Genomic DNA, 66,757 nt, shown 5'->3' with positions numbered 1-66,757 from the left:
TGATTATTTTCTATCCTAGTTTTTATTTAGTTAAACTTAGTAAGAAGATAGTGACTAGACTGTTAACCAATTTCAGTGGTGTTGTCTTAGTCTCAGACCAATTGATGTGGCGTTTATGAAAGCTCTGCACTAGAAGGTTAACTTGCACCTGTGCTGGGCAAAGCTGACAGCCTCATCCCACAGATATCCACCAAATCAAAACCAAGGTGAGAGTTAGCATGTATCTATTACAAATCTTTCTGCAATCAATGATTGACAAATGTTTCAGAAAACAATATTCCAGAAATTCCGGAACTGCTAACAACACTTACAGCACCTTTACTATGTAACAAGAACTCCCAAATCCCAACAACCACCAGATCTACCACCAGATAATATGAACTAATTGGGTCTTATTTTTAAAACATGAGAAAGACCGATTTGTGTGTAACTTGTTAGTAAAACCATTCTTAAATAAATTGTCTGATTGAATTAAATTAAATTCATGTTTCATTAATAAGGCCCAATGTGTTTAATGTCTTAAAATGATCACAATTGTTTCAATTGATTGTGACTGAGCAGGGGAGTTGCTAGGATCTTGATACATTGGGGGCTTAGCCCAGTCCCCACCCCCCACCCACCCCCGCCCGCCCGCCCGCTTTTGGTAACTACTTCTTCTACTCATAGGCACATAATAATAAGCAATAATAATATAAATGGGGGTCTGGGGACCTCCCCAGGAAATGTTGGCCATTAAACACTTCATTTCCTGCATTCAGGTGCATTTTTTTTTAGCATTTTAAATGATAGGTAAAAAGATAGAATGCTTTATTTGTAGAACTGTAACAGCTATTCACAGAAACACCAATAAATAATACATGAATATTAAATAATTAATAATGTATCCTGAATTTTACTTGTAACATTGGATAATGGGAAAAGGTAGAGGTGACTTGTTGAGTCAGTGACATGAATCTAATTATCTATTAATCTAACCAAATTAACCTCAAAAACATGAAGTTTAGTACTGTTTTCCGAGCTCACTCACTTTGGGATTGTAGCCGAGGCCGTTTGCTGGCCTCAGGAGGTGGAGGACTGCCGTCTTGACGGCGCTTAAAAAATAGCCGGATATCCATTTTTACATTAGACGTTTGGGCTAGTGAGTGACGGATGAATCTTGATGCAGTCTGCTGCTTCCTGCTGATTGGTCAACAAGACAGCACGCTGTATATAGCTGGTAGTAATCAATATCGATGCACGCGCATAGAGCGCATGATCAAAGACTTCGTCTTAGGTTTAAACAACCTATGAAACTATTAATGAACAATATGAAACTAAAACGACATAAGCTTAATTTAAAATGGCTTAGGAACTATCTATTTAGAGGTGGATAAACGCAATTTAGAGGTGGATAAACCCACTTTGGAGGTGGTAAACGCTATTTCCGAATTTTGGGAGGTGCGTAAACGGCGTTTATGTGCGTTTAGCCTCCACTACATCCCTGAATAACGTTAATTTACACATCGTGTTTCAATCGCCAAATCAGATGTATAGGCTACTTCATCTACATTCCTCACGAGAAACGGATTATGGCTCACAAACTGGATTAGCTATAGGCGAAATAGTAAGGTCCCACGTACTTTATATATACAGTACATGTTCTGCATTAATACCACAGTGAGTAACTTACAGGGCTAGTAAGTTAGACCAGGGTTTGCTTAAGAGCCTTCACCGACCTGAGCTTAATGATGAGGGAACGGCGCCAGTAGATAACTCTTCTTGCCTCCCTCGTATCGTTCATGACTCTTTATTTTACTTTTTAAAAAGTGTGTAATGTCCATAATAGCTACCACCAGAAGCCACAAACAACAATGACAGTCAAGCCCTAAACTAAAGCTGTAAGTTAACCGATGACTCTTTCAGGCTCTCTCCTCTGGTGCGCACTCTAAATACAAGCATTCTGTAACCATAGTAACTTTGATCCGCTTGAACACATTTTAATCGTCTTTAATACATGATTCCGAAGGATAGATTAAAAGACCCGGTACATTTTTTTAAATAAATACAAAATTATTAAAAAATAATAATAATTATCAATAAATTCAATTTTTGGAGATCCGGGGCTATAAAAAAGCCCCGGATGCCCATGTCTAACGACGCGCCTGTTTGGTCTTATGCAGCATCTGGCCCCACACACAAACATGGCTATACACTGGATCTTGATTTCATATGGTTGAACCATTAATGACCCTCTGATCGTTAAATGTTGCCATTTCTGACAACTATTGTGTCTACTTCGAAATGTCAGAATGTACCAGCACTTCTTTTGATAAGAAGACTGTCTCTAAGCACTCTCACTGCTGAGAGATGTGTGACCTTGTGGCGTTCCCCAAGGCTCAGTTTCAGGCCCTTTATTATTTAACTTATATATGCTTCCAAATTAATTAATTAATATAACATCTATTTCAGATGATACACAACTCACACACAAATTGCACTCTGCATGTTGTAAAGTCTCACCCCTTAATTCTGTGTGTTTTTTCTGCATTGTGGCTAATTTATATAATGTATTGATGACTAATAATAAAAAAGTGCTCTGTTTTTTTTCGTTCCTATTAATTTTATATGGTCGGTCAACAAATGTGTCACTCTTTTTTCGTCACCACTTAGACTTATCGAATCTACTCCAAATGATTGTGTTCAGATTACAAGAAAGAAAACTCACAAAGTATTGTACCACTCAGATAAACGAGAATTTGTTTTTTTTTATTACATAATTTATTTATTTATTTATTTATTATTTTTTTTTTTTAAATAAATAAATATTTCGGTATAAAAATGACCAAACAGTATAGGAAGGTTAAATTATTTTAATTATGGGAGAGCGGGGCTAGTTGTAACAAACATAGTTTAAGAGTTTCCACACAAACTGGTATGACGAAACTGCGTAGAGAACAAATTATGGCAAAATTCAAAAAGCCTCGGGAAGATATACAATATTTTATTATAGATATTTAATATTTTACATAAATAATTATAGCCTATAACTAAAACTATTAGGCCAATCAAACACGTAAAGCGTGCGACGCGACGCAACTGGAACGCTCCCGTGACGCGCGTCGCATAGCTCTAAGTGATTCCATTAAGCTGTTGCCAGAGTCGTTTATAATCCAGCGAACAGTTGGCTACCGTGACTGTTATTATAGAGCGACCAGTTTGCGCGAGCCGCATCTCACTTTTCGCTACGTAACATAACATTATTTTGAAGGGGCATAAAAGTTGTGTGGAAATTTCTATTCTTTTAAATTTAGCCTAGAAAAAGAGAGATTTGGGTAAACATCAACACCACTAAGGTCTGACAATTGGATGTAAACTCCGAGGTCTGTTTACATGGAGCACCTGTCCTCGACCACCAACCGGTTTGTGAACGCAATGTACAGGCAGCGTGGTAAGAGTTTATCAGAAAGACTACAAAATAAGCACACATATATATATATATATATATATATATATATATATATATATATATATATATATATATGTGTGTGTATAATGTACGTTGTTTTGCACTGCCTTTGTGTCTTGTGCACGGTTGTATTTGTTTGGATATTTGGTCCGTAAATGTGGGTCATAAACCGTGTTTTCCAAATTGTTTAATTATTAAATAATTAAAAAATGAGAGCTACCATTCTAGCATAATTTGAGCTTTGTTTTTAAATCATTGCAATGTTTTTCAGAATTGTTTTAAAGAATAAAATATTTCTCTCTATCTCTCTCTCTCTCTCTCTCTCTCTCTCTCTCTCTCTCTCTGTTTATTTGTTTACATGTACTTTGAATAGATCCTGAGGTATGTATGGATATACAACAATACATCAATTCTTTATCACACATTTAGTTAGAATGTTTGTATTTTACATTTCACAACCCCCATATCTCCAGCATCTTTACTGGAGATCAGAGCATTAGTGTGTGAGGTATTAATCTATCTGGACTAATGAGAAGTGTCAGGCTGATGCAGGGTCACGTTGTTTGCATTAGTGCCTGTACTTCCATTGTTAAAAGCTCAGATAGATGCATGCTGGCCATTGTGAATCTGTTAAGTGTGTCCTATCCTTTCCCTTTAACTGAGGTCTTATTTTGCTCATTTAAAGCGTTTAATGAGGTCGGAAAACATCAGCGTGTTAAAGGAACATTTTACCTAAAAATAAAAGTTCTGTCATCATTTACACATCCAAGTTGATCCAAACCTGAACGACTTTGTCCTGTGGAACTTTAGCAGAATGCTATGGATGCTTATTTCAAAACAATGACAATGGATAGGGATGTTCAAGCTAAATAAAATTACAAAGAAGCACCTTGAAATTCTTCCTTACAACTCAACTATACTATTATGTACTATACTGTACTATATTCCAAGTCTTTGTGCGATAAACAGAACGCAATTTTCCACTGAAGATCTTGCCCTCAACCATAGCTCTCAAATCTCATTTGCGGGTCTGCATATACATAACTTATAATTTATAACATTACTTGGCATGTCACGTTCAGTTACAAACGTTACAGGAGACCTAATTGCACCATGTTTGAAAATATGACAACACACATGAGATTAGAGAGCTACAATGGAGTGGAACATTTTTAGTTAATAACTAAATTAAAATTTGTATCTGTTTCTGAAGACTTGGAATATATGTTTATACACTAATGACCCAAAACATTATGACCACCTGTCTAATATGCTGTTGGTCCTCAAAGTGCCGCCAAAACAGCGCTGACCTGCCAAGGCATGGACTCTACAAGACCCTGAAGGTGTCCTGTGGTATCTGGCACCAAGACATTAGCAGCAGCACCTTTAAATCCTGTAAGTTGTGAGGTGGAACCACCGTGGATCGGACTTGTTGATCCAGCACATCCCACAGATGCTCAATCGGATTGAGGAATTTGGAGGCCAGGGAAACACCTTGAACTCTTCATCATTTTCCCAACAATGTGTGCAGTGTGGCAGGGTGCATTATCCTGCTGAAAGAGGCCACTGCCATCAGGGAATACCATTGCCATGAAGGGGTGTACCTGGTCTGCAATGATGTTTAGGTTGGTGGCATGTGTCAAATTGACATCCACATAAATGGCTGGACCCAGAGTTTCCCAGCAGAACATTGCACAGAGCATCACACTCCCTCCACCGCCTTGTTGTCTTCCCACAGTGCATCCTCGTGTCATCACTTCCCCAGGTATTTGGTACACATGTACACGGCCGTCCACGTTATTTAAAAGAAAACAGAACTCATCTGACCAGGTGACCTTCTTCCACTGCTCCAGTTCTGATGCTTACATGCCCATTGTAGGCGCTTTCGACGGTGGACGGGTCATCATTGGCACTCTCCTCTGACCGGTCTGCAGCTACGCAGCCTCACACACAGCAGGGTGTAATGCACTGTGTTGTGACACAGTCTTCCTGTAACCATCATTAACATTTTCTGTGACATATGCCACAGTATACCTTCTGTCGGTTCGGACCAGATGGGATAGCCTTCGTTGCCCTCACACATGGACGAGACTGGGGCACCCAACACCCTTAAGCCGGTTTGTGGTTTGTCCCTTCTCAGACCACTCTCAGTAGGTACTCACCACTGCTGACTGGGAGCACCCCACAAGCTTTGCCGTTTCAGAGATGCTCTGACCCAGTCATCTGGCTGTAACAATTTGGTCCTTGTCAAAGTCGCTCAGGGCTTTACTCCTGCCCATTTCTCCTGCATTCAACATGTTGACTACAAGAACTGATTGATCACTTACTATCTAATCTACCCAGACCTTAACATGTGGCCTTGTTAGGAGATGGTCAATGTTATTTGCTTCACCTGTGAGTCGTCATAAAGTTTTGGCTAATTGGTGTATATACATATTAACTTTTATGGTGCTATTTTTTAAGCACTGGTCCCAGTTTGCTTTCAGACAATACATTAATCAATTATTTGTTTAATTCAAGCACAACATGAGACACAATGTGAGGATTGGTGTTAAAGATACAGTTCATGTTTAATAATTTCACATTTGCCTATTAATTACAAAGTTATTTTATTCTTTTAATCTTTTATTAATGAAATCTAGACAATATCGGAAGGAGTCTATCTGACACCTGGTAGTTTATGTTTAGGAAAGAGAGAACATTAAAATGTATATAAACTAAAGAGGAATTCTTGTGTTATCTTAAGTCATCTAGTTTAGCCATAGAGGACTGTGAGGATGCTGAACTGGTGTATACCATGAGAGATCTTCCTCCTAAAGCCGGTCACACTTTCCCTGGACATGAGATGCCCAAGATGGACAGGGTGCCAGAGGGCAGCACCCACCCTGACACCCCAGGGACGCCCACTTTCACACGCCCCACGAACAGAAGTCTCCTGGGCGCAGAGCCAGAGTTACCCCGCCGTGGCCAGCTCACTTCAATGAGTTCCCTGGAGTCTCCCCTCAGCCCCTCTCGACCAAAAAGTCCATGGGGCAGATTTGACCCCTACGACTCTTTTGAGGTAATGTAAAGACGTTATTTGTCGAGGAAAATCCAAGTTAATTTATTTCACTGAAATCTATGTAAAGGTCATAATCAGGGGCGGACTGGCCATAGGAAGAACTGTTGGGCCAGCTGTGAAACGGGGCCGAATGGGCGGCAATAAGCTGAAACAGGCTGCTGCGTTATGCCAAACGGGCCACGAATGGGTGAAGAGGGCCACAAAATGGCTTCACGATATGCAGAAAAGGACAGTGACTCTCCCCTGAGATATTTTGGTCCAGCAAAACCTAACCCCACGCTCAACAACTTTTGGGCCAGTTTCTATGTAAAATCAAGGCCCTATTTCTCTTCCCAGTCTGCCCCTGGTCATAACATACTAAAATGAGTGACTTTAAGTATGATTCTTGTGTCTGAAGTCACTTATTTTGCATTCAAATGTCATCATTATCTGAGTCTTTTCAACCATTTTAGGATCAAGATAAGGAGTATGTTGGCTTTGCGACACTGCCTAACCAAGTGCACAGGAAATCTGTGAAAAAGGGGTTTGCCTTTACTCTTATGGTGGCAGGTGAGGATTTACCATGTACTGTATGTCAAATATAGTGCTTATCCTAAAAGCAAAGCTAAAACTTGTATTTAGGTTCCTATGAAACTTTCTCTTTTTATACTTCCAGGGGAGTCGGGTTTGGGGAAATCTACACTTGTCAACAGTCTCTTCCTCACAGACCTTTACAAAGACAGAAAGATGCTGAATGCTGAGGGTAAGTACATAGTACATTACATAAGAGTGAAGTTTTATTGCTTCTAGTCCATTTCTATTAGCTTTGAAGCCAAACTTGACTAAATTTACTTTTAGAAACTATTCACATTTAAAATTCATTGTGTTCTCTTCTGGAAAAATGTACCATATATATTGATATCTCATATTGCACCAGTGGTGTAGCCAAGGGTGGGCAAATTAGACCCAAGCCCACCCAGAATATTAGAGATTATTCTTTGACTTCAAATATATATATTTTAAAACAGTTCCATGACTTTTGGGCAAAAACATCTAATGCAATATATTGGGATAATATATGCAATATGAGAGATTTATGAACAATCTTAGTGGGCCGGTCATTTTTGACCAGGAATACAAAAGGCATTAGCACAAACGAACACAACATAAGAGTTAAATCATTGCAACTTTTGTTCAACTTTGGGCATCTACAATCTTTGTCAATCATAATAAATATCTTAATAACACAATTATTAACAGATTATAACTTAATTTTAAACGTATTTTTATTATATAACATTTACCAGTGAAAATTGAAAAATGTAAATGTTTGCCTATTATATGTTATATTTGCAGAGCGTATCACACAGACAGTAGAGATCACAAAACACACTGTGGCTATAGAGGAGAAAGGAGTCAAGCTGAGACTCACCATCGTGGATACGCCAGGCTTCGGTGATGCTGTCAACAACACTGAGAGGTGGGAATGTAATGTGTGTAGCTACTAGTAACCATTATCAGTGATCGTGTCTGTCAGTTTTCTCAGAATAAATGCTTGTCAGGTTAACTAATCGTTTTGAAATACTCATTATAATAACCACTGATTGCAACCTTTTCAGATACATTTAGCTAATCTTCAGCTTTTTAACGTCCTTTTTATCCTAATTTTACTAGCTGGAGGGCAGTTTTGGACTACATTGACCAGCAGTTTGAGCAGTACTTTCGTGATGAAAGTGGACTCAACCGTAAGAACATTCAGGACAACCGTGTGCACTGCTGCCTCTACTTTATTTCACCATTTGGCCATGGGTAACTCTCTGACAAATTAAGTAGAAGTACAGGAGATGTATTCTCAAGGACTGATGGACTGATATATTGATCAGATTTCAATTAATCAACTTATATTTAATCAACTTATATTTGACATTTGAGATTTTTGGCATCAGCTGATTAGAAGTGTTCAGAAGTTCAAGCTTTGTCTTTGTGTGAATAAATAAAAGATTAGGATGTCCACAGGTTAAATAATGTAGTTATGTAATGTTAGAACAACCTATATACAGCCTTATTGTAAAGTGGTAACGGAATTATAATGTAATTGTGGCATTTTACTTCAGAGCATTGTGGTATTTAGTTCTGATAATGTCTTTTAAGAACCATGAATGTGACAATTATTTGTGCTTCATTCTGTCAGTCTCAGGCCGATGGATGTGGAGTTCATGAAGGTATTACATGAGAAGGTCAACATAGTACCTGTGCTGGCCAAAGCAGACAGTCTCACTCCAGTGGAAGTCAGACAGATGAAAATGAAGGTGTGTGTGTGTGTGTGTCAGCTCTGTAGGTTCATACAATGCAAGTGAATGGTGACCAGACCTTCATAGCTCCAAAAATCACATAAAGGCAGTTAAAAAGTAATCCACATGAGTCCAGTGATTAAATCAATGTCTTCAGAAATTATATAATACTGTGGGTGTGGGTGAGAAACAGATCAATAATTAAGTCACATTCTGAAAGTGAAAGTGAAATTGGAGATGTTTATTAAAAAAGTATTGAAACTTCAGAATTGCATCACTTCAGAAGGCAGTTATTTAACCACAGGAGTCTTATGGATTATTTTTATGCTGCCTTTATGTGCTTTTGGATCTTCAAAGTTCTGGTCACCATTCACTTGCATTTTATGAACCTACAGAGCTGAATTATTCTTAAAAAAATCTGTATGTGTGTTCAGCAGAAGAAAGAAACTCATACACATCTGGGATGGGATGAAAGTGAGTAAATTGTGAAATCATTTTATATTTTGGGGTAAACTGTCCCTTTAATTTATTAACTTTGGCAGCCCTATAATACTAAAACTGAAACAACAAAAACTGGATACAATGAAAAACTAAAACTAAACTGAAACTAGAAAACATCCATCCATCCATCCATTGTCAACCGCTTATCCTGTGTACAGGGTCGCGGGGGGCTGGAGCCTATCCCAGCTAACATTGGGCGAAAGGCGGGGGACACCCTGGACAGGTCGCCAGTCCATCGCAGGGCCACACATAGACAGACACTCACACTCACACATCCACACCTAGGGGAATTTTTTTGGAGACACCAATTAACCTAGCCTGCATGTCTTTTGGATGGTGGGAGGAAGCCGGAGTACCCGGAGAGAACCCACACAGACACGGGGAGAACATGCAAACTCCACACAGAAAGGCCGGGGCAACCAGGGTTTGAACCCACAACCTTCTTGCTGTGAGGCAACAGTGCTAACCGCTGCACCACCGTGCCGCCCTACACTAGAAAACATGAAAAAACAAAAATTCTAAGTCAAATTTACAGTCTCAAAGTAAAAACTAATGAAAACGCAACTAAATTGAAAGGACACATTTATAATAAAATAAAATAAAATAGAAATAAAGGTATACTTTGCATATTTGAAACTATAATAACCCCAGTGTACTATTTAGATCCGTGAGGAGATCGAGAAGTTTGATATCAACATCTACCAGTTCCCTGAGTGTGATTCAGATGAGGATGAGGAGTCCAGACTTCAGCACCAGGAACTAAAGGTGAACTATTTTGTGTGAATATTTTTTTAACTTGCCAGTATTAGCAACCTTTGCCATACATTGTTACAACTGTAACGACCGATGACTAAATTTAACATGAATTTTACTGTGGATTCTCTGTTACAGGACAGTATTCCTTTTGCAGTGATTGGCAGTAACATTCAGGTTGAAAACAAAGGCAGATGGTTTAGAGCCCGCCAGTATCCATGGGGTGTGGTGGAAGGTATTTGGACTCTAGTGTAATAGTGTAGTGTACAGCATTTTAGTCTGAGAAGAAACATGATGTGACTCGGTGACACTTTACAAAGTTCTATACATTAACATTAGTTTATGCATTAGGTACTGTATCATGAACTAACAATGAACATAATTTTTTACAGCATTTAAGACTAGTTCAATGAAAAATTAAATTTCTGGCATTATTGAGTCACTCTCATGTTGTTCCAAACCATTGAACGTTTTTTTTTCTGCGGAACACAAAAGGAGATATTTTGAAGATTGCGATTGCTGATTTCCATAGAAAAAGTCCTTGTGTTTGGTCATGAGATGTGTAAGAACAATGAGGCTTAATGTTAACAAATGTAAAACTATTGTAAAGTGTTACCAGTGCATCTCTGTATGCCCTTGTAAATCATTTATTGTTATTACATTCTTTCAGTGGAGAACCCCGAACATTCAGACTTCCTAAAGCTGAGGAACATGTTGGTGCGCACGCACATGCAAGATTTGAAGGACATAACACGGGAAACCCATTACGAGAACTACCGCGCTCAGTACATCCAGAAATTGACGCGCATGGTGGTCAATGAGAGGAAACGCAGGTCGGTGGATTGCGTTTAAACATACACGTTTGGTAAAAGGATCCCTCAAGAATTGTATATACTGTAGAGAATGGTTTAACGGTTACTGTAGAATGCTTGCAGACATGACCTTTTTAGGGGTTGTTCACACAGAAGGTGGTTTCCCTCACTTCCAGGAAGCTTGTTCCATACCCCATGATGAGAGAGGCCCACTAAACAAGAATTTACCCTTTTTATGAATTTTCCTGAATTCAAGCAACAGAAGTCATCACTAACAGTGTGTCTGTAACTGTTAACATTAGAATTGATAGTAGTGTATAAATGCTCAGATGCTGTGCTCAGTCTTGGTCATCATCTGTCACCACTGATTGCTTTCTTTATGGATTATCCTGCTGCGTTTCATTGGTTCCACCCATCCAGTCTATGTAACCAGCTGAGACAGAGTCCCTCAGATCTACCTGTTCCTCTGGTGCCTGTGGACAGTGAAAGTGAGCACCTTATTTGGGAGAAAGATGAGGAGGTAATAGTGGCTCCCAGTGTTTTCCTTGGTTTTGGAAATGTAAACAGATGTCTTGATTCTCCTTAGAATGGATTGATTAGTAAAATAATCATGCTTTATTTTATTTTTCTTTGTCTTTCTGCAGTTGCGGCGAATGCAGGAGGTTCTGCAGAGGATCCAAGAACAGATGCGTCAAGGACATTAATTTTACAGTTCTAAAACAAACGTAACTATTAATTAAAATATGGTTCAGATGGAAATATGTGTAGAAATGTATAAGGTTTAAGGTGCAAGAAATAATATATTTACTGTTAACTTATTTTGCTGAAAAATGTGTGATAAAGGGATAGTTCACTCAAAAATGAAAATTCTCTCATCATTTACATTTACTTATGCCATCCAAAATGTGTGACTTTCTTTCTTCTGCTGAACACAAACAAAGATTCTTTTGAAAATGTTTCAGCTCTGTAGGACCAAACAATGCAAGTGAATGGAAATCAACAATTTTTAGCTTCAAAAGGAAATAAAGGCAGCATAAAAGTAATTAATGTGACTCCAGTGATTACATCCATGTCTTCCGAAGTGCTATGATACGCTTGGGTGAGAAACAGATCAATATTTAAGTTATATTTTACTGTAAATCACCACTTGAACTTTCACAACCTTCTAATTTAGTTTTTAGCCATTCACAGTCTGAGACCATTCCTCCATACAGAATCTCTCTAGATCCTTCAAATTCAGAGGACTCTCCTCTTCAGTTCACCCCACAGGTTTTCTATGGGGTTCTGGTCAAGGGACTGGGATGGCCAAAGCAGAACCTTGATTTTGTGGTCAGTGAACCATTTTTTTTGTGTTGATTTTGATGTTTGTTTTGATCATTGTCCTGCAGATCCAACCACGGCCCATATTAAGCTTTCTGGCAGAGGCAGTCAGGTTTAGATTTTTGTATCTGTTGGTATTTGATAAAGTCCATGATGTCATGTATCCAAACAAGATGTCCAGGACCTCTGGCAGAAAAACAGCCATACAGCATTAAAGATCCAGCACCAAATTTAACCATGGGCATTGGGTACTTCTTCATCTCTGTGTGCGCCAACCCATCTCTGGTGTTTGCTGCCAAAAGGCTCTTTTTTTGTTTCATCTGACCATAGAACCAATCCAATTTGAAGTTCCAGTAGTGTCTGGCAAACTCAGGATGCTTGAGTTTGTTGTTGGATGAGAGCAGAGGCTTTTTTCTTGAAACCCTCTCAAACAACTTGTGATGTAGGTCAGTGGTTCTCAACACTGTTCCTGGAGGCCCACCAATGCTGCACATTTTGGATATCTCCATACTAAAACACACCTGATTCAACTCACCAGCTCATTATTGGAGACTCCAATACCTGAATTGGGTGTGTCAGAAAAGGGAGATATACAAATCGTGCAGTATTGGGGGGGCCTCCAGGACAGGGTTGAGAACCACTGATGCAGGTGACTTCTGACTGTAGTTTTGGAGACTTACAATTCTCCAGCTGCTATCCTTGGAGAATGTTTGGCTATTCTAACCATCATCCTCACCGTGCGTGGAGACATTAAAGACACATGTCCTTTTCCAGGCGGATTCCAAGCATCTCCAATTGATTGGAACTTGATGGAAATTGCCATAATGCTAGAAATTGGCATATAAAAAAATTCTATATTCAGATATATTTTAATCATAAGAATTTCCATGTATGTCAATAATTGTGGCACATGTGTTTTGGAGAAAAATATTTATGAAACCAAAAGGACATATTTTTCAGTCTTCTTTGCTCGTATTTACCAAGGGTGTGCATATTTTTGGCCACAAATATAAATATTGATTTGTTTCTGACCCACATACCCATCATAACACTTCTGAAGATATAGATTAAACCACTGGAGTCTTATGGATTACATTTGTGCTGACTTTATGTGCTTTTTGGAGCTTCAAAATTTTGGTATCCATTTACTTTCATTGTATGGACCTACAGATATTCTACTAAAAATCTTTGTTTGTGTTCAGCAGAAGAGAGTCATACACATCTAGGCTGGAATGAGGGTGAGTAAATGATGAGAGAATTTTCATTTTTGGGTGAACTATTCCTTTAGGAAATGTGTTCCCAAATTATTAGCCTATATTATAATAATAATTAAAGAGGAATATTTGGTATGCTAAATGTATAGAACATTGTTTAGGTGACAAAGTGAAATAACTTTTATACATAAAAAAAGGTTGTAAATATAAATGCTATTGTGTTACAGATGAAAAAAGACCAGTACAACTGACTTGTAAATGTCATAAGATTTATTATGAATCGTCATTATGTTTTGTATCTAGCATATTTTATAACTTTTATTACTATTATTTCAGTTAAACATGGTGGACAATTCGATCTTAATGCAGCCCAAAATGTACAGGCGATATAACTTAAACTTTCTCCATAGGGAAAATGCAGTTTTTCATTTATTTATATATAATATCAACGTAGAATGAGGTCTAACGGTCCTGTCCACATCATACAGTATGATACATGGTCCCAGAAATGAAAAGGGGAGGGATAAACAAACAAAAAACTGTAATCTACATGCAAAAGCAGGCATTAGTATAACTAATACATACACATATACTTTGTGAATGCGTGCATATACCTCACATATACACATACATCCATACACACATATATATGTATGTGTGTATATATATATATATATATATATATATATATATATACATATACACACATACATATATAAAATATAAAAAAATGATAACACACTAATACATTTCACGATGGTTAGGCCATTTTGTTTTTTTTGTTGGTTTGTTTTTTTAACCAAGTGTGAAGCACAGCATGTATCATTCCATCTTCACATTTCCAAAAGACACTAAAATAAGTGAACACATTCAACAGAAAATCCAAACCTCGGATTTAGGGGTTTTGCAGCAGGAAGAGGATGTTGAGAGCAGAAGTCACAGTGTTCCATTTGAAACTGACAGTATAAAACAACAATATAGATACTAAAAGGATAATTCACTTAAAAATGAAAATGTCATCATTTACTCACCATCATGTTGTTCCAATTCACTTTCATTGTATGGGAAGAAAAGGTGCCATGAAAGTTAATAGTGACAGAGGCTAACATTCTGTCTGATATCTCCTTTTGTGTTCCATGGAAGGAAGTCATAAGGGTTTTTGAACATTATGAGGGTGAGTAAATGACAGAATTGTCCTTTTGGGTGAATTATGCCTTTAACATGGTGTAATTAACCATCATCAGTAAAAAGTTGGGTTTAGACAGGGTAACAGGGCTAACTTTTTTCAGGTTAAACCATGTGAGTGCGTTCAAAAAGCAACATTAAGTATGACAACTCTGAGAGAGGCATTACACTGCTATTGGTGAAGGGGCTTTTATCCTGATAACAATAGTCTTGTTTGCAATAGGAAACAGCATGTTTTTAACCCCATAAAACCAAATGCTTATACACAATCTGCCTACCACAACAGTTTTCACAATTACGCAAAAAATAAAAGCAACAAATGAAAATGGCTGCACAGCATGTAGGTACTACATGATGAACACAGTATAGATGCATATAACAGCACCAATGTACACTGGACTATTGTGGCCACATTAAATGGCATCTATGAATGTGTGCACGGAAATTGTGTTTGTGTATTCTTTTTCACGTCCACAATAGTATGTTCTTGTTTTGATTTCACTAGGTTTACGCCTTTTATCCATTACTTTCCATTACTGCATACTTTGGAAACCGACGACATTAGAAACGTGAATCTGATTCATTTTGAGTCCCCAAACAAAAATGTCATTGTGCTGACGTGGCCTAAGACTTCATTTGAAGTTTTATTTATCATGTTGCTACAACTGTAAAGCACATGAGAATGTTGATAATGTTGTTGATTTGAAGAGAGAAAAAAATGCCCAACATATCCATAGTATAACATTTTAATGGTTTCCATAAAGTATGCTTAATCTAAGCATTATTAAATGATAAATATTCTGAGTACTTGCTGGTTGTAAATGCTTGAATGTACTTTCAAATACACGTTAGTTCGCTGCATACAGATCTCTCTTGATCATTAAAGATTCCAGAACATTCTGTCATCATTTACTCATCCTCATAATTTTCTAACATTTTAGAAAGAATGTTAGCCTCAGTCACCATCCACTTTCATGGGCTTTTTTACCCCCACACAAGTGAAAGTGAATGGTGACAGAGGCTGTCAGTCCCTAACATACTGCTTAACATCTCCTTTTGTGCTCCACAGAAGAAAGTCATTTGGTTTTGGAACAACATTAGGGTGAGCAAATGATGACAGTTTTCATTTTGGGTGAACATCGCATTAAATTATGTTATAGTTTGTTGCGTTTCGCCATCCAACTGGACACTTTAAGACTCTGTTTCGTGGGTGCCAACAGATGGCATGTGTATAAATTCAGCAATGTCGTTGCATTGCAAAGGCTGCAGGTGGCGCAACTGAGCTTGATTCAGAGCTTAGGCACATTTAGAATTCTAGGTTCAATACAAGTTAAGCTCAATAATAGCATTTGTAGCATTATATTGATTAGCACAGACAACACTTTGACTTGTGTATTTAAAAAAGGCAAAAATTGCAGTTACATTAAGGCACAATGGAAGTGAATAGTGCCAATGCATTAACATTAAAATACACACCGTTTTAAAGGTATAGCCACAAGACATAAACATTATATCGGTTTACATGATTTTAGTGTGATAAAATTGGATCTAAATGTTTGTAGAGTGATAAAATTGCTTACAGGGTTACATTGTCATGATGATGAAGTTGTAAAATTGGATATAACTTCACATAGAAAAGGTTAGTAAGCCATTTCATCACACTAAAATCACGGTAACACGTATAATGTTTACGTCATGTGGCTATACCTTTGAAACGGTGTGTATTGTAGCATTTATGCACTGGCCCCATTCACTTCCATCGTTTTTGCTTCTTTTTTTTTTAAATAAATAAGGGACAAGTCAAAATAATTTTTTGTGGTAATCAACCTTTTTAACTCGCACTAAACTAGGAATATTCCTTTAAAGAGCATTTTAAAAGCCCCAAAATGAACAAATTTGTTTCTTCGCACTCCTTGCTTTGTTGGACTTATGCATTGCTTTCGAGCACTCTAAGTTTTTGATGAACATTTTCAAGATCTTTTTGATCAATGAATGTAAAACAGAAGAAAAGCATTTTTGCAGACTGTTTGAATATCTGACATTAAACACAACAGAAAAAAGGATAGATAGACAAAGTGGGACAAAGAAGAAAGAGAATTGATTTGTTTTTTGCACTCCACTCTCACGTTACAATAGGACTGACAACCACCGTCTTATCATTTAGTAAAGCAAGTGCATTAAATGCAAGTCTTTCTAATGCTGCATGGCAAAAGACGCAAGCACCGTCGGCATGAATGTGTCCCGAACGACTGGCTACAGGACACTCCGATCCTGACGAAATCCCACCTTGTATTAGGGACAGTAGTGAAATTCTGATTGGGATCCAGTCATCCTTTGTCATCTAGCTCAACTAGTTCGGACAACAATGAGGTCACCTCACATCTTGTATTCTCTGCTGCTCACTTCGTGGGGCACACAGGATGTTCATTGGACGTTGAAGTCTTTCTCTGTACCCTCTCAGGCCAACTTTAGCGTGCTCACGGGAAATGGCGGTACAGTTACCATAGTCACTGGATTTAGCACCGTCTGGCCCACCAGCCCAGTGTGATGGTGGGCGACCACTGCCGTTGGCTTTCCCACCATGGCAGCCTGCTGGCCTGTGACCGGAGTGCCATTAATATGGCCGTGGGCATGGTGGTGGTGCGCCAGCTTATGCGTGATGCGTCCCACAACCGCTGGCTGCGAGACAGCCACCGATTGTGGGTAAAGGTGGGCCACTGGATGCACAGTGATATGTCCGATTGGTTGGCCGCCACTAGAGGGCGCAATGTGCGCCAGATGTTTATGGCCAGCGGGGATGACGTGGTTGACCGCTTGGATGACTGACGCATGGGATACAGAGGCATGGGTGATGACTGTCGGCTGAGGAGCGGAGACCAAATGGGATGGAGGCGCGGGGGCGATTGCTTGAGGAGTGACCACAGCGGGTTGGGTTGGAGTGGGTGGAGCGGTAGGTGGGGTGTTGGATTTGTGTTGTATAGAAATGTGTGCAGGGAGGATAGGTGGTGGCAGCATGGCAGCATGGGGCTCCAACGGTGCTGGTGGTTTGGGTGCAGAGGATGGAGAGGAAAGGATGTCGTCTTCTCCATCTTGGTCGAAGTTGTCTTCGCCCTCTGGAAAGAGAGGAAAATATTAATGGTAATTTCGATTTTCGCATTTATGAGAAAATGGTCATCAAAAACTAAATCCTGTTTGTTTTTAGTGCACAAGATCTCAGGGGAATATTTTGATATCTCATTAATGGACAAAGAACTAGCCTGATAACCAAATTTGTGCGCAAATGTATTTTGTACCTGATGCTGTTGATGTGGAGGCCTGGTCATCTTCGGGTTGGACAGTCTGACGTATTATCCTGTCAATCTCAATGATGTCCATACACTGGCTCAACTCGTTCTTCAGCTCCGCAAGTCTCTGCTGTGTGGCGATCTTCTCCCGTGCCAAACGCTCCATTTCGTGCTCATACTCCTTTTCTTTTCGCTTCAAAGTCTGCGAGACAGACGCTAAATTACTCTCCGTCCAAACATGATTGCAGTTTGCACTTTAATATTGTTTGCACATTAAAGCATGAATCATCTTTATTTATACAAACACTCATTCTCCCTCTATCAAACATCCTCATTCTTTCTGTTAGGACACTGTCGGTAGCCAGGAGTAGCATTAATAAAAAAATTATTTAGCGGTTATTTACCGATAGAAACATTGACCGATAATTTCAAATGCTGTCCATCATTTTGACAGATAAAACAGGAACAAGAAAAACATTTTAACCTAGTGCATCAGTTTTGACTTTACTCTCTCTTTCACACACATACTCGCTGTGTGTCCTGTTTATTCCCTGGTATTAAAGATGCACTTTGGGCGATCTGATCCCAAGTGGATAGGCACCATCGCCATACTATGCCTAGTAATATGCGTCTCTTTTAAACAATCGTGTTCGAATTTCGAGGGTCTCTGATTTCATGACTGAATTCATCAATGAAAGATGCATTTCCCAAAAGCATTGCAAGCTTAAGTTGGTTGTAGAGACCATTGGCACCAATGGTTTCCATGATCTACTTAGGCTTACAATGCTTTTGGGAAATGCAGCCCAGGTCAGTGTGTTAATGCATGATAATAAAGAACAAAAACGATAAGTACAAAAAAAAAAAACATTTAGAGCAGAATTCCCATTTGAATGGAGTACCTGTAACTGAGCTTCAGATGTGTATGCTTTTCATCTATCACTGTGTTGATATCAGGCACACTGAGTTCTGTGAACTTGTGCATGTATGTATGCACTTTTTCAAATTTCCAGATGATTATTTCTTTTCAAAGCTGTACATAACCAGCAAAGTTTAAAAAACTTGTTTGAGCGCAGCAGTTGATTTGACAGACAGAACTTTCACCCCAGAACTCCTTTCATCAGACTATCTATTATATATCGACTGTCATAGGCTACCATTAAAATGGATGCTACCCCATAAATGTAGCCCAAGTACTTATGAAATGAAAACAAGTATGATAGACAAAAATAGGTCATAACGGAAACTCATTAATAAAGGTTATTTTTATTTTTTTTAAAGAGCAATTTGTTCACAGCCATGTAACCACTTTTATTGGTAGACTGGATATACAGTTGAGTGTAAAATATTGCATCCCCCTTTTGTCTCAGACTTTTACTTCCTTTCAGAATGTATACAAAAGAAAAAAAATAGTACTGCATAACAAAAGTTTATGTAGTCAACAAGTAGTCAAAATACTTCAAGACAAAATACACTGCCTGGCACAGTCACCGTTTGATTTTAAATTAGCAGATACTTAAGAGCCTATAATTCGATCATTATTGCTGTGATAAAAGTGTATCCATTGGCAGCAATTATTTTAACTAAAATTTAACAAAAAATGTGGTTGGTAAATAATCTTGAATGATCAAGATCGGAGAGAGCTCACGGCAATATTTAATAGTGAAAGAGAATTTCCAAACGCACAATGCAACGAGAACATACAGGATTGGGACTAAACAGCTGTGTGACCACAAGAAACCCACTTGTTAGTGAGGCTAATTGGAAAAAAACAACTTCAATTTGCTAGGGAGCATAAAGATTAGACTGTGGAGCAATGGAAAAAGTTAATGTGGTCTAATGAGTCCAGATTTACCCAATTCTAAAGCGATGTGTGCGTCAGGGTAAGGGAAGTGAATGAAGCGATGGACCCGTCGTGCATAGTGTCTGCTGTACAAGCCTCTGGAGGCAGTGTTATGATCTGGGGTTGCTTCAACTGATCAGGTTTAGGCTCAGCAATATTATGCAGCAATAAAATTAAGTCAGCTGACCACCTGAATGTACTGAATGACCAGGTTATTCCATCAATGGATTTTTTTATTCCCTGATGGCAAGGGCATATTCCAAGATGACAATGCCAAGATTAATTGGGCTCAAATTGTGAAAGACTGGTTCAGGGATCATGAGGAACCATTTTCACACATATATTGACCACCACGGAGTCCTGACCTAACACCACTGAAAGTCTTTGGGATGTGCTGGAGAAGAATTTACTGAGTGGTTAGACTCTCTCGTCATCAACACAAGATCTCTGCCAAAAATTACTGCAACTCCGGATAAAAATAAATGTTGTGACGCTGCATAAGGTGAAACTAATGTGCAAATAATGTGCTCCATAATCAAAGCTAAAGATGGCCCAACTAAATATTAGAGTATGCAACTTTTTTTGGCCAGGCAGTAGAATAACAATTATCCTGTTCAAAAGTTTACAACCCTTTGGCTTAATAGAGTTCCACCTTTTGTAATAGTTGTGTACGAGTCCCTCAATTGCCTCAATTATCAAAAGCTGGATGTCAACATCATAAAGCCACTGTTGGGAAGAACTCAAATCTGCAGAACATGCTGGAAAACCAAAAAAAACATGCAGTACCTGGAGGAATTTTGGAGAATAGTGAGCAGCTCCAAGTAGAGACTCAGGCACAACTATCACACAAAACATACAAACGTCATTGAGCATTGAGGAAGCAACACACCATATTAAGAACCAAGGGGACGTAATTTTTTTAACAAGATCTTCTGTGTAAATTCATTTATTATTTTGTCCTGTGGAATATTTGTAAATATCTGTTACTATATGTCATATAGCTTCAAAAGGGTAGTACTGATAAAAAAAACAACGACATTATGATCCCTCTTGAAGATTCTACAAGGGGTATACAAACTTATGCACTCAACTGTATATCTGACTGAAAAAATCTGTAAATATATGTCATTTTGAGATGACTAGAATCAAATACCCTTAAGAGCATCTTGACATAATCTAATGGAAGTGCTTCATTTTTTACATCTATCATAATGTCCTAATATTGCTGTATCCTTTATGACATTAACCTATTAAATTACTGTGTTAACTATTGGCAAGATTTTAGAACAGCTGCAATACGTACAACAGTAGCCTAATACAATGAATAAAAAGCATAAACATTAACCAAAAGTCCACGGTACCAAGCTGAAAAAGAAAGTTGTTTCAGAGTTGACGGAGCAAATCTTTACATTTTTATGAAAAATTACGAAGATTTCTTTGGAATAACATGCACTGATGATGTGTGCACAAACAGATCGGGAACTTCTCTATTAAGGAATTAAATGGGATAATTTTTTTATATATTTCATCAGCGCACATTTTCTGTTTTCAAATATTTCTTTAAATAAATAGAATGATTATATTGTAGTCGGCCACCCTGTTCTGTATAGATCAGCATCAACCACTACTGAATTTTAAATTCCTGTAACTATTCTTTTATATAGTTCCCAGTCCGATCCGACCATCTTTTTGGCTGGCCTCGTGCGTTGACATTGCTTTCAGAATGCCAAAGCAAAAGATGTACAAATAGTGTATGTAAACTAATCTGACCAACCAGAGAAACCTGCCTGTCCACTTGTATGAATCTTATCAGTGTATGTAACCATGAAATTTCATGCTTTACGGAAGCAGTTTCAAGTTTAGGTTTGATTTTAAAAAGTGCTGGTTAAAAAGACGAGACAATGGCCTTTAAAACAGTGTGAGAGCAACAGTGTGCAGTCATGATGGAAAGAGAGAAAGGGAGGGAGAAGGCAGGAATGTGGCAGTCACGCAGGCAAATGGTTTGCTGACCCAATTTTTGTGTTAGTAAGCTGACTGTGGGCCATCAAACCAGGCTAGAGGGAACTAACTGTTTAGACATTTAAACCCTGAAGCAGGAGCAGGTACGTCCGTCCACGTTCAAGAAATGTGCGTAAGACAAAAGGGTGTGCAAGAACAAAAATTAAAGTGGTGTGAACTGAACTGCACTGTGACAGCATGCTCAACATATGTGGTCATATGCTTTTCAGAAGCAAACAGCACAGAGCAAAAGCACCCAACCCCATCTGTCAAAGCTCACAGCACGTGACCGCTGACACTGTTTCCTCCTCCACCCTTCCCTCACCAACACTAAGCCAAAGAACTGTGTGACAACATGGACATTTTTGGCTCCAAATAACTATTAGCACTGTGGATTAGTGGTTCTCAACTGATTTAATTTCAGGATCCAGATTTTACATCGGACATCAAATGGCAACCCAACATTTGTTCATTGTACAATAATAAACAAAAATGTTCTTAAGTTCAACCACTGACATGTTATTTATTACGCCAATAATTCACTACACTGAATTTTCTCCTATCCTGCGTAGTTTTGTTCATGGTTTTCTAGGATGAGGGCATTTGTGCCAAAATACCGTAGTTTGATCGGATGCACTGCTTTTGACGCCAACAATACAAGATATGGGAAGCGTGTTGTCCTCTTTTAAAAAAAAAAAGTCTATTATTATTATTATTAATTTTGCTATACTATGCTGCCAACTGATTAAATTGTTTAAAAATGATATGGCAGAATAGCATTCTGAGATGATATTCTTCTCACCACAATTATGCACTGCACTGCTGCCAGACAATTGGTTTATTAGATAATCGCATGGCTGTTTGTTGGTGCCAGATGGGCTGGTTTGAGTATTTCTGTAACCGCTGATCTCCCGGGATTTTCATGCACAACTGTAAAGGTTTGAGCATTTATGGGGTAAGGATGCAATAATGTAAGAAATCTGCTTTGGGCCAATCACAATGTTCTGACAGAAATGACAGAATTACTCTGCACTGTTTAACGAGAAAAAAAAGGGCGTAAAATTGGACAGATAGGAAAACTCATCGGAAGAGATTTGTCAACAGCTTACAGCAACAGTAAGCGATTCCATTATTTATGATAAATAACTATAGCCTCCCACGGTAACAAGATTTACAAAGGAGCAAAAGAGTTTTCTGAAAATTAAATCACAAGTTTTTACAGCATTTCGATGCTGATGTGTGAATGGTGGCAAAACTATTACAAGTGTGAATAGCTAATGTTGTACATTTACCATGCAATCCGGCAATTTGGCTAATGTTTGTTTCCTGGTGTATGCAACCCTATCTCAACAGACTTGTGACCCATATTTGGGTCACGACTCACCAGTTGAGAATCACTGCTGTAGAGTTACAGAGGGCTGCAGTATACAGTAAGACAGACCACGTTTCTAAATGCTGACGAATAGACAGCAGTGAGACAGTGAGAGTGCATGCAGTAATTTCGCACAATTGGAGGGTGGTGTGTGTGAATGTATGTCTAGAATTATATAACTCAGTGATACAGTATTAAGAGAATATGAATGTGGCTGGTGCAGTAGGTTGAGAGTACAGAGAGGGAGAGTGTGCCTTAGTGAAGCCTGATCCAAGATTAGTCAGATTGGACTGTCTGGCACTACAAACCCTTTTGCACAGCAGGTCAACACGGAACACACATTCACGACAATAAGTGCAAGCCAACACCTCACATTCTCTGCATGAATTGTGCCCAACCAACCTTAAATACTATGCAGTCACAAATAATAAACAATTGTGTGTTATTAATTGAAAAATAATGAACTAATTGTGTCTTATAATCAGGTTCTTCATCAAGTGTCATATTTTATCAAGTAACAAATGCCGACAGATATGAGCTGTGGAGAGTAAATACAAATTAATGGATGTTTTTTTTTATGCTCTTAGAACATAGAAAACATCAACTAAATGACTTAACTGTCATAAGAACAAAAAATATTTGCTAAAATAATGATTCATGGCCCATAACAAATATTTTTGGCCAGTGAAATTCTCAATTTCCAAGTGTGGCAAAAAGTTCATTTTGAACCCTTCTCTAAATAGTAGATTCTGGGTAGCATTTGGGTACATGCATAGAACTGCTGGAAAATACTGCTTAAAAGTCACTTGACACTTGTAACACAGAGATGGGAATCTGATCCCAAATCAGACACTTCCTGTGCACAGACTCTAGTAAGTGGAAGTGACAAAAATTTTCTCAAAAAGGTCTCCTGAGAACCACTTCAAAATGACACTTGTTAATGTTGCACAAAGTGTGGTGCCACAGTGGTATATCTAAAATTACTGGTGCCGCAGTATTTTTCAAAAGGCATTACCGTATATACACAATGATACCACATATATAGTATCTACTATTATTTGCTTTACATTTAAGTTACTATAACATTATAGGAACTGCCTCTTTTAAATGATTACTTCCTCCATTTTTAACAAATATGCCACGACAACAGAGTATCCACCAGGGTCTGCCTTTGCTATACAAAACAAAGCATTCCAAAATATACGAGCATACTACTTGTAGAAGTGCTCATGTAACATTATACTACTTGGTATCATGATAATTTAGCTGGTATAGTTACATATTATATGCTTAAGGTATTGTGACAACCATGCCACTAATACATAAACTTCTGATGACTCAAATCCCAACATAAACAAAGCTGAATTGAATGCATAAGACAATTCAATCTACCTCTACAGAGTGTATAAAACTGTGTTGACTGAACCTAGGTCTGTTTTGGACAGATTCCATCCTTTGTGTGAAGAAACTGACTAGACATCCCTACTGACTAGATATCCAGGTCCCACTGGATATTACCAAGGCAACAGCTGGAACCCGCTATGGTCTCCTTGGCAACAGAGCAGGAAAGGAGCAATGTGGTGATGAGGAGAAGGTGTAATAGAGAGGCAAGGGCTAATGTGATTGGCTCAATTCGACCTTTAGTGTTTTACAGTCTTACAGTCTTTTACATGTTGATTAAATGGCTGATATTTTGCCATTTAGAGATTATCAGAATCAATGCCCGTTTGACTGATTAAGTGTCTCAGTTTCAAAATCGTATGACAGTCTCAATTAATAATGCATATTTTCTGTTGTCAAATACTTTGAGATAAATGTTGAGCAAGTAAATAGTAGACTGATTTATCAAGTTTTTGGCCAAATTAATCACATTGGCTTGGGGGATTATAGATTATTGTGATACAACTGTGTAAAAATATCTGCTCTCTAGGTACTTGCATCAATATTGGTTATCAATAAAAATATATAGATAGGCATCAATACTGGTTATCAAAAACCAATCTAAGTTGACCACTTGAATAAATACTGTGCAATATAGCTGCTCAATAGATAACCGCATTAGTATCGATTATTGAAAAACCCATATTGGTTGACCACTAGAGTAAATACTTTAAAAATATTTACTCTCTCGATAATTCCTAATAGCATCAGTTATTGAAAAACCCTGTCAGTTGAATGCTTGAACATATGTCCCATAATGGTGTACCACTGGTCAAAACTAATTTTGCCCATTCAACATTGCTTCTGATGGCATAACTCATCATGGCTTGTTTGAAAATTAAACATTACTAGACTTACTAAGGCACTGATATGCAGATGGTATATATAACTGGTGGGTGTTAAAGAAGAGAGCTGTGCTTGCTTAATCCTGCAGACAGAATTTAACTGAATCTAGATTAGAATCTGTAAAGAAACTCAATCTGCAGCCAGAAAGCACAAACTGAAGGGAGGGACTCCCTGCTGTCCACTGACCACCAGCTCTGTATGTTGTGGTCGCCTTGGTTACAACGATTCAAAAGACTATAGCCCAGAAAAGAAACAAAACATACAAGGACACAGACTTGAACATTGATGTGTAACCTACTTTTACAGAAGCATGCATTACATTTTTAAAACTGTATTTCAAGATGTTCTCCGCCACATTGTTTTATTTAAACAGGCTTCAGTAGGCATGTGCGAGTCTGGCATGCACATGCTTAGCAAGGGAGTGAGGGGAGGACTAGTACAGAAGAGCTGCTGACGTCACTTAGCTCGCACTAGCCATGTGCTCATGCCTCACGTGGACGGTGAAGCAGGCAGAGAGCGGGCAAGGGAGGGGGGAGGGTGGAGAAAGCAAGAGATCTTGACGACAGGGCTTGCAGAAGACAGTAGCGTGCGAGCAGGCGGCCCACAATCCCTCCCTTGTGTTTATCGGGTCTTATTAATCAGCACTGATTTCAGTTTTACAGCTTTTGAGATCCTGTTTAAAACTTGCCAACAAATGCATATCGTTTTGTTAAAAAAGGCCCCTTTTTTCCCCTGAGAACCTATGCATTAATACTAATTGTCTTGGCTGCAGTCGATAAAAGTAAAAGCAAGTTAAATTATATATCCTGACCGTGGTGCTTTTTTATTCTTCTTCAGCATAAAGTTTTGATATAAAAGACAATTCAAATACATTTAAAACTTTTTTCCAAATGGAAATAAAAAAGTAATTTGTAACAAGTAAAAAACATTTATGTTGACCAAAGTCTTACACAGTTAGACCTTGTATTCTGGTCCAAATTACAACATATTCTGACCAAAAATGCCAACTCAGACAGGAAGAGACCGTCTGACCGATATGTAAAGTGACCAATCACAATTCGTTTTCTTTTAATGTGTCATTTAGGGACCGGTTTAACTGAAGCGAAATAAAAGACTGGCGTGAAAAATTATTTTTAAAACGCCACGTTTTCATGAATAGTTTTATATAAAAAACACTGGGAAAACAGCGGAAAATGTGTGTGGTCTCTATGAACAGAATATCTGCCTGTCTAAAAGTCAAAGTACTGATTATTTCACAGACTCAGAGTATCTTTTAAAGATTTGATGGCACCAACTTGGCAAACAGTCAAATTCTATGATTGTTTCATCCACACTTTTTGTATCAACCCAGTACCTTGTAAACACAACTTAGTTTTCAGGCATACTGATAAAAATGTCTGTGTGCCCTTACTACCGGTAGTTGAGTAAATTCAGCCAATCAGATTAGAGCTTGCTAGATTGAGCAAATGCTTTCCAGTTTTGTGGAGCAATATGCATTAAAGCAAGTGCACACTGTGCGATTTTGGCGTAAATTATCACGGCAATTCTGCCGTCTGAGACAAATTTCAGGAATCCTCAAGTATTTCTCTCGATGCAGGGCAAAATTGGCAATCTTACAATGTTCAGTGTGTCAAGTTCACAGACAGCCGATTAATCGTGATGAAGTGGTATTGGAGGAAAGGAAATGCTGTTGTCCTGACTTTCAGAGAGCGAGAGAAAAATGTCGCTGCTTCGCTTCTATTCCACAACACTCCCGTAACTTGAGTCACGTTCACTGTTTGGGACGATTGGGACCACAGTCAGCTACGATGTATATCATGCAGTCTGACATAACGTTGCACAGTGTGCCATGGCAATATCAATGCGTTCATATTGTACAGTCTGACAAGCAACAATCGTAAAGGACTATTATAAATCGTACAGTGTGCACCCACTTTTAGACGGTGAGCGAAGAGATTGTTATTATTAACCATTTTGACCTACATTCTGTCATTGTCCATCAAATTATAATTCATTATTAGACCATTCTAAACATGCATAATATTAATTTGTAATTAAAACTAAACCGTTATTATGCCATTATAAATTAGCCTTCAAAACTACAGACATTTGATGTTGAACATCAGGTAAAGAAACCAGATGATGGCTTAAGAAAATGCCAAATGGAAAAAGAGGCAGACCTCTAACTCGGAAGAAAATAAACTGAGGAAGACTGTAAGGAAAAGATATTACGACTTGGTTAGCCCACACAAATTCGAATTCAACTATGGATGTTTGGCAGATGTATATGACACCATTCTGCCAGTAGAGTATGTGCAGAGAATAAGTGTATGTGGGTGGGAAGGAGGGAAGGGGAGTATAAGAAAGGAAACAGACTACAAATCGCCATCTTGTGACCTATTCCTAACCCATTTTTCCAGTGCTTAAGGCAACATGCTTATGAATTACATGTTATTACCCTCAATTTGCTTTAAAATGTATCATATATCATGTATATCATTAAATTCAATAGCTGGAAACTTTTATTGTTTTTGGATCCATCTTCAGTTTTAATATAGGTCAAAAAAGCAATAACATTCACCAGCAGTTTGACCTGCATTCATGTCCTCACTTCCTCACATCCTCACTTTCAAAAATTAACTTTCACAACCTCAGTCCACACCAGCTATCCTAAAAAACTGCATAAAGCCAGATACCATGTTTTGGTTAATCTCACATAAACATCCCACATAAAATGTCCAGACAGAGCACTGCAATATCAAAATATTTATTTATTTTTTACATACTTTGCGTTTAAGACAATGAAGTCTCTTTTTACAACCATTAATTTATGCATTGTATCATTGACAATATTGTCATTGATTAAGCACATTTCTTCCCCAAATTGTCTTTAAGAAAATACAAATATTCACAATACTTATTGCATTGCCATTACTATAACAGCAACATTATATAATTTTTTTTATTTAAATCTGCAGTACAATAAATACTACCATAATGTACAGTGATTCCCCTACATTAATGCAGCAGGAGCGCACTGCCACTAACACTTGCTAGCCCCAGTTAGCTTGCTACACTACACACAGCAGTGATTTTCTCGTCTGTAAACTAATCACTCTTTTTGAACAAATCTTTAATGTGAATGAATCATTCTTGTTCACCTCCATACACTGACTCATATTTCTCATTAACCGATGTCTCTCCCTATTGAAGCCAGACGCGCGAGACTGCTTTGGTGCTATTCATGCCTATATAGACTGATTATAGCACAAGCCGATAGCATTCAAGTGTGGGCAGTGAAGTAGCATCATTGGTTTGAATCACAGAACAAAAACACTGCTTCAATGAACGAGCAAAGATTAGGATCTGTTGACTGACTGAAGGAGAGGAGTTTTATATATTTGTGGCCAAAAATATTGGCACCCTTGGTAAATATGAGCAAAGGCGGCTGTGAAAAATAATCTGCATTGTTTATCCATTTGATATTTAATTCAGGGGAAATATCTCATTAAATATTTTTTCTCCAAAACATATTGGCCACAATTATTGGCAACCCTGGAAATTCTTATGAGTAAAATACAAATAAAGTATATTCCTATTCATATTTAAAAACAAAATTGTGCACTTGGGTGACTACGAACATGAAATTGTTCAGCAATGACTTCCTGTTTCACAGGGGAATAAATACGAGGTAACGCACAGGCCAAATTCCCTTAATCATCATGTGGTGTCCCAGCCGCGAAGTGGCGTGACACTTCTTGTCCAGTGTGCGGCAGCCTTAAGGCCACATCCACACTAATCTGGATGTTAGAAAACAGAAAATGGGGTTCTCAAACAAAAGCAAAGCGTGCCATAATGAAGAGAGCTTTGTTTTCGTTGGAGGAAAAAGCCATTTTAATGTGAATGAGAGGAATAAATGTAGCAAAATCAATGCGTTTCCAAATAAAAACTTTTTATGAGCAGAATCTAGGTCTCGCAAAAGATTAAAGTAATTGCATTAAATTTGTGATTCTAGAAGTTTCAAGAACTGTATGTTATTTAATAAAAACAACAAGGAGTTGAATTGAAGAAATAACATGTCAGTTTACATGTTGATTCTAGCAGTATTTAACATTTTAATAAAGTTATATCATTATCATATAATTTTACACTCACCTAAAGGATTATTAGGAACACCTGTTCAATTTCTTATTAATGCAATTATCTAATCAACCAATCACATGGCAGTTGCTTCAATGCATTTAGGGGTGTGGTCCTGGTCAAGACAATCTCTTGAACTCCAAACTGAATGTCAGAATGGGAAAGAAAGGTGATTTAAGCAATTTTGAGCGTGGCATGGTTGTTAGTGCCAGACGGGCCGGTCTGAGTATTTCATAATCTGCTCAGTTACTGGGATTTTCACGCACAACCATTTCTAGGGTTTAAAGAATGGTGTGAAAAGGGAAAAACATCCAGTATGCGGCAGTCCTGTGGGCGAAAATGCCTTGTTGATACTAGAGGTCAGAGGAGAATGGGCCGACTGATTCAAGCTGATAGAAGAGCAACTTTGCCTGAAATAACCACTCGTTACAACCGAGGTATGCAGCAAAGCATTTGTGAAGCCACAACACGCACAACCTTGAGGCGGATGGGCTACAACAGCAGAAGACCCCACCGGGTACCACTCATCTCCACTACAAATAGGAAAAAGAGGCTACAATTTGCAACAGCTCACCAAAATTGGACAGTTGAAGACTGGAAAAATGTTGCCTGGTCTGATGAGTCTCGATTTCTGTTGAGACATTCAGATGGTAGAGTCAGAATTTGGCGTAAACAGAATGAGAACATGGATCCATCATGCCTTGTTACCACTGTGCAGGCTGGTGGTGGTGGTGGTGTAATTGTGTGGGGGTTGTTTTCTTGGCACACTTTAGGCCCCTTAGTGCCAATTGGGCATCGTTTAAATGCCACGGCCTACCTGAGCATTGGCCACCATGTACCCATCCTCTGATGGCTACTTCCAGCAGGATAATGCACCATGTCACAAATCTCGAGTCATTTCAAATTGGTTTCTTGAACATGACAATGAGTTCACTGTACTAAAATGGCCCCCACAGTCACCAGATCTCAACCCAATAGAGCATCTTTGGGATGTGGTGGAACTGGAGCGTCGTGCCCTGGATGTGCATCCCACAAATCTCTATCAACTGCAAGATGCTATCCTATCAATATGGGCCAACATTTCTAAAGAATGCTTTCAGCACCTTGTTGAATCAATGCCACGTAGAAATAAGGCAGTTCTGAAGGCGAAAGGGGGTCAAACACAGTATTAGTATGGTGTTCCTAATAATCCTTTAGGTGAGTGTATATTTTAAGTCATATTCTGGCCAAAGATGCCTCGGCCCCCTGGTTGAGAACCACTGATCTCTGCAACAGCCCCCCTAAGAATCCCCCCTTTTCTGTTTAATAAAAATAGTGCAAGTAATTTTCTGCATAGAGGCATTTTATTATTTGACAGTTATAACTACTACAGCTTTCTGGGTGTCCAGAGCCCTTCAAGTGTCATAAACTCCCAGTAAATTAACACACATTACAAGGCGAACATGAATAACAAATCTATGATGACTCTTAGGGCGTTTTAAGCTTTTTTTTCCTCCACCGACGTGCGTAAATTCGGGTCCAGCGTTGTAGGCTCGTGGACATGTGCACAACGCAGCTGCTGAAAAAAAATCCTAGGGGAAACCCTGATGTATAAATATTTACAGTAATGAGAATTTGGGGGAATGCACTTAATGTCATGAAAGTAATGTCACAATGCAAAAAATAAATGTAATGGTCCAAAATAAATAGGTTTAATTTTCTTATATCATTCTTTTGAGTTTGGGATGGAATATGACCCAAATGTTTTCTTGACAGGTTTCGTGGGATTTACCCCTTTTGTCCAACCCTTGTGTAATAGCACATATACCATGCTTCTCTGTGATGTACCTGGATGTAGCGGAGAGCACTTCTCAAGACACTCAGATTGGATGTTTTCTTCTCATCCACATTAGGAACGTTCTTCTTGAGGGTCTCAAAACATTCTTTTAGATGTGCTCGTCTGTGACACAAAAAAGAAAAGCATGCATCGTTTCACCTCTTGTGTTTTGAGCAAAGTAAGTTGGACTGAGAACTCATGAAGGTTTTAACAGATGTTTGAGCAAAGCATTTTTTGGTGATGGAAGTAACAGAGGTGTGAGGAAGAAGCCAACAGTCAATTGCTTTTATAATATCATATTTGTTACAAGGGGAACTTATTATTTGTTATAACAGTGTTTATTTGTTTCTTACTTTCAATTAGTTATTTTAATTAAGTTTATTTAGTTTTTTACTTTATTACTTTATACTCTTATGAAGTCTAGTTTTAGTTTTGTTTGATATCATTCAAATATGTTTAACACAAGCATTTTCCTGTTCAATGAAGGTGCATTATAAAGGTTTCAAATTTTATAATACAATGTACATCAAAAAGTTAAAAACTAACGTTTATTTTATTTTGCTCCATTTTAGAGTCATGAAAATTTATTTTATTTTAAATGTCATTTTTCCAAAATATGTAGAAAATTTTGTTTTAATTTAATTCCTGATATTAACAAGAGGTCGACCGATTGGGTTTTATAATGGCCGATGCCGATTTCCAGAGAGCAGGGTGGCCGATGGACCGATATATTACCAATATATCACACACTTTAAAATAACAATAAATGACATATACACAACTTGGCTTTTCGCTAGCATTATATTTACTCAAGGTTTTTCTGTGTTTTAGATGGCAGTTTCTCCTGGTTTCTGGTTAGTCTTCACATTTTATTAAATGTTGCACAAAGTAATCGTAATACATAACAACAGTACACGCAGTAACCAGCAACCATGGATGGTATGTGCACATTAACAATCACATTTTCTCACAAAAGACTGAATCAAACTAATTGTACATTCAGTGCACAGTGAATATGACATTTACTTATTGTGCATGTGAAGAGCTTTTACTTTGAAGTTGCTCGCTCACTCGTGTAAGTCCAGTTTACTCGGCCCGGATCACCTGCTTGGAGTTTCACGGACTGACCATCGTCCAACATTCATAAGTCAGATGGACACAGCTTTCATACAGGTATTATGAAACGCTCAAAAGGACTAAATATTAGCACTCAACAGGAATAAAACACTGGAGGTTTTGTGAGGCATGTCAATTAAGTCTGTTTAAAGGAGATATATGCATATTTGCAGACGGCGATTATAGACATTTTGAGATTTGCCTTTTTATCATTAGACAAGACAGTTAACATTTACAGGGAACTGTTGAGAAGAGGGAGGGACTTCAACATCATGAGCACATACACGTCTTTCGTGTATGTGCTCATGTATGTGCTCGTGTATGTGCTACTTTCTAATATGCACAACCATTTAAATGAGACACTATGGCACGTAACGAAAAACAAATTGTGGTTGGTTATTTACATATTTCAGACAGCTCCTTCTGATGCAAGCAGGCTATTCTCGGCGCTGTCGCTGCTTAATAAACTAATCGGGCAAATGGGAAAATGTATCGGCTGATGCTGATAATTTAAAAACAGCAAATATTGGCCTCTGTGATATATCAGTCGACCACTAATAATAACACATTTAATCATAGATTAAAGGTAAATTAAGCTGAGAAAAACTAGTACACTAGTTTTATGAATGTTATTGTGCCTGTGATAAGTCCTGAAACCATTTGGTTACCAACCCCAATGACTTCTTTGAGGCTCCAACCTCAATTCTGAACAATTGCTCCTTCAAGGGTTTATATTCTCTGCTTCTATTTGTCAAAATTAACACAAAAAATTTAACAGAAGTCCACCCACCTGTTCTTTTCTAGTTTGTTGTGAACTTCTCGAGTTCCAGCTCTATGGGGGAAAAAATATAGTTTTAAGGCTGCATGTAAACTTAAATCAACCCATTAATTTCATATCATGTTCACTTGCATGCAATGGTGTATATAAGGATGATTCATTTATTATCAGATTTGAGTAAAAACCAACACTTCAGATTGCAACCTAAAATACAGTGTGGCCTGAGGGTCAGCATTATTTTTCATCTTGGGTCACCACACAAGACTGTAACCTACTTTTAAAATGGCAGTCTTATAGCAAAATTGTTAACCCACTTGCCACATGTCATTCAGTTATGACAATAGATGCATTCTTTGAAAAAATTGTGTTCCACAACATAATGTCTACAATTTATTTTTGAAATGTTTAAAACCGGTGGGTCATGACCCAAAAATGGGTTGCAGGCAGGGGTAAAATTTTGATTTTTGAGGAGGGGGAACCCTAACACCATATAATTGTGTTAGGATAGCAAAATGGTTAGTTTAAAAATAAATAAAATTTTTGTTGTTGACAGCCAATCACACCCTACAATATTATGGCGTCAATTTAACATGGCGAAAATTGTGTTTGTTCTCAGTGTTCGTCCTATGTGTTAGACTGGTAAATGGTGCTTCTGCAGTTGTTTATGCATTTATTTATTTTATTATCTTATTCTCCCAATTTGGAATGCCTAATTCCCACTACTTACTAGGTACTCGTGGTGGTGCGGTTACTTCAATCCGGGTGGCGGAGGACAAGTCTCAGTTGCCTCCACTTCTGAGACTGTCAATCCGAGCATCTTATCAAGTGGCTCATTGTGCGTGACACCTGGCATGTGGAGGCTCATGCTACTCTCTGCGATCCACACACAACTTACCACATGCCCCATTGAGAGCGAGAACAACTAATCGCGACCACGAGGAGGTTACCCCATGTGACTCTACCCTCACTTGCAACCGGGCCAATTTGGTTGTTTAAGAGACCTGGCTGGAGTCACTCAGCACACCCTGGATTAGTACTCGTGACTCCAGGGGTAGTCGTCAGCGTCAATACTCGCCGAGATACCCAGGACCCGATGCATTTATTTTTTAACCGTCTTTATAATTTTTTTAATTATTAATAACATGTTAATAACTTTGCATATTGTTGGACCTATGCAGTTCAGGATAATATTAATATATTTTAATGTTTGATTTTGAAGAGATTTTTATTTACTTTTGTAAAATAAACTTAACTATTTTGTTATGGTGTTGAGTCACCACTGTAAAATCCTATTTGACTCACCCTCCTGGTCTCCTTTTCCCATCCAGGTTGCGCACATCTTCCACAGCTGCACCGTTAGGCCTGGGTGATTGGCTCGACTGGCTCTGGGTTGGTGTGAGCTGAGGCTGGGGTAGTGTTGGCTGGGGCAAGAGGGCGTGTTGCTGTGGTGGATGTTGAGCAGCGATGATCGGGGCTGGATAAGGCTGCAGCAAAGCCTGTGTCTGTTGTTGCTGTTTGGGACTGTTATTTAACTGAGGCATGCTGCTGGCTTCTGTCTTCACTTGCGGGACTAAATTATGATGCTGCTGCTGTGGAGGGGAGTGGGCATCCTTACTGGTGGGGCTGATAAGAGGGGCAGCATGCGGAGATGGGGCTGTGGCCAAAGGTGTGACAACTGGCATGGGTGGAGCCATGTGAAGTGGGGAGGTAGTCTGAATGGGAGGGGCCACAGGGTTGGCAGGGAGCACCGGAATGGGAATGACAGCAATCGGAACAGGTGGTGGGAGGGGAGGGGGCGGGACCGGTGGGTGCTGCTGGTGGTGGCGCTGCGGCTCGAGCCGCATGTCATCTATCCAGGTCACATGGTTGACTTGGACAGGCTGGATAACGGGGGCAAAGAGCTTTTGCTCGGCCTCACGGGACAGCAGAGCCTTCTCTCGACGCTCCTCCTCCTCTGTACAAAAAAAATTACATTTAACATAAGCTAAATCTAAAAAACAAATTGTAAGCACAGAGAATGGCATCTCATTGTCTCACTGATTATTCCATGGATTTCCAGTGTTGGTAGGGACCATTTATTTGGATATTTGGCCATTTTAATATTATCAGGATTGGGCTTTAATTATGTCTGCTTGGTCAATAACCAAAAGATTTACATCACCTTTCCATTCCAAAATCTACCAACAGATTTAAAAAATAAAACACCATTTGTTTTTTAGAGAATTACAATTTTTTTTGGAGTAAAATAAATTGATTTCATTTCAGCAATTTTGTGTACATCGCACAGACTGTGATAAAATTGTAGTTATATATATTATATTTTATGTAGTTATATATTTTATTTTGCTCTAGGTCTTGGATTTAATCTTTTGCTGCTAAAAAGTTTGCAAGACCAGAACTCAATGACAAGTATTTTATCTGCTATCCTGGTGGGGCCAGTAGTTCAGATTTTTACTGGCCCCACCACCACAAAACAATTATATGTTTTATTTTTAGCAATGTACTTTTGTATGTAAATGTGCAAGAATTGTATTTTTCATAAAATGTTATGTTTTCTTCACAAAAGCAATAGCTTAGCTGGAAAACATTGGCATGCAATGCAAAGCATTACATTAGTTTCCAACTCATTTTTACAAATGGCTTCAAAAGTATTCTTGCAATTTCAACAAAACCTTATCTATGTAAGCCAGATTAATTATTTTACCTTTGTGAAAAGTTTAAAACTGCTGACTGCCTAACAATGTTCAAGACGTCCAAGAAATCCAAATGTATACTTTGTAAGGCATAGAAACACATTTTCGAGATCAAAAAATGTCAAATGAGTGAAAATACAGCACTAGCCCCAATCCACCTCACAGTGACCCTGGGCAAGCAGGCAGTCATTATTGTTGAGCCTTGAAGATGGTAACAAGAATGTCTAAATTCTCACTGCAACCTCTATATCTTTGTGTGGTAGCCTATTTAAAACAGTTTTCAAGTTAATCTATTAAATGTCATGAATTAAATGATCAAATCTGGACCACAGCACACATGTTAAAGGTGTTTTGACATGCCATGCTTCTGCACTATAAGTTGTGTCCCCCTATGCAAATCTTGTAAAAACACTAGGGATTCATACCAATTTACTCATATTGTAACTAATTAAAGCTTCTCAATGACATCTAGGCTCTCAGTAATCATTTCTCATGCTTGTGCAGTATAAATAAATAATGTGAAGTAGACACTCTCTCCATCACCCTGTGCACATTGACAGAGAATTCTGGAATACTTTAATACCATTATATGACATTCATATATAACATGGCTTAAAAGCCAATTGTGGAGCTAAAGTCTACATTTTAAACAGCCAGGTATCAATAGTTCATGACTCCAATGTCCGAATTAGGGTGGGGTGTGAGTTAGTTGTTCTAAATGGCCTGTCTCTTTAAGAGATATGCCCCAGTAAGACTCTTGCCTTGTCTGCAGCTCTACAACGTGATGTCACACACCAGTCTGCATGAGAAGCCAAGAGCTGGCCTGGGGAATATGAGGCTGGGCCATACAGTCTGCAGCCTGAAACGAATCCACCAGTACTTAATTGACAGATGGAGCTATTGTTTAGCTCACTCAATACATATTCACTTGCATCTGAGCTGCAACTTCAGATCAATGTTTGAATTTTAATGCGAGAGGGGAGGAATTTGGGCCACTGTCCAAAGCCAGCCAACAGTGTTGTATTCACAGCAAGATATTCCTTCGACAGAGAAACTACATCTTGGGAACTGGTGAATGTGAATACACTGCAGACAAAGGGGTGATCAAACCATGACCTACTGGAATCCTTCAGCATCAACAAGAATGCAAAATACTGAAAGTGAAATGTAATGCTCTCAGAACGATTGAGAACACAAGCCTCCAAAAATAAAAGAACATATTCATGTATATTTCTCCATCTTATAACCAAAGTTGCTCTACACTCTTGACATTTAAATACAAAGTGAATTGCGCGTTACCAGGACATGGGATAACAAACACCGATCAAATACACACTTGAACCCTTGACGTGAACTGTATCATTGTGCAAACATTACATAGCCGGGTTTGTAAACACTAAGCAGCTCTGTGTTCCAATAACTTGGCCATGAGAGTGCAATCTATTGCTCTCCATAAACAAGCATGGAAATCTCTTGAGACATCAAGTTGCAGATGGGATACTTTGGTGGTCCACAGGACACTTAACAAGTGAATGTAATTCTGCTATAGCAATCAACATGACATAACTGTCAAAACGAACAATCTAATGAAGTTCCCTAAAATGTAACATTACATATTGACTACAACAACAAACACCGTTCATTAAGCGGGTTAATGATGAGATACACCACAGACTAGGGCTGTCATCAGCTGAGAAACTTGACTCAAATTGTCCACTTGAATATTACCAAAATTCAAATTAAATACGATAACTTGAATTATATTCACATTTTAAAGACATAATTTCAGACTTCAGTAATCAACAGATTTTTCAATCTGCACAACCAACAGAACAAAACGCAGGTGTATCAACACACATTTTTTAACAGTTGAAGTTCTTGTTAACTTGACAAGTTGTCTTAAAAATGTTGCGTTCAAGCATGAAACGCTGACAAAAAGTAAGATGGCTCAACAGTCAAGACGTCCATCTAGTGCATGTTTACAAAGAAAACGCTTTGATCAGTGCTTGGAACACATCTTAATTTCAAATGCATATTTTTTATATTCAAATGTCCATTTTTCATCTTAATTTTAATTTGGCAGCCTTATCACAGATACGGACAAATAAACACATATTCCCGAACAAATTTGACCAGAAAGATTCATAAGATTAAAAAAAGGAGGATTTTATCAATTTCAAGCTCTAATTGTATTTTTAAACAAAAAATATATAAAATGCAAAAATGACAGGTTTCATTTATACACAAACTTTTCCAGCAAATCTCTGGATGATTTGTTTGAAAGACATAAGTCAAATATGTACTTGCTGGTAAAAGGCTCTTTTGTAATTATGGGCATCTTAAAAATATAATTACCCAAAACAGTTTACAACAAAAAGGAGAAAGGAAAAAACATGCATGGACAATGAGCTAGAAAACTTTCACACGTTCATTAACTCTCATTATAAAATGGATAGTTCCAGTACTGGATGCTGATTGGTCGACAGCCGTGCTTTCTTCGTGATAAAGCACAGATCTGACCTCTTCATGGAACTTCTATATGTATCACTCTGCAGCACACATCGCTGAGATATTCATTTTGCCGAGCAACGTTCTGTTCACTGTCAGGGACTACATTTTCTGGCGGACGGATGGCATTTAATGATTGTACTTACAAAGTATAACATTTTAATAACTATTTGTGTCCTTGATAATTTTATAAAGTGGTTACCGTTTTATAAAAGCAATAAGGCACTCAAGGCTGTGCCATATTGTGAATATAGTCAGGGCTGGAGGGGTTGCAGGTTAACAGATTAACAACGCCTTTCAGCAGTGACTATATTCACAATATAGCATGGCCTCTCGTGCCTTATTGCATAAATATGAACATGATTTGTTCAAACTGTTGCACATTATAGTTTAAAAGAAATGTGCACATAGCAAGTGACAGCTTAACTAGTGTTGGAGGTATAATGCCACAAAGTGAAGAAAAAGAGAACAAAAGAATTATAACATTTATAAGAAACGTATACAATAAAGACCAGAAAAAACAGCCCTTTAATTCACCCTGTTAGGTTACATGTAATTGGGTCATCTTCTTACAAGGTCATAGAGTGCATGCAAAATTTGTACATTTGAAAAGGGCTTTTCAAGAAAAAGAACTTGCAGAGCTGTCTTATTGGACAAATTGTGCCAACAAATGCACTTATTCTGTTCAGTAAGTTTTTTTATTTTATCAAACCATCTGTATATGTCTAGCAAAGCTGTTATTTAGATATGCATGAAAAATGTACATTATATAACTTCTGCATTGAGGGAGGGTGCAGTTGCCCTATTTTCTCCTCAGTTGTGACCTGTCTTCAATGAAGAGAGGGGAGGGGGAGAGTCTGGCGCGCACGTGGCTGAAGAGGGCGGACCTAGAGCACGCGGTATTTGCTGTGGGTGTGGCTTAGTTGACACATCACCTCGAGAATGAAACAAAAAGACCTTTTTGTTTAAAGCGGTAAATCCACACTCGAAACAAGTCGCCAGTAAAATCTTACTCACTATGACTGTTGTTCCAGTATCAGCAGATAAATGTTTCGAAAACATTAAAAAATACTAGAGCAGGTCTTATTACGAGGAAGTGAATTTAAGGAAAAAAGGAGGCTGGCCTTGAAAGTCATGAGATAACCACTCGGCAATGTCATTATGTAAAAAACAACTTATGGTCTATTGCCACCGCCCAAAGTATACGGAATACGACATTGCCTTACTTTCAACTCCCTTGTTTATATACGATAATCGGTGGCCGAAATTGTCGCTTTAATTTAAAACATTCAACACAGCTAATATCAGCGCAAAAAAGTGTAGCTTGATGTGGCTGAGAAAATAAAGAAACACTTCGCGCTAGAAAGATCTGTCGGTGAAAATGTAACCACCCACCGCAGCGCAAACAAGTGTAGTAGCGCACTAAATATAGCCTGGATTTAACCCGGAAACCGAGTGAGCGAAATATGCCCTAGTCACAAAAACTGTACTTTACCAACTGTGGAAATCCATGAAAAGGATCATTAAGACAAAGACCTCCCATTCCCAATGCTAACAATAAATCGTTAATTTAATAATTGTTTCAATGTAATTTTACTGTGGCATGTATAATGTAGCCGGCATGAAAATGCACTTTGCTTGGAAAATCCCTGGAAATTCACACACACACACACACACACACACACACATATATATATATATATATATATATATATATATATATATATATATATATATATATATATATATATGTTTTCTTAATAGACCCATGCAATCAAATCCCCCGGCAATTCAATCCCCCGCCTTACCACGTGTAATCTGTTGTTGCTGGGCTTGCCACTCTAAATATCTGGCCGCTTCCAATAGAGTATCGATACTCATTTTGATCACCGATACAATGTGTTCCCGTTTAACAAATAAATGCAAGCCCCTGGTACAAATGTTCGTGGTTGGTAATCACAGTTTAATCCACCGGCTTCCAAAGACAGTCAAGAGACATCCAGAGCGCCACCGAAATGCATCAGACACACATCACTTCACTAGCAACAAGATGGCGATTGGAGTAACAGAAAACACAAGTCGAAAGGCATCCCGTTCAAGCTCCGCCCTCGTCAGAGCAACTCCGCCCTAATACTACCAGTGATTTAAAAGTACGGCAGAACACGCTGTGGAGCGGAGCCATAGGATCGGGAGAATGTGGAACATTAGACTCCCGATCACATGGCTCTGCTCCACAGCGTGTTTTGTCGTACTTTTTAAATCACTGGACAAATAAAATATTTGTGAAACGATATGATGTGTAAAATTGTTTCCTGCCGCTCGGTAGCTCATACAAGAAGGGAATAGCGCGAACCCTCAATAGAATCCATGTTTCGTATTTTCGCCGCAGCCTACCCCGCAGTACATTTGCACATGATTAAAACATGTCGATGCGAGGGAACCAATGGGCGTGGAGAACAACAAGGCATGGAGTCTGTCCACATGGGCAGCCGCTAAAGGCGGAGCGCGGCTCATTTGCATGTCGCGAGCTTGTTCCTGCCTCGCTGTCAATCATCTCCAACGCGCATTCCAATGGCCACGCCCATGGCGTTTCTGTGGAGCGAATGTTCCGTCAAAAATAGCGGCAAAATACGCGTCTGAGAATGGGAATTCCTTTATCTTTGCATTTTGTAAGTAGACTAGTATACATGAAAGACAAGGTATTAAACGCTAATTATAAAAAAGTTCAAATCTTGAGGGCGCGCGGTGCACATACGCGTTCACAAGTGACGTTACTGTCAATTATTAAAATCTGCACGAGCAAGTTATTTTGATTTCCGCATGGTTATTTTAAGGGGTAGCAACTCGAAACCAGAGAGATAATAATAAGAGAAAGACACTTCTGAAATGAAACCTAATTCAGGTCTGAAACGTTGCTGAGTATTTAACCCTATTTACATTATATTTTATTTTAATTTTACGAACTGCCTTTCTTCTCAACCACTTTGAATTGTTGCTTTAACTCTTCTCGTTTTCAGATTTTCTTTCTACGTTTTCTCTCTGATTTTGGTGCCCATACATTTTAAACATATCTTACTGGATTCAAATTACTGCAAGATGACGAAGTTGCATGAGCTTTAGGCATTTCATAAAATTAATGAGTTTTTAAATTGTTTCAGGTCTTAATCCTGAATTTTGACAGTAACAATTAAAGTGGGAAAATCCCAATTAATTTCCTGCGGGAAACCCACACTAAAATCTGTTTATTTCAAAATGTAATGCAGTTTTCTTATAGCTTGTGTGATTGTAAGATTCAATATTGTGTAGAAGGGGAAAATAAGCTTTTTGGTGGTGCCATGAAACATGGCATGCTGCCGAGCATACCCATGAATGAGCTCTTGCATGGTAACAGACTGTGATTGGCCGATTTGAAGGGATACCCTAGATGACAAGCAAATAGTCAGAGTATCTCATCCAATCAGCATTGTGCTATGAAGTGCGTAATACACACACACACACACACACACACACACACACACACACAGGCGCGCGCGCGTGCATACACAGCCAACATTAAGTGCATGCCTTTGTATGTGCACCTGTTTATCAAAGGCACAAACAACAAATGCCCACACATGCTGCTCACACATGGCCGGCCCGTGGCACAGGCGGCATAGGAGGTTGTCTAGGGCACAAAATGACAGAAAGACGCCGCCTTTTTTTTTGTCGGAAGTGCTCCCTCTCTTGACGACTGTGCGCCCCTCTACCCATATATTGAGCTCTAGCGCTACGCGATTGTAGTATAATCGGATTCTTATTATATGTGTACAAAATGAGTGAAAAAAGAACCAAATTATCAGGTGCACAAGGCAGGAAGCGACACAAAGAGGAGGAACAGAAAAAAGAGCAATATAAAGGTAATGACTATGTCAGCCATTGATGTTTATTTATGAAATAGCTTATTTAGAACCTCTTAACTGCCACCAACACTGTGGGCCGTTTTTTGTTGTTGTTGTTGTTGTTGTTGTTGCTTGTTTTATTTAGATAGATTTACTGTATACTTGCACAAATAGGAAATATTTAGTTTTATGTCTTAATTTATGCAATCTGGCAACCATGCATGCGAGCGCGCGCTTTCTCTTTTCTCTTCAAAAACAAATTTACCGCTCAATTCTGCTCAAAGTGTGATACAGTCTCTCCGTGTCGGTTCATGATGCTGAATGTGCTGTTTAGAGACATGTCTGCGAGAAATGTTTGTTCTTTATGTTATTTGTAAAATGCTGAAGTCCCTCACACCTGTATGTGAATGTTACTCTAGCAGTAATCATTTATCAGAATCACGCAGCCTGTTTTATTCAGTTATGTGCTGAATGCCAAACAAACCATTGACGAGACCCACATCATGACACATGAGCCTGTAAACGGGTTGATAATGTTTTCAGAATAAAACAACTCTGTCCACTTAAACATTAAAATAAGCTTTTAGAATCTATAATTTCTGAATATTTTATTTAACTATTAAAAAAGACTCCTGATGTCAAGTGTTAAATTGAATACTAAATTATCACTGTATTGAAGTATGGCAAAATAAACCATTTTATTCAGACTTTATATAGTTTTACTAACACACGATAGAAAAGTAGCAGCAAAACTTCAAGCAATCCCAGAATGGTCCCATCAGTCTGTACACACTTAAGAAATTGTGCATCATTCATTGAATGCATGAGTGCACTTCTTCTATGCAGAACTTTTAATCTTCTCTCTTCCAGGATCTACTGAACAGCTGACGTGACCCCTGTACCAAAATAATCGCACACACCTGCTCAACTGAATATGTAAGGCTAAAACTGTAAATTGACAAGCAGATTTCCTTGAATCACAGAAAACACAAAAATCTCTGCATCAATGTATATCCTAATCTGCAAATGCAACATTTTGCTGTTATTTTCAGTGACAGATCATGTGAAAAATACAAAGCAATAAATGTTTTGTACATGAAAAACGTTTAGGTTACGTATGTAACCTCCGTTCCCCGATGGAGGGAACGAGGCGTTGTCTTCTCCGACACTAGGGGTCTCTCTTGAGCTCCGAAATATGCCTCTGACTTATGAAAAAAGGCCAATGAGAAGTTGGCAGACAGTATTTGTATACCCCGGGCAAATACGGGAAGTTGGCAGACAGTATTTGCAAATACGGGCAAATACGGGAGTTCATTCAGGATTTTTCTGAGGAGCCGGAAATGGTCAGGCCACAACAGTGGCTCGGCTCAGCGACATGGCGGGGAGGACACAACGTCTCGTTCCCTCCATCGGGGAACGGAGGTTACAAACGTAACCTAGATATTCCCCTTCTGTCGCTCTCTCGACGTTGTGTCAGAGAAGCGACACGAGGGGTCGCACTTAAATCAGATGTCATGCACTGTGCCGTGTACATGAACTGCTGATACAGAAGCGGGCTGGTATTCTTACGTGCAAACGCGACCAGCTGTTTCAGGCTGCACGTACCCTTCCCCAATGCCCCATTAGAGTCATCAGAATCCTTCTGGTTACCCTAGTGAGGGGAACAAGGTGATGCTTGCCAACCTGGGAATGGGCCAAGCCTGGCTGGGCCTCTTTTCTCTCTATGTTTCTCGCATAGAGTAATCACGGCCGGGGCCCTTACATGCATTAAGGGAAGGGGGTCTTATCCAGTTTCCTATTCTTTCAGGGCGAGAAGACCCTCCGGAGACCACACCTACCCTGCATGGGAGGACTTTGTACTGATACGCCTGGCCGTCGAAAGAGTACCGTAGGTAGGGTCAATGTCGCGGTAGAATCGAGACGTGAAATTATGCGTCCTTCAGGTCTACCGCTGCGAAACAATCTAGATGCCGGACGCAAGTCAGAATATGTTTCTGCGTGAGCATTTTCAACAGGAGTTTGAGCAGAAACCGGTTGAAAACTCGCAAGTCAAATATTGGTCGGAAGCCGCCGCCTTTCTTGGGTACAATGAAGTAAGTGCTGTAGAAACCCTTCTTCATTTCGGTTGGAGGGACAGGCTCTATCGCGTATTTGAGTAAAAGAGTGGCGATTTCCGTGCGCAGGGAATTGGCATGTTCACCGTGTACTGCGGAATAACGGACGCCCGCGAAGGGGGGCGGGGGCCTGGCAAACTGAATTGCGTAACCGAGTCGAATGGTCCGGTGCAGCCAGCGTGACGGGTTGGGTAGTGAAAGCCACGCCTCTAAACTCCGTGCTAGGTGCACCAAGGGGACGAGTATTTTGGACGTACCCGGTGGGGCGGAGCAGGTAGTGTGGTGTCCAAGGGTGCGTCCCGAGGCTTTGGTGCTGAGAACAAACTCAAAGCACTTACCCTGCTCCGCGTGCCCAGCAGGGGGCGGGTTCGTGACTGAGGAGGATGTCCGATGTTGGCTGGGGAACAGTCATGGGGCTGAGGGCGGAGGTACCGCGTTCAGGAAGCCGGGACTGTTGAGATCTGGAAGCAAAGTGCCGTGAGAACGGCATTTGCGGGTCAGGTGACCAAGAGACAAAGGAAATAGCTCTTTTTTTGATAATGTGGGTACCGCAGCCTCTGCTAGGGGGTGCGGCAAATGAAAAAAACACAAGATTCTCCTCCCGGCCCTCCACCGGGGGATGGAGCGGTCTTAACACCTCCGGAGCTAACATCTTGGACTCTGGGTCGGATGTCTCAGGAGCGCCTGGGAGCCTTCCGGGTCCTCAAGGGGGTCCATGAGACAGGGGGCGTGCGCCTCCTGCGGAGTGCTCGATGCTGGGGCTGAGAGCTGGGCCCGGGTTGAGGCAGAGCAGGGTGTTTCTTAGCCGCAGGGGGACGCCCTCGGCGAGCAGACGGGGCATGGCCCGGGGTGGCAGGTTTGAGGCAGGGCATGATATGAGAAATGGCCTCTGTCTGCTTCTTCATCGTGGAGAACTGCTGGGCGAAGGCCTCGATGGTGTCGCCGAAGAGGCCGAACTGGGAGACAGGAGCGTTCAGGAAGCGAGCCTTGTCGGTTTCACGCATCTCGACCAAGTTCAACCATAGATGACGTTCCTGGACCACGAGCGTGGCCATCGCCTGCCCGAGTGACTGCGCTGTGACCTTAGTAGCTCTCAGGGCGAGGTCGGTCCCTGAGCGCAGTTCCTGCAGCACGTCGGGATCAGGGCCACCCCTGTGCATGTTTCTGAGCACCTTGGCCTGGTTGACATGCAGGAGGGCCATGGCGTGCAGGGCGGAAGTGGCGAGTCCAGCAGCGCTGTAGGCCTTCGCGGTCAGCGAGGATGTTGTCCTACAGGGCCTGGAGGGGAGTACAGGGCGGCCCTGTAAGGTGGTAGGATTTCCGGGGCATAGGTGGAGCGCAACTGCCCTATCCACCTGGGAAATTGCGTGTATCCATGGCGCGCTCCGCCGTCGAGGGTAGCGAGACCGGATGAGCGAGTGGCGCTGTGGCGAGTGGCGAGGGGTGCTCTCCACGATCACGTCAGCTCATCGTGCACTTCCAGGAAAAATGGGACCGGGGGGGGGGCGAGGCTGTAAGCGGCGCCTGGACCCCAGGAACCAGTCATCCAGCTGTGATGGCTGTGGGGAGGAGGGGGGTTCCAATCCAGCCCAACACTAGCGGCGGCCCGTGAAAGCATGTCGGTCATCTGCGCGTCGACCTCAGCCTGGGCGTACTGGCCCGAAAGCGGCAGCCCAGGGGAGTCCTCAGCGTCAGATGCTGCGCTCTCCGATTCAGCGCCGAGCTCATCTGCTTTGAGCTCGAGAGGATAGGCAGACTGGCTGTGAGGCGAGCCGCTGTTTCCTTGAGGACGGACGGGAGTCAACGAGCGTGCCGGGGGGGCGGGTTGTCCGAGGGGGGATCCCCGGATCACTTCCAGCGCCTGCCGCATTGTCCTCAATCCCGTGGGAAGAAAGAGCAATGTGGGGGGCGACTGCAACATTGTCATGGTCATGCCCTCGCAGTGATATGTGTGGGTGAGAAAAAGATCAATATTTATGTCCTCTTTTTTTTTTTTTACTATAAATCTCCACTTTCACATGAAAGTGAAGCTTTATAGTAAAAAAAGGACTTACATATTTATCTTTTTCTCACCCACACATATTAAATCACTTCTGAATACATTTAAAGACATCACAATTATTTCTACAATTACATCTCGATTTACAGCAGAAGACAATTGAAAATTACTGTTTCATATAGATAGATGGATGGATGGATGGATGATGGGTCTTTTCCATTATATTGAGGGAATTTTGAGAGAGTGTCAATGAAAAGTACCTAACATAAATTTTTGTGGTGCTGGTTAATAGCTGAAAACTTCCAACTTCTAATCTTAGCATATACTGTCTTCAATTTGTTCTGTAGTAAGGCAACACAAGGCAACATACAATTAAAATGATCAGTGACAGGGAAATGTTGAGAGAATGGCAATAATAATAATACCTAAGAATATTTTAAGAATATGTTATAATTCCCTTACATACCAAACTGATAGAGAAGTCAAACATTTGACTAAGTATCTACACTAACATTACACGGTAGTTTTACAAGACAAACATCAGATTACAGAGCGAGAGAGAGAGATGAATGTAGTTTATGTCATCACAGATTAAAAATTGCACGTCACCACTAGAGGGCGTGGCTTTCTAAAACGGTTCACTGTTTTACACAAATACTACTACTGTAAATAAAAACTATAAATAGACAACATGACACATAAATAGTGGAATGTCAAATTGACGGTGTCCTTTAGACCATCAATATACTGTGTACTGTTTTCTTCATTGTTATCTCTGCTTACAGAAACGTGGTGGTAACATAGTTACAATGATGGTTTAAGAGAAATAGCCTATTAAACAGCATATTAGACTTTTCAGCAACATTTCAAAAGAAACATAAAACAATTGTATACAAAATATAACTGTATAATATTTGAAACACCATGTATATATTACTTTTTAACACAATTTGGTTAATGTTAATTTATGAAAATTACTATTGTTCATTGTCAGTTCATAGTGCATTAACTAATGTTACCATATATGACTTTTGATTTTAAAAATGTATTACTATATGTTGAAATAGAAATTAAACAAGATTAATGAATGCTATAAAAGTATTGTTCATTGTTAGTTTGTTAAATGTTTTTCACTATGTAAAAGAATACAACTGTAATGTAAAGTGTTTGAAACCAGTATGCAAAACCATGAAAAACTAGACCGTCTCCCCTGTAAATCATTGGACTGAAAGATAAACACACACACGGATGCATGGTATTTAATTTTGAGACCCCAAAGTTGCCTACTTCATAGAATACTGTAGTTATTACCATGGTACATGTCCAAAAAAACACTTCATTTAATATCATGGTTATTGTTTTATAAGTGTCAGAGGACAACAGTCATAAAACTCTAAAAAATTAAAATCATTGTCTATTTAGTCTCTCATCTGTTTACCCTTTTTTTTTTAATTAACACAATTAATTTGAAGAGAACGTAGCAGAGCTTGCCTGACACTCCCATACTGGTCATATTACAGCGTGGTATGTTAGAATTTTAGTTGTTTTGTTAGATGTATTTATTACAATGACAAAAATATAACCAGGACTGTGTCTTTGTGTTCACTTGTGTGTTCATGTCTTGCATGACTTTCTACCAATGGCCATCTTATTGTTCTTGGTGTCCTGAGAATCACCTTCTCTTTCTCACATACACAATGATTGTTGCCAGAATACAGAGCATTAGGAGGCTGATGACTAAATGTAGTAAATTGAAATATTTTATTGAGCAGTCATGTCCCCTATATTCTTGGCAGGCACACATCATAATGTGTCTTGCAGACGCTGAGGCTCCAGCCACCAAATAAAGACTATTATTTGACTTTTTCATACCTCTCTTAAAGGGACAGTTCACCACGGCAGAAAATTATGTAATTACTTTCTCATGTTTCAAACCTGTATGACTTTCTTCCTTGCATGGATCACAAAAAGAGATGCAAAGCAGACAAATCACAATACTTTCATTTCACAAATAAAAAAAAAAAATGGTTGGCAACTATAGTTTCTCTACATTGATGAATTACAGTATAATTTCAGTGACTGATAAAAATGCCTGTTAACAAACCAAAATAAATCGAAGCTGGAGCTGAATTAGACATTCGTGCTAGTGCAGTGTGAGCATGCTATATCATCCGCCGTTGCCATGGAAACTGCTGTTTTGGTGGCAGCCTGTTGAAGTTTGTCAGCCATGGATTCATCAGATGTGCAAGGTCAAGCAAAGTCATTGTCTCATATCAGATATGACATACACAAACACTTTATATAACCTACAAAAAAATGTAATCATGATATTTCAATTCAAATGAGTTTCCTTATTTTAGTATTGAATTGAATGACAAGGTTTAAGAATCATATTAATTATTGTTGGGTCACAGTTCTGCATGAGGTGTGAAGCTTCTGCATTTTCATACTTCAGTGTCCCAGTTAACAGCCTGGAAGAGACGGCCTGTGTGACCCCCTCAGTAAAACAAAACATAATTTCAACTACCAGACTGTCTTGAATTTTTTCTTTTTTTGGGGTAAGCCATCACTTTAACAGTGGTAAAATAAATCATCCAATTTAAAATACACAATCAATAACATTTGCAGTTACTGTACATTGTCCAAAGGCTGTGCTACCAAATATTAAATTTAGGGTGCCAAAATATTGTTCAGGCAATTTAATTGATTTCTTTGTGTAAGAAGCTTAAATTCAGTGTTTGTTGCCCTTTTGTTTTTGCAAGGGTGCCAAAATACTTTTGCCACAACAATAGACGAAAAACACAATGAACGGTGCTTGTTTATATTTACAGATATTTTATTATTTTTAATTATGCTGCAAACAATGACATCAAGATATACTGATGGACAATTATTTATTTATGTGAGTGCACAAGTGTGTGTCAACAGTGAGACCACAAAAAGCAGAATGAAGTCCTTGATATTGGGGATTCTCAATACATTAACAAGGCAGAGAAAGTGAACAGCTGGAGTCAAGAGCCCACGGTATGCACAACACAGCCGTGATGTCCACGCGCACATCCATAGATTCTACATACACGGACGGCAGTGACTGGGCACACGTGACTCTTCTGTTCAAAACAGTACGTTGCAGACCAGCAAGCACAGTTAACTACTCACCACTGATGTAGTCTTAAAAGTTGCTAATTGTTGCCTTAGCCAGTAGAGAACTTTTCAAACTCAATTCTTGTCCACCACATTTATATAATTACTATATAAAAGGAGGCCACCTTTCTATAAATGTTTAATGTAAATACATACATTTTTTTTTTTTTAAAGCAATATTTCAGCCAAAAATGAAAATTAGATCATCGTGTACTCAACATATGGGTTTGGAATAACATTAGGGTGAGTAAATGATCACAGAACTTTCATTTTTGGCTCAACTATCCCTTTAATAGTTAATACAGAGCAGCCTTTAGTTATTGCACATTGATCTACCATCAAGGTTTCGTCATCAAACACAGCCACGCTGAGTCAAAAAGGTCCAGAACAGCGAGCGTCACACTTTAAATTTCTTCCTCTGCAAAGCAAATACCAAAAAGCTCCCCGATTCAAGAGAGACTGACTAGAAAGCTCATCCAGCACAAAGTCACTGAGCAGTACCACAGAATCTCCAGAACTCTTCACAAACGTGTGCACGAATGGACAGACAGCAGATGGTACAGAGAAGCAAAATGATGAAGCAATGGTAATGCTTTCACAATAATTTTGAGTGTTTAGTAAGGAGGGGCTAACTGAAAACTGTTAATGATTGAACGCCCCTCTGGAGTTGCCGGTTTTGAGAATGGGAGAACATGGGTCGGAACGAAAGCTGGGTAATATGGAAGTTTGTAATTAGCTAACTAACCGTTTTTGAAGCTGTGAGTTGTTTAGGTGCAGCTGCATTTGTGTACAGTGCTTTGCCCCTGTAATAGTTAACTAATTCAATATGTAGTTCTAAAAATGGTGAATATGCAAAAGTATGTTTTGTTCAGAACCCAAAGTTAAATGGCACATCATTTGCCCTCTATCAGTACATAAATTGTGTCAAAGTCCTCCATAACCAAGATGGCAACAGAGGGTGTCAGAATTATATTTTCTACACACACAAAAAAAGAAAGAGAAAAACAAATAACAGAAACAAAATGTAAACCCTGCGTGAATCTATCTCCTCCAGAGACAAGTGCACTTACTGATTCATGTCCTTGTGATTAGTCTTCTTACTGTGCCTTTTCTGCACTCCTTTTCTAGTGGGATACAATGATCATGGTAAATCATGGTCAAAACTGTCCAGGCTGATTTGACAAACATGACTTCATGAAGAGCACGAGAGTCTGGATGGGCTGTGAATGAGAACTGCCTAATAAAATGAACTGAACTTATATTCTCAAAACAATCCTATTATGTACCACTTTGATAAAGTGATGAATGTTTTTCTAGGATTTTAAAGTGGCAGAATTAAGCAGTGGGTCTTTTGGTGTTAAATTACTTTTAGCACCAAATTGTTTGTCTTCAGTTTAAATGGAGAGAATTTGACCATCTTTTTCATTCCTTTCTGTAAAGCCAATTTGGCATGTCAAAAAGAAAATAAACCTAAACTGATCTGACAGAACTGAAATAGTTGAGTGCCCTGCATTCTGAATTCCCCAAACAGCATCATTCTGCCTTCTGCTCATTAACGCTTGAGGCTGGAGCATCACCTGTGCTCTTTATTCTTAAGGTACTTTTAGATGACGAGAAGCAAAAAAATTTACAGTATACAAGTTTTGGATTCACCATGCAAGAATATTTGCTTTACTTTTAACTTTTCTTTTTTTTTTCTCCTTGTGTCTTGTGTAACATTTAATAAGCTCAAACTACAGCCAGAGTAATTTACATAAAAGGACAATAGTTATAAGAAGAGAGCTGGATGAGGTGGTAACCATAGTAATGAGTGCATCCTGAAGGGCAGGTTTGAGAGTAGCCAAAGAGGTGGCACTGGGAGGGATAGGAGCGGATCCTATGGCAATCAGCGACATTCCCACACTTTGAGCGTTTGATCTACACTTCCTGTTACCACGTAAGGAGAAGTCTTGTGGAAATCTGTGAAGGGAAGAGGAAGGAAATAGGCAGTTGATTAATGAGGCACGTCAGTCTAGAACATAATATGCATCGATAAAAAAAACACAATGTGACTTTCATAATAGGTAGTCTCTTATGTTGACCTAGTCTATTGCATCTTTAAAACTGTGCATCTATGAAAACTGAATTTCCTTGCACATAATCATTCATAATGCACTATGAAACTACAATCAACATTTTTGAAAATGTCATTTTAAGTAAATACACTTAAAGACGATTTACAGCCAAGATTATTTATTTTCCTATCAAAGTGTTGTGCAAAGCACAATAACCGCTCTTCTTACCCAGAGAGGTAACAAAGTGTTCATGGGCACTCAGGGTCTTCATGCAGCGCTTGTTCTTATAGTCCCATATACGTAGGGTCTTATCATCAGCACAGCTCACTACAAACCTTCCACCTGGATGGAACAGCACTCCACGCACCCAGTTATCATGGCCAACCTAGAATAGCAGAGACAGAAAAAAATAGACAGAAAGATTAAGGAAAAGTTAAGTAACAAGTATTGCTAAATAAAAGGTCAGAATTGATTGATTTTTTTAGTACATCCAATAAAGGGCAAAATGCCACTGGAGTTATACTTCATCAAGATATGTACACTGTGGCTATGTTTGGAATAGCATACTATTCTCACTATTTCTGCAGTAAGAGATATCAACAACAAATTTTAACATCATGTTCCTGACTCATTTGATTGGACTGCCAAAAGACACTCCTACTCAATTGTAAAAATACACTAAAGAAAAAAGGATCTAAATGATAGAATTTAAATATATATATACACACATATTTATTAGAACTGGGTGCCACTTGCTGAATTAAACATGCAATGGGTTTATTTGACAACATCAATGCAGCAGCCAACCCGTGTGTTGACCACAACCTCACTATTCATCTCGATTTAACTACACTAATGCAAACCAGGACAGCTCAGAAATCGGGAGTGGTGGTTGATAACCAGCGTAACTTCACCGCCAACATCTCATTAATCACCCGGTCTTGCAGGTTTGCACTACAACATCATGAAAATCAGACCTTTCCTGTCTAAATATGCAGCAAGGCTCCTGGTCCAAGCTCTGGTTATCTCAAGACTGAACTACTGCAACGCTCTGTTGACCAGTCTCCTAGCCATCACTTCTAAGGCCTAAGGCCAAAGAGGGCTCACTTCACCCCACTCATGATTTTTAGCACTGGCTACCTGTAGCTGCCCTCATCAAATTCAAGGCTTTGACTCTTGCCTTCGGGACAGCCAATGGTCCTCCTACTTCAATTCACTTCTACCGGTCTATGCTCCAACTCGCTCTCTGCAGTCAATTAACAAGCAGCGCCTGGTGGTCCTATCGCACAGAGGCACAAAGTCTATTTTACGATCATTCACTTTCTCAGTTCCTCTGTGTTGGAATGAGCTTCAAACCTCCACACGACCTGCTGAAACCATCTCAACATTCAAGAACTGGCTGAAATCACATCTGTTCCGAGAGCACTTAACCAATCCACTTTAAATACACTTAATATTTAACAATATTTAAAATAAAAAAATAAAATAACTTGTCTGTCTCTTTCTTCTATGCTAGCTTATGTACAACACCAGCCACTTTGAGAACTTGGCAGTGCAATACTGCAGATATTGTTGACTTGTGTACAACAAATTGCTTGCCATGTTCCTAATTTGTGAGTCGCTTTGGATTAAAGCGTCTGCTAGCATACTAGTTTTTGAGATGTTTATCATTGCATAATGCGCACTGTACCTATGTTTTTATAGCATGTGGAAATATAAAATGTATCTTGCGTAGTATGCAGTAAGCAGTACACTAGTATTCCATTCTGAATTGTACCTCTACTCACCAGTGTCATAAGGCACATGCCAGTACTTATGTCCCACATTTTGATGGTCTTGTCTCTTGATCCGGATAACAGGAATGGCCCTGGCTTTCCACTTTTCTTGTTCTGCAAAAGAATTGAGTTACATAGCAAATTATTAACAATAAAATACCATTCTGGAGGATCACGCTTCTGCATTTAAGGAAGAGAGAAGAAAATGCTACATCTAACAATACCCGTAAAATTTGGCTTAACTATACTGTCATGCAAAATCAAAATGTACACATCTACTACTAACATAAACAACAACTACACAAAATGTAGTTATGACTGAAACCTTATAAGACTATTATCTTCCTGACAGGCTTGGCTCAACTTTGTTAAGATTATCCACATTATCCAGTTTTTGCTTTGTAGGGCAGTATAAGCAGTATATACAAAGAACAGTTAACATCTCTTCCTTACCTCGGAGCCGGTGGCCTCAGATATGGTGGGGTGTGCGCTCTCGGGAGCCCAGGAGATGCACTCGACCACATGCTCGTGCTCCCGCAGCTCCGCCTTGCACTCTTTGGTGGCCACCACCCACACGCGCACCGTCTGGTCATTAGAGCAGCTGGCCAACAACGTGCCGTCTTGATTTGGCCGCACCATACGCACCCACTCCCTGTGTCCTGTGAATGTCTTAACACAGTAACTGAGGAAAGACAAAGACATTCAATGTACATACACTTAGACTACGAGTGCATTTAAATGCACAAATCATGCAACTAGTACACTTACCAACTCAACAACATGTAAGGTCATGTAAATGCCATAAAATGATAAAGGTCATAAACTGTTTAAGCAAACACAATCAGCACATGTAGATTTTTGCCCATTACCTTGAATATCGCTCTGCATGTAAACATTTTTACTGTGTTCTAACAGCTCATTCAAAGTATGCATGAGTTGTGGGCATGTCTGATAACATATGGACGTTGAAACTTGATTGTTATCAGTGTGTTGTTGTGCATATAAATGCACTTATTGTTTGTTTTAGCATTTTTAACACAATTAACAATTTAGCCCCGACTTGAATTTGCCTTTGTGTAAAAAACTGCAAGATATTCAGAGCTAGAATTGTGACTCCAAACTGTCCGGATTCCAAAATCTATTTGTGTGTTTCCTGAGTACAATATTCAGCTCACAATCAACCCACTATATCAGCTCCAACAATGGGCTTCAGTATTCCTCACCCAGTGGCCACCTCCCACATTTTCATGGTCTTATCCCTGGAAGCAGACACTATGTGATCACCATTGGGCATGATGGCAACTGACGACACATTGTGGTCATGTCCTGAAAGGAGAGGGGAAGATGAATGACATTTAATGTGTGATGCAAGACAAACACGTAGTTAAAAAGTTATTATGATCAATGAAAATATGGCCTTACAGGACCATGCACACATTTATTAAAGATCGAACACAGCTAAAATTATTTTGAATCTTGATTTTAATTGACTTAAGTCATTTACTGACCAATCTAAAGTACAGAAGCATCTATGTTATATGATTAAAGAGGGGTCTCTGTTGTTTGAGTAAGAGATTAAAACTACCATCTTGGTTAATCCAGCCCCAAACAAACCTTTCCCCCTCCCCCAAGATCAACAGGTCCTGACTGAGTTACAACATCCAGAGAGGGAGGATTCTGAGCCACACTAATAAGGATCTCAATAAGCTTTAAGCCTATATTGGAGGTGGCTGTGGTACATGGTGGGTCAAAGACAATTCAAGGAAGTTCTTCCATGAAACAGTAGCTAACTGTGGCTGTCATTACCATGCATGGTCCTGATGCACTCAAAGCTTTGGAAGTCCCAGAGTTTGATGGTCATGTCTGCAGAGCAGGAGGCCAGCAGCTTTCCAGTCTGGTCAAAGGAGATGTCCTGCACAGAGTCAGTGTGACCTTTCAGTGTGCGCTCAAAGTCCCCGGCCTCATAGTCCCAAACCTGCACAAAGACAACAACAGGAAGAGCTCACACATTTGATTTAAATATTTATTTTTATTTTTAGAAAAAACATTGGCTGATAACATTATAATCATATATTGAGTACATTATAGACTAATGCTGCAATCAAGACATCTAAATGACAGACAGCAGTAAAACCTTGTTTTTCCTTTCACCTGGCAGCACAGCACATCATGTGTGTGCAGCTCTTGATGGCCTGAGGCATTAATACTTGAAATGCTCTCCGGTTGAACTCTTTTCCAAATGACAGACTGCAGTGCAGTAAAAAATTTGAAAAATGATTTAATAATTTTCCCAATTACTTGATTATTCATCAGAATAATTGCTAGATTACTCAATTATAAAATATATATATATATATATATATATATATATATATATATATAATAATTATAGTGACAGCACTATTTTAAAGCCCAGTCAAGATGATGACTTAAACATTTAAAACAATTGTATGAATTAATGAAACCAAAGTTTAGTGTACTTAGACCTTTTTAATCAGTATACAAAAAGGTAGTAGATAAACAAGCTTACTTGTCTTTCTGAACAAGATCAACTGAGGAGCTGCAACAGGTTATTTGAAGTGGAAACATTTTCCTTTTAACATTATTTGCAGTAGTTCTAATGGTTCCACTTTATATTAGGCGTCCTTAAATACTATGTACTAACATTAAAATACATACAATGCAATTTACTTATTGTGTAATTACATGTTGTTCAACAAAAAAGATTCACATTTGTTGCTACTTAAGTTGAGGTTAATGGTAGGTTTAAGATAAGGGTTAGAGTTTAGGGTAAGAGTTAGAATTATGGGTAAGGTTAACTGTGTGACTACAAATCTTAAGTTTTACTTTGCCTCAAAAGCACATCTGCTCTGCCCCTTTTCTCAAATTTGTCATATGGGTTTGAAGCAATGCTACACAACACGAAAATTTGGCCTGTGCATGGCCGCGAGAAAAGGAGCCTCGCGCAGGCTAGGCAACAGCCGCCACTTTGTGTGTGTGAACCCCTGCAAAAAAGGGGATGCATAAAGTACAAATCAGGTGTACGTTTTCAAAGGGGGGACCACTGCAAATAGCAGTGTTTTGGGCAACTCAGTGGAGATCCAATCTACAGGACCTAGGGTGTCACTAAATGTCTCTAGCAAAGAGTTGATCTTGCATGAAAATGAACAAATCAGCGGTGATCTCTTTTTGATCAATCTGTGCATCTTCACAAGGAAAAATGCATCAGAAAAGATCTGATAAAAATTCAGACAGAGAGGCTGCTGTGCCATCTGATGTCCAGAGAACTGAAGAACTGATCACTGTGCTGTTGCCCTGTGAAACCAGAGCATCACAATTTCTCCATGGAGATAGTAAGTGACTCAGCAGAAAAGAATGAGAGCAGACGGAAGAAAACAGAACACAAAAAACGCTAACAGACCTTTATAGTGGCATCCTCTGAGGCAGAGACCATGAGGCTGAACACAGGATGAAAGATGACACGTGTGACAGGGTTTCTGTGGCCGCTGAGGGAATACTTCTCAGGTGGGCGTGGAATCCACTCTTTGGGGTCTCTCTTTTGGCTAACAGGGCCTCCTAAAGTGATCTCTTCCTTGGCTTCATTGAGCTTTGACTCCAACTCCATAACCTAACAAGAGCCAGGAAACACTGGGGTTATGAGTGTTTATACTGGAAATGTAGCATCCAATAGCCAAAGAAATTAAAGCATACACTGAAAAAAAGAAACAAACCTTTTTTTGTAATCTAATGACTGAAGTCCATTTCTTTTCCAATAGGCCTGCATACTTCTTATCCAACTCCTCATTCTGTAACCATGCATTGGGAGACAAAGGGTGGAATACTGGTAATGGCATACACTCCCTAATCATATTACAGGCAAAAATGTAATTGTCATCTACTAATATAAGAAATGGCACATGATTATCTGTATTTTATAAAACCTTAGTTAGCCAATTACCATATCCAACTCTGCTTCCTTCTTAAAAACAGAATAAGCCTCTTCGTAGCCATTGGAGCGCAGATAATCTGCTATAGCTCGATTTCTGAAAGACAAAGAGATGTAGGCTATTTTCAGACAAAGGAGATACACAGTCATGCAGTAAAGCCCTAATAAATACTTTCAGACATCCTCTATGGAAACAGTATCATGCTCTACTGAAAAGTATGTGCCCATCATGGTAAGTGATACATTTTGAGACTGGACTTATTATATTAGTATTGAGTAGGGTTGCTCTGATACCAAAATTTTGGCTTCAGTACGATATCCTCCCTATCGATACCAACTAGATACTCAAATACAAAATCCCTCAGATTTTTAATGAAATTACACAGAAAATGATTGACAAAAAGAACTGCATAAGACTGGATTCCATGTTAAATATTTTAATTAAATATTATGAACAAATTGTGTTTAATCAAATACATACTTTACAGCTTTGATCAAATGAAAATAATAATAATTTATAAATAATTATTTTTGGTAAAAAACAAAGATGCACAACAGGGCTTTACAGTGTAAATGAAAACAATCGTATTACCTGAGGTTGTCATGGCTGAATCACAACACACTGATCTTCAGTAATGGTATTCAGCTTTTGTTATATTGCTTACACATAAATAATACTAATAATTTAACCATTTAATAATATACCATTGTTATTATGAGTCTTATTGTTTCTACTTTGGATATTACACTTTTGTATAGCAGTAATATGTTTCTGTCCTTCAATTAGCATCCAGTTAAATAATGCTCTAATTTCAGCATAACTTCTATTTTTAAAGATTTTTTAAGTTCTTCCTGTTTTTGAAGTGTTCGCTATATCAAACTTCCTGTGACTCGTGAGCTGAAATCTCAGATGAAAAAGGTTATTTAAGAGTTTACAGCCATTTATACACTAAACACACTGCTCTGCAGATGGATACTATTGGACACACTGCATGAAAATAAAGGAGTAGTAGTGTGCTGCATGCGTGTCTGTGTGTGCATGCGCCTACGTGCCTGTGTGAAGGAGATGACAGAGCGGAGCAGAGCCCCTCATTCATTCTGTGGTGTGCATGTTATTGTATATTATATAATTAAATGACATCCTTCTGCTGTTTAATGATCACAATTGGCCATAGGGGCCTAGGTAGCTCAGCGAGTATTGATGCTGACTACCACTCCTGGGGTTGTGAGTTTGAAACCAGGGTGTGCTGAGTGACTCCAGCCAGGTCTCCCAAGCATCTAAATTGGCCCGGTTGCTAGGGAGGGTAGAGTCACATTGGGTAACCTCCTTGTGGTCACGATTAGTGGGTCTCTCTCTCTCAATGGGTCATGTGGTAAGTTGTGCGTCGATCGCGGAGAGTAGCATGAGCCTCCACATGCTGTAAGTCTCTGCGGTGTCATGCACAATGGTCTGACTGTCTCAGAAGAGGCGGCAACTGATTGAGATGAAATTTCATATATGTAACCGCCACCATGAGGACCTACTAGTGGGCATTCCAAATTGGGAGAAAAAGGGGATAAAAAAAAAAAAATAAAAAAAAAATCACACTTGGCCATATATAGACTTTTTTTTCAAATAGTCTTTGATTTCATCTCAAATCTCCCACATTACATTTTGCTAATGGCAGCATACTTTAACATAGTACCGAAATTAACAACAAGATGATATCATACCATTTTAAACGTTTTGGTATCGCAATATTTTATTATTACCAGTATACCGTGCAACCCTAGTAGAGAAGTCAATATGCAGTATGTCTCATAAGTATAGATCCATACAAATCTTGTTAGTGACCATCAAGACTCATTTTTGAATTTTTATACAATATATTTTTTTCAATATTTTATAGATTTTTGCACTCCAGAGACCAATAATCACACCTTTCTACTATCCGAACTAGCCATTACATTACATTGTGTTTAACAAGAAAGTGTTCAAAAGGTAAAGTGACTCAGATTATTGATATGCAAACGTTTTTTTAATAAAACATTTGCATATTTACCTCTGTAACAACCATACATTCTCAATTAAGAAACACTTAGCAAACTTTTAGATTGGAAAACAACTAGGGAATTTAATCTCTTAATGAAGGTGGAAGCCGAGAAAAAAAAAAAAAAGAAAAGAAAAAAAAAGACCAGGGAAGGAAACAAAACACTGGTTGCCATGGAAACCTTCCACTGAGGATGGAAAAGGTCTCAAATGACACAGCAAGAAATGCCAAAATGGAGGACTTTCACTCTGTGTCTTGGCACACATTTTAACACATAGCCTCTCTCTTTCTCTCTTCCTGTGCTTCATTATGTAAATTAGCTCTTCACAGCTTCAGATGCTGAATATTTAATGAGACTAGTTTTAGCAACAGCGACTTTTCAGAACTAAACAGAGTTGAACAGAAGCAGTCCAATAACCAGAAAAAACTAAAACATATTCAAAGAATTAACTTTCTATAAAGGAGCAAAGCATTAATTTACTTAAAGTGAAAAGCGTAGTTTTTTCAATGCTAAAACACATTTTCTAATCCCAATTTATAGGTACAGAGACAACTGTAAGTAACCCATTCCCAAGTAGGGTGACTTCCTGAAGAGTGTAAACAAACATTTACATGTGCAGTTATAATCAAGCTACAGCAAGTTGTTGTGTAGTCAAGCTAGTCTTTATCTGTCTGTCCAAATATACGTGACAGTTGAGCTACAATTGCATTATCTAAGCATGCTAGTCCCAAAATAGCAAGAGAGCGCAGCAGAGTCATGTTGGAGCCTGAACCTTTATTTCCCCCATCAAAGCGGTTTAAGTAAGCATTGTGGGAATACTACGGGTACGTTAAAGAACCACAAGGCTTCAACAATGATTCTCAGTTACCCAGTTTGTAATGTTTGATGCAAAAAGTGTCAGCACAGGAATCACTTCAAACCATGGAATTTGCAGAGATAAATGCAAGTAAAATACAGTATACAGGATAATAAATTAGGATAAAGGATAACCCCCTTTCATAAAAAAAACCAGCTACAATACAGTTTTTTGTGCTTTGTCACACTCAAAAATGCAGCAAATGGATTTAGGAGCTTTTAAGTAATGTTATGATGGACCGACTGTTTGTTCATGCATTTACAGTATTTGCTTAAGTGCATCACAATAGTAGGTTTATTATGTGTTTAATACTACTAGTACTAATACTTTTATTTGTGAAGTACTAAATAGGGTTTGCAAAGTGCTTTAAGCTTACATACAATATACAGTGCTGGGAAAAAACACAAATAAATAAACTAAATAAATGAAAAATGAATATATCAGTAGATATTGTTTAGAATCAAAATTACTGCTTGTAATATTAACAATGCAACATAATTATCATATTGACAGTGGTACTGGGACTGTAAGCACAGGGACTACCTGTTTCTCCAAGCAAAGTAAAACAGGGGAAGTGTCTGAAAGCCAGTCTGAAACCATAGGGTTCCTAATAAAGTGCTCAGTGAGTGTATATAGCAGAAAAAAAACTAAACTGTATGAAAAACCAAACTGGTTGTTAAAAAAAATCTAAATTGGGCAGTCACCAGCCACTGTGGCTGTTGGGCAAAAAAGTACAAAGGCACAAGGATGGTCAGGCAATTATGAACCCATCCTCCACTCCTCAGTCATGAGGGCTTAATGAAATATTCAAGCTAACTTGCAGTCAAAGGAAGCTCCCTGAGGCACAGGCAGCCATGTTCTTTACTAGACATTTCTGTACCGAGCAGATGCACAGCACTGCACTGACTGCAGTTTGAATCACCCAATGTCTGAATCTCCCAATCTCTACTAAAGGATAATTACTGTATGTGGAGGGATGGGAATCATAAAGAATTAAATTCCAATTCCTCTAAACGATTATTTTAGTACTTTTGAGTAAGAAATGCAATTCTTATTGGATTTGATGTCCTCAATAATCTGTTACCAAATGAGATCATTTTGTATTTTAACAGAACAGATTCCTGTTAAATATTATCCAATATTTATAGATGTGATAGCGGTCCATGACTGCATGTTTTGAGTGTTTGCACAAATAAAGACACGGACTCACAATTCGTCTCGTTGCCTCTGTGACAGCACCATTTTGCCAGGAGTGTGGAGGTGCTGTCTTTGCCCCAAGCCGGGAGCTGCCGAGCTGTCCTGAGCTGCTCCTCAGCAGGATGGACTACGGGAGAAGACACACAATGTCTTGTGCAAAATGACGCTTCTTGAAACACCTTCAGCTTGTGGCTCGGACACTTCCTCCACAGCGACACGCCAGACCAGACAAGAGCAAAACAGATGACCTCCTGGAACTATCAACAGTATGATCCGCTTGCCATCTAGAGAGATAGAGAAAGAGAGAGAGAGGGGGAGGGGGGGGGGGGTTAATTAGAGAAAGAACCAAAAGTAGTTCATACAAGACTAAAGTGAAGAAACAAGAAATCTGGCCTTGACCTGGTTGAAGTCCAAAATGAGTCACTTAACCCAGACAATAAACCTTTAGAAAATTACAATAGTAATAATAATAATAAAAAAGCAATTACTCATCAGCTAGCTTTTAAGCTCACTCGCCAACAAATCAATTGATTTGTGCAGCTGTTATTTTGTCCATGTGCACTCTTAAGGAAGCATGAATTCCCTCCCTAAAACATGAACAGAGCCCCTCAACAACAACCATACTGGAAGTGATTGAGGTGACTGTGGAGTAAATCTCCTCAGTTAATCCTGGAGGGAGACAATGGTCCAATAAAACTCGTCCAGACGAGTGAAGAGTAGTGGGGTGGGGTGACTGAGACAAGACTTTGTAATCCTTTCAGTCAATTTTGATGGCCTTCAAATATCTACTACTCTAATCTGTGTGGTGTACACTGAAATAGCTTGACACAGGAGAAAATATCTAATCTGACCTTCAGTGAAAGAAATCTAGACATGTGGTGTTGTTTTAGACTTGGGAGAACCCATTTGTAAAGTGATTCATATCATAATTTGCACTTCCACAACCTTTTGACTTGGATGCTTTTGCTGTTCAGGTTCTGTGCAGCTTGTTACAGTCATAATTCAGAACTGAGTTTGGCCTTTATGACCTGGGTTGAGGACATTTTCATGACTCTGCCAACCCTATCAACCATGCATCAGGTCTTGCAATAATGGGTATATAAGGAGGATTTTCATGGGAAAGGAGCCTCTATTGAATCCTCACCTCATACATTCAAAGAAAGACGAACGCAAACACCAAGCAGAACATGCCATCATCTTGCCGCAGCCATTACATTTTATGGACAATCTTCGATCCCATTAGCAGATCAGGACTGTTGGTAATTAAGGAAAAGGCCTACCTAACCAAACTCTCATCTCTTAACCTTAAATAGTCTGAATTATTCAGAATGATTGCCCAAATGATGGCAATGTTTTCATCAGTTCAACAGGTATATGACATGGGAAAAAAATCAGATCGAACGCATTATTAAAAACTCACTACAAAAAGCTAGATGCAGCACAACGAATATTTCAGAACACAGGTGACGAGACATGCTTTTAAAAGTTGGCATTCTTTTCAATACTGCAACAAATGAAATGAAAATAATCAACAAATTTAATTATCGATAAGTTGGATGTGTGCAACGTGCATGGAGAAGGTCCGTCAGTGATGTCACTATACATTGATGTCAATGTTTTCTCATTTGAAAAAAGTTGAAGCCAATTTGATGCTTATTCTTACATTTATTTTCGATGTTTTATAATGCATGAACGTTTATTCAAAATCAGGCTATTCGTTAAACTTCATTGAGCAAGAATGTGCATCCGCATCAAACCAATTGCAGAGAAAGGGTACAGAATAATTTAAAGGAAATAAATGTTCGCTTTATTCGATTAATCAATTAAATAATCGAAGATTAATTATCAAAATTGTAAATTGCAGCCCTCGTTCTTTATTACCTGGCCTGGTGTCTAAAAAAGCGAGAAGGGTATAGCTGCAGGCAGTGCTCCAAAACGGGCATGAGCTCCAAATCGCCATTAAAGATATAGAGAGCACCTAACCTAAGCCTTTCCCTAAACTTAACCATGAGTGGAAGTGATGTCCCCTTATGGAGTTGGTGCTACCCCTTTTTGGAGTAACCCCACCCCTTTCTGGAGTAACTATGCCCTCTTTTGGAGATACTGCCCCCATTTGGAGGTCTCCAAACTGCAGCTACACCTACTTGAAAATAGCATGGCGCTCCTGTACAAGGTGCTGAAAAAAACTGCATAATGTTGTGCAATGTTCAAAGACATTCATCTAGTGAAGGGTTTCCCAAACTGCGCTACACGTACCCCTGGTGGTACGTCAGGTGACGATGACGGTATGCAAACAAAATTCAGAAATTCATATCATATTCTAATTTCATCCCAGTCTGAAATAGCATTTAAATTAAGTTCAAGGATTTCTTACAGGCAAAATATTATTTTGTGCACCCTCAAGTGCAGAAAAACCAAAATGGTTGTCTCATAAAGGTCAGATAAATGGCAAGCAATGAAAAACCTGTATCTTTTGTGGTTAAAAAAAAATGCATCTACTCAAGCGTTGTGCATAAGTGTGGGATAAAAGTACATTTATTCGCCCAGCACACTACTAAGTGAAAGCTAGTCAAATTTATAATTTATACTAGACTTGCCTTGTCAGTTGTCCACGATTTGTTTTTATTTATTATATTGCGATAAATAGATTTATTATCAAAATAACTTTGCCTTAGAGAGGGGGTACACAAAGGCATGTTGAATATTTGGAGGGGTAAGCCACAGTAAAAAGTTTGGCAACCACTGGTTTAGCACAAGTTTACATAGAATAACTATGAAAGTAAGAGTGTGGAGGGACGCAAAAACACTTTCAGTGTGGACAGGTCCTTAGTCTGTGAGCTAATGTGCAATAGGAGCAAGATCATCTCATGTCCTGCCTGCTATATAGAACATCAATATACTATTCGGTGCATTTGAATGAATGTGATACTTCCCTCTTAAGGGCTACTCCTTGTTAGAGTAACAATTCAAGGACCAAATAGAGGAAATCATTAGGTTCAACTTCTCTACATTATAAAAAGATCAGGGTAAAATACCTGTCTGTGGAGAGAGAAAAAACTAAACAAAACACTGCCTGAACATTGAAATTCTCCTATGATAAGTCAAGTCATTTTATTTCTATAGTTTCACAGAGCACACATAGCTTCAATGCTGGGGTTTCTGAAGTTTTAAAACCCAATGTATTTTATAATAAAACAACAAGATTTGAAGAAAAGGAAGTCTTGTGGACTTTGAATCTTATTTAATTTTTTCATTCTCTGCTTGTAGTTTATATTTTCATAATTTACTGTCCATACTGTACCAAACTTATGGTTTTGTGTATGGTCAGTTATGTGCCTAGACTTCTTTGTTACTGTAGCAATAGTAGCAGGTTCACTATAAGTTAAGGTCAATCAACAGCATTTTGTGGCATAATGTTTATTACCACAATTATATCTACTTTTCCCTCCTTTGAGAAAAAAAACAGCATAAATCGAGGTTACAGTGAGGCACTTACAATTGAAGTGAATGAGGCCCATTTTTGGAGGGTTTAAAGCCAGAAATGTGAAGCACTTACATTAATTCTTCTGTTAACGTTCATGTAAAGTTGTTTTATCTGCCATTTTTAGTCATTTTAGGGTGTTTACATTACATTGTCATGGCAACAAAGTTGTAAAATTGTCTATAACTTTACACAGAAAAGGTTAGTAAGCGATTTTATCACACTAAAATCAGGTTAACATGCATAATAGAGTTGTCCGATCTTCTTCATTGGCAGATCGTCCTATCGTCAGCCCGCGAGATCGCCAATACATGATATTATCGCTCGGGTGTGCTCAGTACTACCGGTATCAGCGCGCAGTATAACTGACACACGACTGCTTTAAAAGCTCACAGGCTTGTTGTGAATGCTTCACTTTTTCCACATTTGGTTATGTTACAGCCTTAATCCAAAATTTATTAAATTCATTATTTTCCTCAAAATTCTACAAACAATACCCCATAATGACAACGTGAAAGAAGTTGGTTTGAAATCTTTGCAAATTTATTAAAAATAAAAACAAAAAAAATAAAAATCACATGTACACAAGTATTCACAGCCTTTGCCATGACACTCAAAATTGAGCTCAGGTGCATCCTGTTTCCACTGATCATCCTTGAGATGTTTCTACAAATTGATTGGAGTCCACCTGTGGTAAATTCAGTTGATTGGACATGATTTGTAAAGGCACACACCTGTCTAAGGTCCCACAGTTAACAGTGCATGTCAGAGCACAAACCAAGCCATGAAGTCAAAGGAATTGTCTGTAGACCTCCGAGACAGGATTGTATCGAGGCACAGATCTGGGGAAGGATACAGAAATATTTCTGCAGCATTGAAGGTCCCAATGAGCACAGTAGCCTCCATCATCCGTAAATGGAAGTTTGGAACCACCAGGACTCTTCCTAGAGCTGGCCGCCCGGCCAAACTGAGCGAGATCAGGGGAGAAGAGCCTTAGTCAGGGAGGTGACCAAGAACCCGATGGTCTCTCTAACAGAGCTGCAGCATTTCTCTGTGGAGAGAGGAGACACTTCCAGAGGAAAAACCATCTCTGCAGCACTCCATCAATCAGGCCTGTATGGTAGAGTGGCCAGACAGAAGCCACTCCTCAGTAACAGGCACATGACAGCCCGCCTGGAGTTTGACAAAAGGCACCTGATGGACTCTCAAACCATGAGAAACAAAATTCTCTGGTCTGATGAAACAAAGATTTAACCATTTGGCGTGAATGGCAAGCTTCATGTCTGGAGGAAACCAGGCACCACTCATCACCTGGCCAATACCATCCCTACAGTGAAGCATGGTTGTGGCAGCATCATGCTGTGGGGATGTTTTTCAGCGGCAGGAACTGGGAGACTAGCCAGGATCGAGGGAAAGATAAATGCAGCAATGTACAGAGATATCCTTGATGAAAACCTGCTCCAGAGCTCTCTGACAGCTCACCTGGGACAAAGGTTCATCTTCCAACAGGACAATAACCCCAAGCACACAGCCAAGATAACAAAGGAGTGGCTATGGGACAACTCTGTGAATGTCCTTGAGTGGCCCAGCCAGAGCCCAGACTTGAACCCGATTGAACATCTATGGAAAGATCTGAAAATGACTGTGCACTGATGCTCCTCATCCAACCTGATGGAGCGTGAGAAGACCTGCAAAAAATAGGTGTGCCAAGCTTGTAACATCATACACAAAAAGGCTGTAATTGGTGCCAAAGGTGCTTCAACAAAGTATTGAGCAAAGGCTGTGAATACTTATGTGCATGTGATTTTATTTTATTATACATTTTCAAAGATTTCAAACAAACTTCTTTCATGTTGTCATTATGGGGTATTGTTTGTAGAATTTTGAGGG

The 66,757-nt window shown here is 39.0% G+C and overlaps 3 protein-coding genes across 4 annotated transcripts in view; 1 reads left to right on the top strand and 2 right to left on the bottom strand.

Annotated features, from left to right (window-relative positions):
* The first annotated feature begins 6,186 nt into the window (after positions 1-6,186).
* Positions 6,187-11,546, top strand: septin4a (septin 4a). The gene is made up of 12 exons (XM_052103639.1): positions 6,187-6,506; positions 6,959-7,055; positions 7,162-7,248; positions 7,842-7,965; positions 8,160-8,294; positions 8,677-8,794; positions 9,941-10,042; positions 10,169-10,265; positions 10,701-10,863; positions 11,019-11,025; positions 11,276-11,362; positions 11,487-11,546. Exons 1-12 carry the CDS (start codon positions 6,243-6,245, stop codon positions 11,544-11,546), a joined length of 1,341 nt encoding a protein of 446 aa, XP_051959599.1. The 5' UTR covers positions 6,187-6,242.
* A 1,557-nt stretch (positions 11,547-13,103) lies between these two features.
* Positions 13,104-40,426, bottom strand: mntb (MAX network transcriptional repressor b). Its single transcript, XM_052103628.1, has 6 exons — positions 40,201-40,426; positions 34,494-35,145; positions 33,204-33,245; positions 31,309-31,420; positions 17,855-18,047; positions 13,104-17,674 (listed from the first exon to the last, which is right to left on the bottom strand). The coding sequence occupies exons 1-6, from the start codon at positions 40,271-40,273 to the stop codon at positions 17,019-17,021; spliced, it is 1,728 nt and encodes a 575-aa protein (XP_051959588.1). The 5' UTR covers positions 40,274-40,426; the 3' UTR covers positions 13,104-17,018.
* Positions 40,427-49,198: 8,772 nt separating this feature from the next.
* Positions 49,199-66,757, bottom strand: part of LOC127627300 (lissencephaly-1 homolog B-like) — a 21,730-nt gene continuing 4,171 nt past the window's right edge. The window contains exons 2-11 of one of the 2 annotated variants that reach the window (XM_052103641.1): positions 61,400-61,670; positions 57,315-57,399; positions 57,088-57,162; positions 56,778-56,984; positions 55,163-55,331; positions 54,580-54,682; positions 53,810-54,038; positions 53,369-53,470; positions 51,810-51,966; positions 49,199-51,486 (exon numbers count right to left, since the gene is read on the bottom strand). In XM_052103641.1, the coding sequence (XP_051959601.1) occupies positions 51,413-51,486; positions 51,810-51,966; positions 53,369-53,470; positions 53,810-54,038; positions 54,580-54,682; positions 55,163-55,331; positions 56,778-56,984; positions 57,088-57,162; positions 57,315-57,399; positions 61,400-61,431 (1,233 nt within the window). In that variant the 5' untranslated portion in view covers positions 61,432-61,670 and the 3' untranslated portion in view covers positions 49,199-51,412. Of the gene's footprint in view, positions 51,487-51,809; positions 51,967-53,368; positions 53,471-53,809; positions 54,039-54,579; positions 54,683-55,162; positions 55,332-56,777; positions 56,987-57,087; positions 57,163-57,314; positions 57,400-61,399; positions 61,671-66,757 lie in introns of those variants that run through there. The other variant, XM_052103642.1, reaches the window with a different exon arrangement.

This window comes from Xyrauchen texanus, chromosome 34 (genome assembly GCF_025860055.1).
Source record: "Xyrauchen texanus isolate HMW12.3.18 chromosome 34, RBS_HiC_50CHRs, whole genome shotgun sequence".
Taxonomy (NCBI): domain Eukaryota; kingdom Metazoa; phylum Chordata; class Actinopteri; order Cypriniformes; family Catostomidae; genus Xyrauchen; species Xyrauchen texanus.
This window is presented reverse-complemented; position numbering and strand designations above follow the sequence as displayed.

Excerpts from the sequence above, each read along its gene's own strand:
- septin4a (XM_052103639.1), top strand. The coding sequence starts at position 6,243 with ATGAGAGATCTTCCTCCTAAAGCCGGTCACACTTTCCCTGGACATGAG. Across the intron at positions 7,056-7,161 it reads CTTTACTCTTATGGTGGCAG|GGGAGTCGGGTTTGGGGAAA; the intron begins GTGAGGATTTAC and ends TTATACTTCCAG. Across the intron at positions 7,249-7,841 it reads AAAGATGCTGAATGCTGAGG|AGCGTATCACACAGACAGTA; the intron begins GTAAGTACATAG and ends TTATATTTGCAG.
- mntb (XM_052103628.1), bottom strand. The coding sequence starts at position 40,273 with ATGAGTATCGATACTCTATTGGAAGCGGCCAGATATTTAGAGTGGCAA. Across the intron at positions 33,246-34,493 it reads GGGAAAAGGAGACCAGGAGG|AGCTGGAACTCGAGAAGTTC; the intron begins GTGAGTCAAATA and ends TTTCCCCCATAG. Across the intron at positions 31,421-33,203 it reads AACAAACTAGAAAAGAACAG|ACGAGCACATCTAAAAGAAT; the intron begins GTGGGTGGACTT and ends TTTGTGTCACAG.